The sequence below is a fragment of the Bidens hawaiensis genome, unplaced genomic scaffold, assembly GCF_021521415.1.
Source record: "Bidens hawaiensis isolate Kalapana, Puna unplaced genomic scaffold, B.hawaiensis_p1.1 tig00033892_1, whole genome shotgun sequence".
Classification (NCBI taxonomy): Eukaryota; Viridiplantae; Streptophyta; class Magnoliopsida; order Asterales; family Asteraceae; genus Bidens; species Bidens hawaiensis.
In genome coordinates this window covers 191,841-263,496 of record NW_027495846.1, presented here as the reverse complement: position 1 = coordinate 263,496, position 71,656 = coordinate 191,841, and the positions used below count along the sequence as shown (strand labels likewise).

Below are 71,656 nucleotides of genomic sequence, written 5' to 3'. Positions count from 1 at the left end.
ACAGTTTATTACAATATTACTTATTTACTCAATCTCAATTATATTTTCTATGTTGCTATGATAACATAATTATAAAGTTACAATTTTTTTCCTATATTTTTCCTTCCTATCTAACTCAATAATGTAATTAACACTTTCTTTTCTTTTTTTTTTATTTTATTTTATTATAACTCAAGAATTCCTTTTAAGTATATAATTTCTTTTCGTTTCTTCCCATATCCAATCTTATCATTTCTTTTTCTTTTATTTTAAACCCGAGAATGCATGCCGTGTTTCGATTGCTTATGCAATTATGTTGTGAAATAATAAGTTAGTAAATAATGTTATGACTTATTAAATTTTTAAAAAAGGTTATACGAAGATAAAATAAGAAATTTCAAAGAGGCAAGGTGAAAGAGAGAAATAGTCAAATAATGGTACCTTTCACATTCACCAAAGAGTGTTATATTGAGGTTATGTGTAGTGGAGCGGTTATATCAATGAGACATTTTATGTTATGTGGCGCCCAGTCAGGAAATAATGTGTTTTTTTGTTTTTAAGGGTGTAGTGGTGTTGTAGCATATATATATATATATATAGAAAATGGTTCAAATAAAAAGAAGTAGTTTCCTAGGAATGGTAAGAACCAATAGAATTTTGACATTTGACATTAAAACCTATGGTGAAAGAATAATTTTAGGAAACTATGTCGGTTATAATGGTGAAAAAGTAATTCTAGGAAACTATGACGGTTTTTGGTAATTTTAAATCTCAACCATTAATTGATATGATCCAATGACTATGATTTATTCTTAGTCATCCTAGGAAACTACTTGTTTTTAGGATAACTCTCCCACATATATATATATATATATATTTATATATCACACATTTGAATATAATAATAACTTCCAAAGCAACATTAGAGGCGACAAATAACCCCCCCTATCGCCTGGGGGTGGTGTTCCAAAATTTTGTAGCCTCTTTCATCGCCCCACTCAGGTGGCCTTATGAGCGGGTTGAGTAAAAATGGCAAAATAAATTAGATTGAGTGAAATAACTGGTTATAAACTCATATTATTAATTAATAGTTAAAAAAAATCAAACAAACAAGCATATACACCGCAACCCTCATGTCATACTGCCTTTCGCACTAAGGGTGTTGCGATATTGGGCGTTAATTCGTTAAAAGACCTGACATGGCTCTTTGGCGGTGGGCTTTCACACCCCACAACAATGGTCTTAAACTTAAGTATTTAATATGCTTGTTAAGCCTTCCTTTTTTTAAAGGGAAAATACCATAAAAAACCAACATACTTTCTGTTGTTGTTCGCTAAAGTCCCTTAACAATTTTTTGCATGTTAAAGTATCTCAACATGTTAAATTTGAACAAAAATGTGACATAACTTATAAAAACATTTGAGTATATAAATAATATTCTTTTTCCTGGTTGATAATTCTGACACATCTCAAGAACCTATTACGAATCCTCAATTTTGCAATGGAATTGTTTACTCAAGATCACATGGTGTGAGTTTTTTCTTTTGATGGTGGATCGCATATATTATTACAATTACATAACAAGTATCATTGTATCAAAATGGAGCACTATGAATCTGAATTATTTACGGTGCGTTTCTGCAAGCTAGAACATGTTAAAGTATTGGTTATAGTACTAGGAATTTAGAATGATTTACCAATCATCTTAATTCAAGTTTCGTAAAAAAGTAAAATAAAAAATAGAAAGAAAACATAATGGAGTTAACAGTATAATATTTTTTTGATTAATTAGGGATGGATTGGTTTGGATATGGGCTATGAAGTTTGTGTGGGATGTTGAACTCAATTGCTATGCTCGATGTCACTGTTCAGAGTTCTTGTCAATTCCGGTTTTCACATTGTATTAAATGGAACCCTAAAAGAATTTGATAATTTTAACTCTTTTAGTCATATTTAATCAAAACAACGTGGCTTTGATGGGTTCCGCATATGAGTTAGATGTTTAAAAGCCACATATACACTTTCCCATATATATTACATAAGAAAAAATAACACATAAGCAAAAAAAAATAAGTTTCATATTGTTTTTATGAGTCATATCACATTTTTGTTCAAATTTAACATGTTGAGGGACTTTAACGTGCAAAAAATTGTTGAGGGACTTTAACGAGCAAAAGCAGAAAGTATGTTGGTTTTTTATGGTATTTTCCCTTTTTTAAACTATGGGAACTATTGGAAAACTCACTAATATATCAATACTCTGCTAACCAACAAGATCAGATAAATCACAGCTTATGTTAAACAAGCGACCTTCAAGGTTTATAACAAAAACCCAGAGGGAACAAAATTCGAATATGAGATCTCTCTAGGAGAAGGAATTACTGAATTGGGTGCTCACCACTTGAAATTTGACTCGAGTTTACAACTTTTAGTGATCCAATCGCAAATAGCTCACAAACAGGTTTACTCGTTTACATCCCTAGAAGGTTGGTTTCAGAACCGTATTCATGATTGAAAACTCTAGAAATTTTTACTAGAATGAAGAAAGTATTGTGTATCTTTTAGTTGAAAAAGAAAGTATTAGAAGAGGATGGTTATGAACTCATCATGTAAATAACTGCACTCTACAACAAATATTCTACGTGTGTCATCAAAAACAAATTACCATAATTCAAGTGCAGCAAAACAATCTATGAGGTGAGCGTCACCCACATAGTTCATCTATATTTAACAATTGTGTCAAACCATCATTACATTTGCAAAGACACGGGTATTTGAAGCTAAGCCTAAACTTCATATCTCAGGGGGTGTTTGGGTGAGCTTATAATTTTGCTTATTTACTTTTTGAAAAGCTCCATTTTGAAGCTTCTGGAGTTGCTTTACCAAACATCTTTTACTTTTCAACAAACAAATAGCAAATAAGCAGGTTTTAGAAGCTCATCCAAACACCCCCTCAATATGTGTTTTGTCATGGACCACTTTGGTAATAATAATTCCATATCGCTTGTCTACAGGAGAGATACCGGTTGATAAAAAAAATGTTTGGCGTTATATATATTAACATGTGTTTGGAAGTGTTGGCTGTATACATAAGATAAAATTTTATAGCTAAGCGCGACTGCATAATAACCAGCAAAAAGAAACAGTCGCAAGCTCCTTGTCGAAATTGACAATATTGGTGTATGAGTCGTAAGACCATTCACCAAGGCAACAGACCACATAAGTTACATGAAAATGGGTATACAAGAAAATGGATATCCTCAGAGTCAAAATATAGAGGTTTATAGATGCACAAAAACAGTTTATACAACAAAAATTAATTCTAACAAATAGTATTATCCGAATCAAAATGTTCCAAGTATACAATCAACACACGCAAACCAACTATCATTATAAATAACACTTCACATGATGCTACATAATTGAAAGAATCCTCTACTATAGAAGCTTAAGGTGTGAAATATCGTTTAATCTTTTAATCTGCCAGCCCGATTTCCACGAATGTTGGAGCACTGTCACAGAAGAATCTTCTATGCACATCTTGTTCACCATCACCGGGCTACAACCAAGAATCCCTGTCATCAGACACTCAATAGGTACCGGATGACTAAACACACCTACACACGATGATGCCACAGAACAATGGCTGTTGCTGATTCTGGCATTAATCATGTGATTAGGCAAGTCCCGCGGAGACATCTCGTCATCAGCTTCATGGTTTGTTGTTGTATTCACCATTTGTAACCGGCTTTTGCCAGATTTTCTTCTTGTGAATGTTTGTTTGGGTTTTTGTAGCAAGTCCCATGATGGATGTGGACCGATTGTTGGTGAAAAGTTGGACTGTATCGGACCTCAAGCAGCCTTCCCATATCCATGACTCATTTCTTGTAACGCATCTGATGATGGTATCAGTAGAAATACATCTCCTGCAAATAAAAAATAAATAAATGTATAAATAAATAATATGGGTATAGATAAGGAAAAGGAAGAATTAAGCATGGGATGAAGATGACTAATAATAAAACAAACTGGCTGGCCTACTTTCAAGAGACCAGCTAGAAACGGCAATTATAACCCATTTAGTGTTGATTCGGGTTTTATCATTTATCTGTAAAGGACTAACGGGTCAAGTAGACTAAGCTAAAAGACTCGAGTAAAAATGAAACATGTCGAATGACTAAAAAAATGTTCGAAATCAAATAAAGTATATACAAATGCATAAATCCTACTAAATCACTTTACTATGTTTTTTTACATAAAACAAAGAAACCAAGGCGGAAAACTTTAGGTGAATTTAACCACAAACCTTTGTCAAAAGATTTGGCGAGAAAGGAAACCAATGCTATGATATAAAACATTAAAATGCATCATTTTACATTGAATATAGTTCCATCTCAAAAAATATTGTTATAGCCAAAACACGAGAACTCATCCCAAAAGACTAGCCAGGTAAGTGAGAAAGCTCATTCGGACTATAATTCTATAAACCCCACATTTGTTTGGACTATAATTCTATAAACCCCACATTTGTTGCTCAACATCAGTCCGTAACAATTTTGTGACAACAATGTATATAGAACACACTTGTTCTTAATCAAAGTCCCACAATATAAACAATTCAAATGATGGCTATGGTGCTACGAATCTAAAAATCACATAGCGAGGGCGGGGGCGGGTGGGAGAAGCGAGAATGGTGGTCGATGTATGGATGTTCGCATGCATAATGGTGATGACTATAAAGACGACAAGGTGGGTCCAATGATAGGGTTATCAGATGCAATGACGATGGGTTGTCGAAGATTCCAAGTTCCTTTTGTTGAATTCATTCACAGTTTGTAAATAATTATGTATATGTTACGTTAAATAATTTGATTGATCGTCCTTCAACACATTTGAGTGAACTAATTCCACTTTCAATTATTTGTTAACGAACCACACAAAGAATATATTTTAAATTTTTACTCTTATCACATTATGCCAACCTGCATATTAGAAAAGTGAAATTTATTTTCCAATGTCGTCAAAAGTCGAAACTAGGCCTGTAAACGAACCAAACGTTCGGTGAACTGTTCGTGAACCGTTCGACGGGAAGTTCGTTTATGTTCGTTTATTTATTAAACGAACGAACACGAACAAAAAATTTGTGTTCATTTAATTAAACGAACGAACATGAACACATGTTCCGTTCGTTCATTTATGTTCATGAACGTTCGTTTATGTTCGTTTATTTATGTCCGTATATGTATTAATATAAAATAATTAATTATTATCTGAATGAGTCATCTAATTTAAGGTTTTATATTTTTTTTATTTGTGTTCATTGAAGTGTTGTCATTTATGTTCGTTTATGTTTGTTGTGTTCACTTACATTTGTTCATCTATATTCATTTATGTTCGTTTATCTTTGTTCAGTTATGTTCCCTTATATTAGATTATAAACAAATGAATATAAACGAACGCAAATGTTCTTTTTTTTTTAAAATTAACGAAAAGGAACATATATATTTGTTCGATTAAGTGTCCGTATTCGTTTAAAGTTAAATGAACGAACAAGAACATGCCCTTGTTTGTGTTTGTTCGATTCGTTTACAGGCTTTCATTATTCTCATTGATGAATACGTCGGTCTCAATCTCCAGGCTCTGTTGATTTTATTTGTGTTCGCTTGTGTTCGTGAACCGTTCGTCAACACATTCATTTCCTTAATGAACGAACACGAATATAAAATCTCGTTCGGTAAGTGTTCGTGAACCGTTCGTGAACACGTTATTTTCTTAACGAACGAACACGAACAAGACCTTGTTCGTGTTCGTTCGATTCGTTTACAGCCCTAGTCGAAACACACCCCAAGATTATGATTGTTATTTTGTATATAAAAACGAGACAACATAAACTCATGAAATTTTGGCCCTTTCGTCCGTTATTCTTATTACTTACACTAATCAAACAAAACACTTAATTTTGCACCTATCCTTATTACTTCCCCTTTTTGAAAGGCAAAGTTTTACAAACACAACCCGCCAACGGCAATGGTTATAATATATCATGCTATGTGATTGCAATAAAATATACATTGTATTAATCTTATGTCTTTTTTGTTATGAACGACCATTTGGATCATTAACAGTTCACTGACCATCACGATCAATATCATCCTTAGTCCACTTTTAGGAGGAAATCCACATACGAGAAAACATTCTGACCCAACTTGAAACCCCTAATTTTTTGTTACGGGTTGGGCTTGAGCCCAATACCTCCTCCCCCATTTTAAAATGAAGTTTTTAGATGTTTCACATCAACCACTGAACCGAAGATCACTGACATATTTTTCATCATCATCATCATCATCATCATCATCATCATCATCGTACTCAGTAAATCTCATCAATAACAAAACTATGGTAGGGTCTGAGGAGGGTAGGATGTAGACAACCTTACATCTACCCCGTAGGAATAGAGAGGCTGCTTTTCGGTGAGACCCTTGGCTCGATAGTAATTTTGCATCAAGCCTTGGACATAAGACACATAACACTCAACCATTGAGACACAAGCTGATTGGTGCATGTACCCTTGTCTTTCATCCATCAACGCCACCACACGATGCCTGATTAACATTCCGCCACTTTTAACGTTATTTTCATGAAAGTATTAAACTAACATCAAAATTAGTGCAATTTCAGTTTTGCCCACCCGAGAACCCACACGTATATAAATTATATGCGCGCGCCGCAAGTAGGGCGTCACTAACATATTTGTATTGTATTCTTTTACATTTTCATCTTTCTATCTACCTTCAATTTAATTACACTATATATAAATTATGGGAAAAGATCCAATACAATAATATCTTAACGTACAATAGGTACGCGAGTCCCTTTTTTCACGAATCGATCCATGAAATCACATCAAAATATCTCATAATCATCAATACATACCCAATTAATCATCGATTCACAGAAAAGAAAAAACAGATTTGGATCGTTAATCGATCGAATTTTTACTTTTTTTTCACGAAACCCGTTTTTGAGCGTTTTAGTTTTGGCTGAGCGTTTTAGGTTTCCGGCTGAGCGTTTTAGTATTTTTACCTTGTTTTTTTGTCTTTGAGCGTCTCGCGTACCTATCGTACGTTAAGACATTATTGTAAAGTATCTCAACCCTATAAATTATTATATCTTAAATTAAATCTGACGTTTTGTTGAACCGGTTCATGAATGGCCCAAACAAGGGCTTTGGGCTTGAAAATTAGGTCTGTAAGAAGTCGTACTGATTATAAACCTCGGCTCTTTCTCCTCACTAAACCCTCAATCAATCAAGCAAGCAAGCAAGCAAGCAAGCAAGCAAGCTAGGGTTTTTGTTCGTCATCTGAGGTTGTTGTTTGCTTTGTGCTTTCAGAAGCAGCAGATAGATTTGTAATGGAACTTGAAGAGGATTTAATGGATCCTATAATTGAACTAGACTCAGATTCTGACGAAGAGGAGATGTGGATGGTGCATTGGCCTAAACATGTAACACCTTATTATTATTATTATTCACTTCAAACATTTATTATTATTTAATAACCTGTTTTATTGATTCGGACTCAGGTTCCTGATCTTGATGGGCAAGAATTTACTATGGATACTCGAGATGTTGACGGGCACTTGTGCTCTGTAAACGATTCATCTGGTGAGTTTTAAAACAAATTACTTGATATTATTATTTAGTACTAAGAAGAGTGCGAAATCATCAAATTACCTCACTTGATATACTTTACTATTTATAAAATATTTTATCAAGACTAGGCTCGAGCTCGGATCGTTTAACTTACACAGAGCTCGAGCTCGGCCTGTTTCGATTTCTATTTCTAAAGCTTGAGTTCGGCTCGTTTACTGTTTGTTAATTAAATTTTATATATTTATAATTGTTTGGATGCTTTTTTCAATTATACATTTATATATAACATAGTAGTTATCTTTTCATATCTTTTTATGTATATATAAATGATAGGCTTGTTTAGGCTTGCGAGCCGGCTCGGGCTTGTTTAAGTTTGGTTCGATCAACCTTTTTACGAGCTGATCTCGAATAGCTTGCAAGTGGCTTGGCTTGTTTGCACTCCTAGGCGAGATCCCCCATTTACCTCACTTGGATTTTATTTACTCTTTAGTAGTATTTTATATACAGCATCATCGTGAACTTGTAAACACATAAGTTGTAATGTAAACATGTTTTCAATAGGATTTTCATGTTCATTTAGGCTTGTAAATAAATCGACGAACACGAGCATACAACTGGGCGAAACTTTTTTTTCATGTTTGTTGATTACGAAAATAAGCATTTTGTGTTTGTTGATTACGAAAATAGGCATGCTCGTGTTCGTTTATGTTTGTTCATTAAGAAAACGGGCATGTTCGTGTTCGCTCATGTTTGTTCATTAAGAAAATAGGCATGTTCGTGTCCATTCATGTTCGTTCGTTTAAAACTTAAGCGAACAGTTCACGAACATAAACGAACACAAAAACCAACTCAAATGACAAATGAACATAATTGACCAAACATAAATGAACATAAGTTAGAATTGATGAACCCTAATGAATAAGTCTAATATCACTATTCATCTAAAAACGGCTGACCCAGGACTCACGGTTAATCACCTTGAAACCCATCTTGATTTGGATTTTAGGCCACTAGTTTATTTAAACAAGCCACTTTCATGTTCATATCTATATAAATATTACTACTTATATATTTATTAAAGTTTAAACGAACACAAATAAACGAACTTAAATGGAAATAAACGGATGAACGAAACATGTGTTCGTGTTTGTTCATTAAAAATTATATTCATTTTCGTTCATTTATTAAATACACGAACATAATGAACTTCTCTCTGAACATTTTCACGAACAGTTCATGAACGTTCAGTTCATTTACATGCCTATTCTCATTGTTAGCAGTCCTTTCTTTCTTTTATATGATTGTGGTCTATACTCCTGAAGTGACCAAAGTAACTTGAGAAAGAAACTTGAATGAGCACAATTAACACTTTGTGATTTGGTGACTGCATAGATAAATGTCAACAGTTAAATGCTATTTGCCTATTTGAACAATAATTGTCAACAGAGTTTCTTATTTTCCATATTTTTATTTTGACAGGAAAATCGTATGACATTGTTAGCTCTACAGCACAGGAACCAAAAATCAGAGTGATTCTAAATTCTTCAGGACATTCAAAAATTCGTATGGCTTCGTCTATTTAGTTAAATTTAGATGTATTACCATTTACCAATTTACCATTGCTTTTAATTTAGCATGAAATGCAGATTTAGATTGTTATAATAAATTAATAATCACCTTCCTTCACCATTTTACAAGGGTAAAAATCTAATTTACAATGTTCTCTTTCTCATCATTTTCAACTAAGAGATCAGCCTAAAAATTGCAAGTATCAAACTCAAGATTGATTATCTATTTTTCTATTTTTTTAATTTCGAATGGTGATTTGGGAACTTTAAATGGTTGCTTACTAAAAAGACCATCACATGGTCATTTAGTTTACCATTAACTTCCATTTTTTAAAGTTTTTAGAAGGTAATCTTATAAAGAGTGTTAAATTCTGATCCATTCATATTGCCTTCACATGCAACTACGAACGTTTAGGAATTCATAATTGTTTATGAATTTATGTTAAAATATACTCAAACTTTACTTGTTATTATGTTGACAGGTCGTAAGATTGAAAGGCGAGTTTCCTTTGTTCATTATATGGAGCCTAGTGAAGTGCCAAAAGATGACATCAAGAAGCTTAAACAGCTCTATGAAAGGTCTTCTGGAACATCATTGACTAATTCTAGCTTTGCAACCCCTTCAAAGAGTATAAGACCCGGCCATTCAAGTGGGCGGGCTTCTACCCATAGCAGTGGGCGTAAAAGTTCTTTATCTGAAGAAAAGGTGCGGCCCGAGCCTAGCAGGTCTAGCCCGAACTCAGGTCACAGCTCGGGCCATTCTGAAGAAAAGAGAGCAAAGAAGAAACACATGTCTACCCATAGCAGCGGGCGCAAAAGTTCTTCATCTGAAGAAAAGGCGCGGCCCAAGCCTAGCAAGTCTAGTCAGAACTCAGGTCATAGCTCGGGCCATTCTGAAGAAAAGAAAGCAAAGAAGAAACGCATGGCTTGAGATATGTTATTTGTGATCTTCTGTTTATTTATTTTGAGTTGTATGACTATTTTCGTGGGCGTAATACCTGATTGTTTACTCGTTTGGAGATCCTTTAGTTGTTCTACATATTATATGTATTCGGTTTATTGAGGGCATAACTATAGCTATGGAAAGATCACTATAGGGTTGAGTGTTTTCCGGTTGGGTTTCATAGATTTATGGTCTGGTTCTTGGTTATAATTTGACAGCTTATCGGGTTTTATCTGGTTCAAAACAGGCTGTCCTCTTTGGTGAAATTTTAACTTATACAGTCTTTAGAAAAGTTTGTGTTTGATCTTATTTGCGTTTCGTTGCATCAAATAAGCCATATTGTCATTATGGAACTAGTCTATATAATAGAGGTGCAAGCCTCTTAGGGGAAAGGTATTGGGTTCAATATCATACTACGAGTAAATTTTGAGTAATTCAGTAGTAAGGGTAAAGGTAATATTTGTCGTTAAAAAACATCATATTATATATATAAAAATTAGTTCTTGTAGTTCATCTTGATCTTGACATTAGTGGAGTATTCATCTTCATCAAAGGATTATCATTACCATCAAAAGGTTATAGCTTTTTAACTTAATACAGTTTGGTTTTATTTTCAATATTATTTAAGCATATGTGGGATATAAGATGCTTTGTAAAGTTGTATATCATGCTTCCGCTTTAAATATTAAATTTTCAAACATTACCGTAAGTAATGGTTTTTAATTTTATAAATTAAAACCAAACCTTTGAATTTAAATGAACTAAACCAATCCAAATTGTTACTAGCGGTTTACCGAACCATTCTAATAACAAAAAAAAGATATAAAATGTAAAATGCACGATCAAATTGTAGAAGCCATAATGTCCCAACATTAAAATATTTAAGACTGACTCTATGTATTTTTTGTCAAGTTGAGCCCAATTATTTGTATAGTGTTACATAGCCTAAAATTTTACGGTTCCGTTTTGTTTTTCAACCAGTTTTGAGCATAAGCCATAAACCAAACCACTAGATACGATTAGAAAACTCCTACAGTGAACATAAGAAAGATTCTAAAACCGAGAGTAAAACCAAACAAATTATAAATTATCAATATATATGATTTATCGTCTCGCAAAAAACTCGAATCAAACTAAGCCTAAACGAGCTTGCTTAGTAAATGAGCCCATACATGAACTTCACTTATCAAGCTCCAATCGTCTTGCACGCCTAAACAAAACGAGCCTATATATATATATTAAAAGTTAATGTTATATACTTATTTAATAATTAATGTTATTTGTAATATTAATAAATAAATAATAAACAAAGCAAACCCGAGCAGCCGAGCCAAACTTTTGCTTGAAAAGCTAATAAGCCAAAGTTAAAGTTTTAGAAATAGAGCTCAAAAAATTAAAATTCATACTAAACTCAGGCTCGGCTCGGCTCGGCTCGGCTCGGCTCTACTACCCCTTTAATGTGACTCGAGTGGAAGCTTCAGCAGTGGCGTGTCATAATTTATATTTATAAACGTCACAATCGGTCCTTCTGGAGGTCCCGCCATTCTCCATTCAACCCACACCTCCGCCGCCGCCGCCGTAGCTACGCTCAATAAACCCTAACCTAATTCTAATTCAGGTATGCCGTTCAATTTCATTTCATTTCATTTCATTTTTCGCGTTGATTTCCTCTACATTTATCTTAACCATAAGCCGATGGATAATTGATAGCTGATCTGATGCGAATACGATATCACATTTGCTTTATGATTCTCATGCACCATAGTCACGATGAATTTGGATTCAGTAACTCTAAATATTATTATTATTATTATTATTATTATTATTATTATTATTATTAACCAGAAAAATATATAACTCTAAAACTGATTACAAACTCAAAACAATAAGCCCAAATTTGATTATTAGGTTATATTGTATACACCATGACTCGGTACATTTAAAATGGACTCGATCTAGTATGTTATAAGTTATATTCAGCTCAACTAATTTATTCTTTATCGATTTAATTATTAATCAGTTAACCCAATTTCATAAAACTCAAAACTGGCCCATTCGACTCAACCCGACACCGTCTTGTGTTCTAGAGGGAATTACGTTCAAATTGTTTTACGTGTTTCGTTCTTTTCGTTAAGCGTTAATAGCTGAAATGAACCAGCTATACATAGGTTAGGGGCTTTTCACTCAAAACAAGTTAGGAACCGTAACCGGTATTGCCAATAACCAATTTTGACCGTTTGTCCAGTAGCCGACTTTCCAAAACCTGGTTAACTGTTATTTGCACATCTAAAAAAAGGGTTGGAGGAGGGAACCCTTACCCCGGTACCCATTTTGGATACCCATCACCCCACCCCGCAAGAGTTATGACGCCGGTAAAACACCTCCATTCAGTCCGCGACAGATCTGGGCCGACCCTCAGGATCGAACCCGCGCCACTACGGCTTCCCTGTCTTAGTAGAACTTCATTGGTGACGGGTACCTCAAGGCCGCCCGGAGTGGGGTTCGAACTTGAGACCTCCCATAGGAAAGCCCAAGCCTTATCCAACCCAGCTAGACACCAATTGGTTAGGTGCATGCTTTACGTGCTTCGTTCTTTTCGAATGTTCATATTGGTAAAATCTTCATTTTGGTGTTATATCGGTTTTCCATTGCTGCTAATTCAATCTCTGTATGCTGGTGCTTGTAGGTTCTTCATTGGTTCTGCATTAATTTCATTACCAAAGCTCGTTATCGGATCACATTTTGAAGATTTCAGTTTATAGCAAGGCGAGCTAAGCCAGTTAGTTAGCTAGCTCTCTCAGCTATTAATAATAACTGTATCAATGGCAGCTGCAACGCACTTGTGTGGAATCAAAACACCTTATTGTTTTTTAAAGAGCAATGGACGCTCCCAATCTTTGTGCTCACAGGCACGGCTTAGTTTTGATTCACCCACTGAATTGTGTGGAGCCATTAGGGTTTCAGCTCCAAGCAGGGGAAGAGACCCGAAGGTTGTTTGTGATGCTAGTAAGAACGATGCTCTGGTACAGACGGAATCCAAATTAAAAGGTTTAGAAGGATCAAATAACCAACTATCATGCGTGATGAAGTTTGGTGGATCATCAGTAGCCTCGGCAGATAGAATGAAAGAAGTAGCTGAACTTATCCTCAGCTTTCCAGAAGAGAATCCTGTGATTGTTCTATCTGCTATGGGCAAAACTACCAACAAGCTTATATTGGTTTGTCCAATCATTGTTTTATTATAATTGATGTATTATTTGTTTCTTTAAAAAAGTTTAGAGTTAAATCAGTGTTTTATCATGTTTCTGATGCGTCTGAAATCGATGAGTTGAGTTTTGTGAAAGAACTACACAACAGGTAAAAATCTTGATTTTTTATTAAGTTACAGACACCCTATGCTGATTGAACATTGGTGTAAATACTCAGGACGGTGGATGAACTTGGATTAGACAGATCAATCATTACAGGTAGGCCTCTAGTTTTTGCAGTCATTTAAATTGAAGTGTTTTCTGCTCGGATTTCTTAATTGTTAAATGTGGTCATTAATGGTTTTGATTCCGACATTTAAGTCATGTGCATGATTGCTGGCTCAATTGGGCGGATGTTGGTTCTTTTTGCTTCATATGGCTAGGTGGTTTTTAGTTTCATATATTGTTGATGTTTTGCAGACCACTTAGAAAAATTAGAGCGGCTGCTTAATGGGATTAATGCACTAAAAGAGTTGACTCCACGTTCCAGAGATTACCTAGTCTCGTTTGGGGAGTGCATGTCCACTAGAATATTTGCAGCTTACTTGAATAAAATCGGTGTCAAAGCCCGCCAAGTATGTAGTTTCTTAATTACTTGCATTAAGTTTAGAATCTATAAATATTGGTCATTCGTTTTACAAAGCCATTACATGGGTTATTTTTTAATGGCCCTCTATGATTGATGACTGAATTTTGCTACTTTTCATGCTTCAAATATTGTTTAATTGGATTTACTTCTTCAAATTGAAAGCTATAGGTGTGCAGCTTTAATTAAGTAGACAAAGTACTTAAGTACACCTCACGAGCGTCATTCTGTGCTAACTTTTTGTTTCGTTATATCTTTTTTGCAGTACGATGCATTTGATATTGGTTTTATAACAACGGATGACTTTATTAATGCTGATATTCTAGAAGCAACTTATCCAGCTGTAGCTAACAGACTTCATGGTGATTGGATAAGTGATCCTGCAATCCCTATTGTTACTGGCTTTCTTGGGAAGGTCTTTTATTTGATAATTTATGTATCTTTTTAAAATTTTTTTCAAGGTTTCTTTTCATGAAAACTACTAAAAAACAAAATTCATATATTTATTTATAGGGTTGGAGGACTTGTGCAGTAACTACATTGGGCAGAGGTGGTAGTGATTTGACAGCCACAACCATCGGTAAAGGATTGGGTTTGCGAGAAATTCAGGTTGAATATTTCAAAGCAAGTGTAGTTACTAATTTTATGTATCCTAACGGACTTGAAAAAAAACTAATTACTTTTGTATGTTTGTTATACAGGTTTGGAAGGATGTGGATGGTGTTTTGACATGCGACCCTACCTTATATCCTCGTGCAGAACCTGTACCATATTTAACATTTGACGAAGCTGCTGAACTTGCATATTTTGGTGCTCAGGTATTTATTTACTTTTGTTTTTAAGGTTTGTGACTTTGTATGGTATGAAGTTAGTTGCTTTCTAGATCTAAATTCCCTTTTTCTAGAAGGGGATCTTTTAAAGGAATGAGCCTTTTGATCTAAATTTTGGTCATTTTTCTTATGAACGAGTCTCTTGGTGTTGTGTTCTGTCTCTAATGGTCAATAAGAAAGTTAGTTATAGGGAAGACGGATCAAATTGGTTGAACATATTAAATATGTTGAAAGTCACCCAAAAGCCTATCTATAATGCACAAAACTTCAAAGTATATTTTATTCAAAGATTTGGATTATTGTAAGGATATCGTTTTAATCATAATCAACATAATAATAGTTTATTATAAGAGTTCAAATATTAGGACAAAGGGTGTTCTGGCCCGTTTCTTTTTTGATTTATGTATTCCAATATAGCAAGATAAAAAGATGAGAAAATCTTGATGCTTTACTCTGTCTATTTAATATTTATTCATTTAATTCTTATTCTCTCATTTTGCTCTTTTTTGTAGGTGCTGCATCCGCAGTCTATGAGGCCTGCAAGAGAGGGTGATATTCCCGTTAGGGTTAAAAATTCTTATAACCGTAATGCTCCAGGTACCCTAATCACTAAATCAAGGGATTTGTCAAAGGTGAGTAGCATATTAAGTATAAGCTAACAGTCATTTATCAGAATTCTGAAACCCTAAACGTCCGCCTTCCACAATTTCAGGCAATTCTGACTAGCATTGTTTTGAAACGTAATGTAACCATGCTGGACATTGTTAGCACTCGCATGCTTGGGCAATTTGGATTCTTGGCCAAGGTAAAAAATAATTTTGTCATCCAAAGGTGGCTATTTGGACACGATTGTATCTAAACTGGTCAATTTGGGATATGTTTTTTTCTCTGGTGGGTCTAACGGGTTAAGCTAAAAGATTAAATGAGTAACATGTCAAACGGGTTGAGCAGGTCAAACAAATTAAAAGTCATCTGATATGTATTCAAATGCACATATCTTAATTTTGCAATCATATTTATATCATTAATTTTATATGCAAGTATATAACTAAAAGAAGAAAAAATGTTAATGGAAGCCAACCTTTCCATTTTGAACCGTGCTGAAAATTACAAATTTTCAACTTGCTACCCAACCCAAACTCAAGAATTTGCCTCCACTACTATTCATCATTCTTTGAACAGCTTATTTAGTTTTTAATGTGTATTTTTCACATATTTTAGGTATTCGCTACTTTTGAAGAATTGGGTATTTCGGTGGATGTTGTAGCTACTAGTGAAGTTAGTCTTTCATTAACTTTGGATCCTTCTAAGCTTTGGAGCAGGGAGTTGATTCAGCAGGCAAGTATTTGAATATATGATTTTATTCTCAATTTGACAAATATTTTATAATTCATATGCTTAATGAAATATAAACATAAAAAATAAAAATAATATATTTCTAAAACAATCTCAGCGAGATCTAAATAAGTACCATATTGAATATGGCCTTTAAAATCTTTTATTAGTCACTAATAAGTTGATTAAATAATCAGTTTTTAAAGAACTAAGTAATATACGTCATACGATAAAGAAATTTGGTGCACCAAAATGATGTGAATGGTGTTGGTGTTTTGGCAAGCAGGAACTTGATAATGTCGTGGAAGAACTTGAAAAAATTGCTAAAGTGAATCTCCTACAACACAGATCAATTATTTCACTTATTGGGAATGTTCAAAGGTCCTCACTAATATTAGAGAAGGTATTGTTATAGACTTAAAAGTCAAACCTTAATTAATGAAGTCTTTTTTGTGTTGACTTTTTATGTGACCTTACTTTAATTGATTTTTAATGTGTACTAAATAGGCATTTCATGTTCTTCGCAAAATTGGAGTCAATGTTCAGATGATATCTCAAGGAGCATCCAAGGTATTCATTCCATCTATCTAATGTGATTGCATTCAGAGGTGGTACTTTTGAACCCATTTATATGGAAACATGTCAATTTTAGTTTTCTGTTTTTGATAACGGGTAAAGTGTTAAGGAAATATAGCCAAAATTGAAACGGGTTAAACGAGCCGATCTGGTAGATTGATGGTTAACGTGTATCATAATATTAACATGAGAAATTATCTTATTTAGAAGAAACAGTATATTTTTGTTTTATGAGATAGTGTGTGTGAGCCCAACTGTACAACTTTTTTTCATCTAGAGATCCATTGTATTAAAACTACTTTGGCCCAAAACATGCCTGATGCGGAAATGCATTTAAGAATTCTGAAAAGACACAATTACCCATGTATCAATATATACTATAAAACAATGATTAGACGTAAACACCGGGGTGTACTTTGTAGGCTACCTCTATATATCAGGTTTTGTTTAATGCTAGATCGGCCAAATAAATGCCTTCAGAAGTTATGAAAGACAAATACCTTTGTATCTATCTAGGAAAAAAACAAAAGGCACTTGAAAAATATAGGTGCATGATTTTTGTTTGTTTTGGTTTAAACAGAACAGGATACATACTTTTGTAGCCTAATATACGCCAACCGGTCATCTAGAGAACCCTTTCACTTGCGTTGCTCCACATACATTCTCTTGTTTTAATAGTATAGCTTTTGTAATCATACATTCATAGTGAATGCATTAGTTATTTACAAAATTTAATAACTTTTTCTAATTGGCCTAACCCAACCCACATAAAACTGTAAAAGTACTCAAGCCTATTTTGACCACCTGTTTAGCCGACTTTAGCTGCAACTAGTTGCGGCCTTGACATGCACAAGATACTGAGTGTTTATCTGATTGTTGCAGGTGAATATATCATTGATAGTTAATGACAGAGAATCTGAAAAATGTGTCCGGGCTCTTCACGAGGCTTTCTTTGAGAGCGATCTAGCGGACCTAGTCTATGAGAACGGTACACATCCAAATGAAAGCTAAACCTTAAGCATCATCAATCTCTAAGAAGGCTCAGGGTTGAATAATCGATAATCCATGGAGTCGTGTGCTTGACTAATAGTTTTAAGTTAAGTTATGGGCTGATTCTATTATAGAGGTGAATCATCACAAACTTAAAACCATTAGTCGTGCACACGACTCCATGGAAGATTACCGGAGTATTTGTGTTTGCTTATTAAGATTGTTATCTTCTTGCTATGCTATGTCATAACAATGAGTTGGTTACGTTTTGTGTTTCTTAGTCAACACAACCATCAAGTAGGGCTTTCATTTTTAGTGATTTTAATTATTCTTCTAAACTTTTTAATAATGTTACTCGGTTTAGCTTTATATTTTCCTTGCAAGCGTTAAATCAAAGACGGAGTTAAAAGAGTTCATATATGTGTGTACAATGACACTGAATTTTGTGGCATCTTACACTTATGATGGGGCAAAGCTAGTTTAACTTTGTCTACAAGTGAAAGTGAAGACTTAAAAAGTCTTTTTCTAATTCTGGTACATGTTTTTAGAAAATAAAACTAGCGTTTCTAGGTTTCCATGTCGGTTGTAGGTGTAATCAACCGCCATTAAAGATATGGCAGAGATAAATAATAGAAAAAGAGCTCCAATATAAAGATCTTTTTACTACATCTATATTACTACAAAGTAGTGTTCTCTTAATCCCATTTACTTAAAGATGATGCAATCAAGCTTGGATTATGGTTATCACCTTCGATCTTGGATTTGTTAATTTGTTTGGCACACACTTCAAATGTTTCTGTATTACTCTAGTTTTGAACTGCAAACTATTACAACATTTTTTTGCCTACCATCGTACTTGAACCGTCACTATTTGCGAGCTCTCCAGTTTAATAAACACTTTGATACCATTAGGCTACATTGTGGTGCGCACATATGATGTATATATGTGTGAACCCTCGGGTGGGCAAAAGTGAAATTGCACTAATTTTGACGTTATTTTACTAATCTCGTGAAAATAACGTTAAAAGTGACGGACGGTTAATCAGGCATCATGTAGTGGCGTTGATAGCCGAAAGACAAGGGTACATGCACCGATCAGCCGGTGTCCCGATGATTGAGTGCTATGTGCCTTATGTCCAAGGCTTGATGCAAAACTACTATCGAGCCGGGGGTCTCACCGAAAGCAGCCTCTCTATCCTTATAGGGTAGAGGTAAGGCTGTCTTCATCTTACCCTCCTCTGACCCTACCATAGCTTTGCTATTGGTGGGATATACTGAGTACGATGATGATGGTGATGATGATACCATTAGGCTACAGCCTAGAAGCCCATTGGTAGCTCTTTATTCTGGGTATTAAGTATAGGCAACCAACTAAACAAGTCCATAAGATATAACAATTAATTTGAACATTAAGACTATGTGTAGTGAATGGGCTATAATTGGGGGCGAATTGTGACACGTGGCGCCCAGTCAGCATGGAGTGGAAATTTGTTTTTGGGGTGTAATGGTGTAGGGGCTACAAGTTGGGCCCACAGTGTATTTTTTTATTATTTTCTTTTTATAATTAAACTAATTAAATAAAAACCAATTTATTTAAATAATTAAATAAAAATGCATTAAAATTAAAAAGAAATACAAAAAAAAACATAACTAAAAAAAATAAATAACTAAAAATATTAAAAAACATAACTAAAGAAAAAAATAAAAAAAAACATAACTAAAAAAGAAACTAATATCCGTAATATTCGCGCATTTTTTCACGTCGGCGTTGCATCAATAATGCGGCATCCTCGTGAAACCCCTCCGCTTTGAGGGATTCGTAGTCGTCTTTCATTTGTTTTAATTCGAACGTCTGGTTCAGCTTTTCTTGTTGTTTGTTGGATGCTCGAAGGTCGGCTCCAATTACGGTGGCATTTGTTTCCAAACGACCGACCAACTCGTTTATTTCAACGGGCTCCGTATTGAATCGTGTTGACGACGAACCTTCCCCCTTATTTTTCCTCGATCTCCCGCGTGGTCGAGGCAACTCCTTTACCTCATCTTCGTCGGGTATATTCAAATCATCGGCTAAATTGACCGTGTTGTCGAGGAAGAAGCTACGAGCATCGGAGGGTGTGTTTGGTGTGCTCGGATTTGTCGACGACAATGTCTTCGACCTTTTTGAAGGCCGGGATGAGCCGGCTCGTCGGGCGGCCGGAACGGTTGGTACCACATTCCATTTCGAGCAACGACGTAGCTTTTCCCAAAAACTCAAATACTTGAACTGTTTCCCGGGCCGCTCAACAGTGTGACCCTGAGCTCGAAAGTCGCTCAAGGCTTGACCTATAATGTTGACGTCGTTATGCCCGCTACGCCAGCCGGACCCCTACAACCGGTTAATTATCCCGGCAAATTTTTGACAATCGGCGTTAAGCCCCTTCCAGTGGGCTTGAACCGCTTCTTTTCCCCGGTAGTCTTCGAGTTTACCGGTTATCGCGAGCCAAGCTTCAAATACTTTCTTCCAAAACACCCCGGTGGCTTGAAAGTTAGCTACAAATTATAATTATTTGTAACAATTAGTATATATTTTAATAAACACTAAATACATTTTTAATAAATACTTAATATTAAAAAACTTACCGACGTCGGGATCCTCCAAAATGACTATCCAAGCCCTTGCAAGGGCCACCTCCTCCTCCTCGTTCCAATGCTTGTATGGATCACGTTGCGCCATCGTCTCCCCCGGTTGTTTTTTTTGTGTTTACGGGTCGGCTTTGTGCTTGAACCGGAGGCCCGTGACGTTTGCGTATCCGGTACCGTCACCGGCTCCGACTCCGGTGGTGTAGACCCGAACGCCAGCATTGTGATTTGGGGGCTGAGAAAGTTGGCGTACATGTTTAGGTTCGGGTCGGAAAGTTGATACGGATAGCTCGGTTGGTTCGGTTGGCTCGGTTGGTTCCATTGTAAGTTCGGTTGGCTCGGTTGGCTTGATTGCAAACCATATGTTTGACCAAAACCAGGGAATTGGTAGTTCGGTTGGTTCGGGTGGCTCGATTGCGAACCATACGTTTGACCAAAACCAGGGAATTGGTAGTTCGGTTGGTTCGATTGCGAACCATACGCTTGACCGAAAGCAGGGAATTGGTAGTTCGGTTGGTTCGGGTTGTTTCTAGGATTCATTTTGTTTACTTTTTGTAAGAAATTGGGTATGATTTGTGTATAAAATAGAGAAGAAGGGTGTATGTTTATATATATATATATATTGTTTATTTTTTTTTTAAATTGACCGTTTGACAACGGTCATGTTATTAAAATATTATTATTATCATCTTCAACGGGCGACAATAATACCCCGCCCCCGCCCCTTTTCGCCCAATTATCTCCGGGGGGGGGGGGGTGTTCCACCAAAATATCGCCCCTTTTCGCCCCATATTACCGCCCACTACACTCGGCCTAATAAGAACTTATCACTACTTTATAAATGTGACACCCGGTAAATTCCCAATCCCTTAAACTAAGTAATCAACCTAATAATTAGGTGATTGTAAATATTAAGCGCGTGCATTTGTTATGTGCGCCCTGCGCGAGCGCGCCATGTTAGTCAGCGCGTGCATTTGTTATGTGCGCCCTGCGCGAGCGCGCCATGTTAGTCAGCGCGTGCATTTGTTATGTGCGCCCTGCGCAAGCGCACCATGTTAAGAACCAGCGTGAGCATATGTTATATGCGCCATGCGCGAATGTTTTGGCTTTATGTTTTCATGTAACTTAACGTTATGTTGTCTATGGGTAGACCATCCCGCATGATGCTAAGGCGGGTGCATCCTAAATCGTTTATGCGCGTGCGGAAGGGAACTAACCTCCCCGCATGGCGGGAACATTGAGAGCTAGTTTGTCTGAAGCTCCAAGATGGAATTGACTTCAACATGACTGATCACTATGTTGAAATACCAAGACCACCTGGAGAATCTACAAATGAAACTCAATATCCCCAACTGCGAGAAGGTTACGCACCTACCCGCAGCAAAGAAATGTCCTACACGCAGAAAGCTATGCGCACAAAGTGATGCGCACAGAACACTTAGTCTATTCTCCAGACATAAGGAGATTACTCCCGCCCAAAAGGAAACAGTAGCGTGTTTCAGAGATTTTCCACTTTTTACTGTACACTGACAAAAGTACCTGAAAAAGCACACTGTAACATGAAAAGTCAACTGTCAGCCACCCTATTCTCACCAACCCCAGACCTGCATGTCCTGTCCAAATCAAATCAAGATCTTTTGTCCACTCCTCCACTTTTAAGTAAACAATAAACATTTCCATACTTTATCATCATTACACCTAGATATGAAAAGATTTCAATCCCCTAAAGCAAGGGATTGTGTTCCCTTGAGTTTGCCTATAAATATGTAACCTAAATTATCACTCAAAACACACTCCAAAGAACTGCAAACTTGCACTAATCCTCTCCCAAGCATCCGTTGTTTTCAGCTCCGATCCTGTTACTAGGTAAGCCGAGAATATAACCTTGAGATCTACTTTCCAACCCTTATATTCTCCTATTTCTTGATCTTAATATATATACTTCTTGTTATTTAATCGTATTCTAGACCTTCAATTCCGAGGCCAACACCAAGAAAACCCGAATCTCGATTAATCCCTTAACAAGAACCACAGGTGAGTCTCACAGCCCCTATTTTCACTGTTTTCACTATTTTTAAACTGTTTTCGGGGCGAGGGACACGTACTTAAATAATGTTTATCATGGTATACTTACAAGCTATGCAAGCAATTATGTGTTTAAGTTATGTTTCATGTTGAGTAATGCAAACGGTTATCTAAGGTTTTCGATGTATGTGCGCTAGAACTCGAGTAAGTGATCACTTTACCATTGGAACTCTAAGGGTAGGGACTGCTGGTTTGATCCACCCACTCGTAGGGGTCGCACCTCTTTGCATGGACGAGTGCCTAGTATGGTCATGGGGCAGTACTATGGGTTTGAGCCCGCTCGTAGGGGTCGCGCCCCTTTGCATGGACGAGCGCCTTGTTTTCCGGCACAACGTCCGCGCGTAACCCGCGGGACGGAATTATTATTTTAGCTCGTAGTGGCAGCGCCACTTTGCATAGACGAGCACAGTTCCCAGAAATGTTCGCGCGTAACCCGCGGAACGATTTTATCAGAATATGTTGATATAACTATGTTTTACCAAGCATGTGTTTTAATAATGCTATCAGAATTATGTTTCAGAATGATTTGTATCAAGATTATGATGCAATACGATTTATCAAGTTACTAAGACTTGTGAACTCACTCAGTTTATACTGATTCAAATGTTTTTACGTGTCTTTCAGGAGATAACTAGGTAGCACATGGAGTCACACTTAGAGCACCTCACGCTGAACATCTAAACTAGCTTTTTGGAAGATTTTAGTTCTATCCCTTCGATGCGCGTGGTTGTTCCCGCCGCGCATGGGGATATGGCGTGGAAATCTTCAACAATTTTTATACTTGGATGTTTTTATGTAATTTTTAAACAATGTAATGTATTTGTATTAAACTTTTCATGCGCAATGAAAATCTTACTTTGAATGTTTGCAATGGCCCGTGCTTAAGTATCAATTCCCACTCGCGCGCGCCCGGCTGTTTCCGCCGCTCAGGGCCGGGTGTGACAGATTGGTATCAGAGCACTGGTTATAGCGAACTAGGAAAAGAAGTTTTAACCTAGACTATAACCGTTGGGGAATCGCATGAAATATTTTTTCAAAGAAAATATTTTCAAAAGAAACTATACACACACTTAGGAACACGGGTCACACTGTCTAGTAAATAATGATAACGTTATGTGCTTAGAGTACATGCGCTAAGTCTGATATTTTCATTCTTTTAAAGCGAGAATGCCTCCAACTAAAGCCAAAGGAATTACCATGACACCCGAGGAACTCGCGGAAATAATCGCGCAGGCGATTGCGACGCATGAGGCCAGCAAGGCCGAATCAAGTCAGGGTCGTCAGAATGAGACCCCAGAACCCGAATCAGGAGCCTTGGACAAAGGATGCTCCTATAAGACATTCATGGCCTGTAAGCCTTGGCCATTCAAGGGAACCGAAGGGGCCATTGGGCTCTACAACTGGATTGACAAGATGGAGACAGTTCTCTCCATTAGCGGATGTAGTGAGAACCAGAAGGTCCTTTACGCGACCTGCATGTTCCAAGAGGCAGCTTCGTCTTGGTGGAAGCTTCAAACGAAAACATTGGGGCGAGAAGTTGCTCTCCACAAGACCTGGGAGGAACTGAAGGAAATGATGATGAGAAAGTTCTGCTCTCGCGCAGAAATCCAGAGTCTGCAGCAGGAATTCTGGAACCACACCATGGTAGGAACGGATATCGACGCCTACAACAACCGGTTCAACGAACTTTGCCAGTTGGTGCCAGACATGGCAAACACGGAGGAAAAGAAGATCGAGAGGTATATTTTTGGGTTACCTCCTGTTGTTAGGGTTCCGCTCAACGCCGCAGCGCCTCCAACCTTTGATGAGGCGGTAGCGCGGGCCATCACCCTTACAAGGGATACGGTCCGTGCGGGTATGTTAACTACGCGCGGAATCGAGCAGCGAACCTCTGATCCCAAGAGGAAGTGGAACTCTCACCACCGAGGGTCCGACTCCAAGCAGCCACCGTTCAAGAAGCAGGAAAGCGCAAGGGTTTACGCGATCCAAGCCGCGGAGCCATCAAGGAAAGGATACAGCGGGCCTCGCCCATGGTGCAACAAATGCAAGTATCACCACGAGGGTGAATGCGCAAGAATCGAATGTGCCAAATGTGGCAGACCAGGGCACAAGACGATGAATTGCCGTATCAGAGAAGCTGGAGCAAGCGACAACTGCTACGCATGCGGAAAGCCAGGGCATTTCAGTCGGGATTGCCCGCAAAGGGGAAACCAAGCTCGCGGGAGAGCTTTTGTGATCAGCGCGGGTGAAGCTAAAGAAGAGCCGAATGTGGTAACCGGTACGTTTTTGCTTAACGGCCATTTTGCATCTGTCTTATTTGATACTGGCGCTGACCTGAGCTTTATATCTGCTGAGTTTAAAAACTCCCTAGGCTTAGCAACCAGTAGGCTAGACACGCCTTATACTATAGAACTAGCCAATGGTAGGCAGTTATGCGCGAACGAAAGAACTGAACAATGTGTTATAGTCATGGGAGGTCACGGGTTCAATATTAACTTGTTGCCAATAGACTTGGGAAGTTTTGACATTGTGGTAGGTATGGATTGGTTAGTCGAGAACCGCGCGGAAGTTATTTGCCATGAGAAGCAGGTTCGGATCCCCCTGTTGAACGGAGAAACCTTGGTAATTCAAGGGGAAAGAAGGGGAGTTGCGACGAAACTGATTTCGTGCCTAAAGGCGCGAAAGTGCCTAAGGAAAGGGTGCTACGCCTTCCTGGCGCATGTCGTAGAGAAGAAAGGAGATGAGCGAAGAATTGAAGACTTACCAGTAGTGCGCGAATTTCCAGAAGTTTTTCCTGAAGATTTGCCCGGATTACCGCCGCCGCGACAAGTTGAGTTTCGTATTGATTTAGTCCCAGGAGCTGTGCCAGTAGCTCGAGCGCCTTATCGATTAGCTCCATCTGAGATGCAAGAGCTATCCAATCAGTTACAGGAACTATTGGATAAGGGTTTCATACGCCCAAGCTTTTCACCTTGGGGAGCTCCAGTACTGTTTGTTAAGAAGAAGGATGGTTCGTTCGGAATGTGTATTGACTACAGGGAGCTGAACAAGCTGACAGTCAAGAATCGGTACCCCTTACCGAGGATTGACGACTTATTTGACCAGTTGCAGGGATCCAGTTATTATTCGAAGATAGATCTACGGTCAGGATACCACCAACTTAGGGTCCATGAGGAAGATGTGCCGAAAACAGCCTTCCGAACTAGATACGGCCATTATGAGTTCTTAGTAATGCCTTTCGGGCTAACTAATGCACCGGCTGTGTTCATGGATCTGATGAACCGCGTGTGCAAACCATACTTGGACAAGTTTGTGATTGTGTTTATAGATGATATTCTGATTTACTCACGGACCAAGGCCGAGCATGAGCAACACCTGAGATTGATTTTGGAATTGTTGAGGAAAGAAAAGTTGTATGCGAAGTTTTCCAAGTGCGAGTTTTGGCTTAGAGAAGTTCACTTTCTCGGTCACGTTGTAAACGAGAAAGGAATTCACGTTGATCCTTCCAAAGTCAAGGCCATCGAAAACTGGGAAGCGCCAAAAACCCCAACTGAGGTGAGGCAATTCCTAGGACTAGCTGGCTACTATCGACGCTTCATTGAGAACTTCTCCAAAATAGCTCTACCTCTGACCGCGCTAACTCAGAAAGACAAGAAGTTTATTTGGGGCGAAAATCAGGAAACAGCATTTCAAATATTGAAACAGAAGTTATGTAGTGCGCCAATTTTGTCTTTGCCCGAGGGGATGGATGACATTGTTGTTTACTGCGACGCTTCACATCAGGGACTTGGATGTGTCCTTATGCAACGAGACAAAGTCATAGCGTATGCCTCACGCCAACTCAAGACCAATGAGAAGAACTACACAACGCATGATTTAGAACTTGGAGCGGTTGTCTTCGCGCTAAAGATTTGGCGCCATTACCTCTATGGTACAAAGTGTATAATCTTTACGGATCACAAGAGCCTTCAACATATATTTGATCAAAAGGATTTAAACATGAGGCAACGAAGATGGGTGGAGTTGTTGAACGATTATGATTGTGAAATTAAGTACCACCCTGGAAAGGCGAATGTGGTAGCAGACGCGCTAAGTAGGAAGGAGCGAATAAAAACGCTACGAGTCAAGGCTCTAAGGTTGACCATTCACGCAGATCTCTCTACCCGCATCCGAGACGCTCAGCAAGAAGCCTTGAAACCAGAGTTTGTTAAAAACGAATGCCTTGGGGGTATGGTTAAGAATTTAGAACTTAAAGAGAACGGCAATCTATATTTCGCTAACCGCATATGGGTCCCTCTCAAGGGAGGATTGCGCGAGCAGGTATTGAACGAAGCTCACAAGACGCGGTATTCCGTACATCCTGGCGCAGACAAGATGTACCAAGATGTTAAAACGCTGTATTGGTGGCCCAATCTTAAAGGCGCCATCGCGACGTATGTCGGTAAGTGCCTGACGTGTTCGAAGGTAAAGGCTGAATACCAGAAACCATCAGGGTTGCTTCAACAACCAGAAATTCCCATGTGGAAGTGGGAACAAATCTCTATGGACTTCATCACCAAACTGCCAAGGACACCTGGGGGTTATGACACAATATGGGTTATTGTGGATCGGCTAACTAAGTCAGCGCACTTCCTGCCGATCAAGGAAACCGATAAGATGGAAAAGTTAGCCCGACTGTATATTCGAGAAGTAGTTTCAAAACATGGAGTCCCAGTGTCCATCATTTCTGATAGAGATAGTCGGTTCACATCAAGGTTTTGGAGATCGTTACAAGGGGCTTTAGGTACTCGTCTTGACATGAGTACGGCGTATCATCCTCAAACGGATGGGCAAAGCGAGCGAACAATCCAGACATTGGAAGATATGCTACGCGCGTGCGCAATCGATTTCGAAGGTAGCTGGGATACTCATCTCCCATTGGTTGAATTTTCTTACAACAACAGTTATCACACAAGCATTAAGGCTGCGCCGTTCGAAGCTTTGTATGGGCGCAAGTGTAGATCCCCACTGTGCTGGGCTGAAGTAGGTGACAAGCAAATGACTGGTCCAGAATTGATCCAAGAAACAACAGACAAGATTTTTCAGATAAGGGATCGCCTTAAGACAGCGCGCGACAGACAGAAGAGCTACGCAGATGTGCGAAGGAAACCATTGGAGTTTCAAGTAGGGGATAGAGTACTGTTGAAAGTCTCTCCATGGAAAGGAGTCCCCCGTTTCGGCAAGCGAGGAAAGTTGAATCCGCGCTACATTGGACCATTTGAGATCCTGGAAAGGATCGGTCCGGTTGCTTATAAACTCCGTTTACCCGCCGAACTCAGTGGAGTTCATGATACGTTTCATGTGTCCAACCTCAAAAAGTGCTTATCTGACGAAACGTTGATTTTGCCGTTGGAAGAGATTCACATCGACAAACAGCTGCACTTCGTAGAAGAACCTATAGCAGTAACCGATTGGAAAGAACAAAAGTTACGCAGGAGCAAAATCAAGTTAGTAAAGGTTCAATGGAACTCGAGGCGTGGGCCTGAATTCACTTGGGAAAGAGAAGACCAAATACGCAAGAAATACCCACACCTCTTTCAGAGCATGGCTTCTGCCAGCAACGTCTCCTAAATTTCGGGACGAAATTCGTTTAACGAGGGGAGAATGTGACACCCGGTAAATTCCCAATCCCTTAAACTAAGTAATCAACCTAATAATTAGGTGATTGTAAATATTAAGCGCGTGCATTTGTTATGTGCGCCCTGCGCGAGCGCGCCATGTTAGTCAGCGCGTGCATTTGTTATGTGCGCCCTGCGCAAGCGCACCATGTTAAGAACCAGCGTGAGCATATGTTATATGCGCCATGCGCGAATGTTTTGGCTTTATGTTTTCATGTAACTTAACGTTATGTTGTCTATGGGTAGACCATCCCGCATGATGCTAAGGCGGGTGCATCCTAAATCGTTTATGCGCGTGCGGAAGGGAACTAACCTCCCCGCATGGCGGGAACATTGAGAGCTAGTTTGTCTGAAGCTCCAAGATGGAATTGACTTCAACATGACTGATCACTATGTTGAAATACCAAGACCACCTGGAGAATCTACAAATGAAACTCAATATCCCCAACTGCGAGAAGGTTACGCACCTACCCGCAGCAAAGAAATGTCCTACACGCAGAAAGCTATGCGCACAAAGTGATGCGCACAGAACACTTAGTCTATTCTCCAGACATAAGGAGATTACTCCCGCCCAAAAGGAAACAGTAGCGTGTTTCAGAGATTTTCCACTTTTTACTGTACACTGACAAAAGTACCTGAAAAAGCACACTGTAACATGAAAAGTCAACTGTCAGCCACCCTATTCTCACCAACCCCAGACCTGCATGTCCTGTCCAAATCAAATCAAGATCTTTTGTCCACTCCTCCACTTTTAAGTAAACAATAAACATTTCCATACTTTATCATCATTACACCTAGATATGAAAAGATTTCAATCCCCTAAAGCAAGGGATTGTGTTCCCTTGAGTTTGCCTATAAATATGTAACCTAAATTATCACTCAAAACACACTCCAAAGAACTGCAAACTTGCACTAATCCTCTCCCAAGCATCCGTTGTTTTCAGCTCCGATCCTGTTACTAGGTAAGCCGAGAATATAACCTTGAGATCTACTTTCCAACCCTTATATTCTCCTATTTCTTGATCTTAATATATATACTTCTTGTTATTTAATCGTATTCTAGACCTTCAATTCCGAGGCCAACACCAAGAAAACCCGAATCTCGATTAATCCCTTAACAAGAACCACAGGTGAGTCTCACAGCCCCTATTTTCACTGTTTTCACTATTTTTAAACTGTTTTCGGGGCGAGGGACACGTACTTAAATAATGTTTATCATGGTATACTTACAAGCTATGCAAGCAATTATGTGTTTAAGTTATGTTTCATGTTGAGTAATGCAAACGGTTATCTAAGGTTTTCGATGTATGTGCGCTAGAACTCGAGTAAGTGATCACTTTACCATTGGAACTCTAAGGGTAGGGACTGCTGGTTTGATCCACCCACTCGTAGGGGTCGCACCTCTTTGCATGGACGAGTGCCTAGTATGGTCATGGGGCAGTACTATGGGTTTGAGCCCGCTCGTAGGGGTCGCGCCCCTTTGCATGGACGAGCGCCTTGTTTTCCGGCACAACGTCCGCGCGTAACCCGCGGGACGGAATTATTATTTTAGCTCGTAGTGGCAGCGCCACTTTGCATAGACGAGCACAGTTCCCAGAAATGTTCGCGCGTAACCCGCGGAACGATTTTATCAGAATATGTTGATATAACTATGTTTTACCAAGCATGTGTTTTAATAATGCTATCAGAATTATGTTTCAGAATGATTTGTATCAAGATTATGATGCAATACGATTTATCAAGTTACTAAGACTTGTGAACTCACTCAGTTTATACTGATTCAAATGTTTTTACGTGTCTTTCAGGAGATAACTAGGTAGCACATGGAGTCACACTTAGAGCACCTCACGCTGAACATCTAAACTAGCTTTTTGGAAGATTTTAGTTCTATCCCTTCGATGCGCGTGGTTGTTCCCGCCGCGCATGGGGATATGGCGTGGAAATCTTCAACAATTTTTATACTTGGATGTTTTTATGTAATTTTTAAACAATGTAATGTATTTGTATTAAACTTTTCATGCGCAATGAAAATCTTACTTTGAATGTTTGCAATGGCCCGTGCTTAAGTATCAATTCCCACTCGCGCGCGCCCGGCTGTTTCCGCCGCTCAGGGCCGGGTGTGACAATAAAACACTTAACGCAAGGAAAATTTGAAAAAGAGAAGATAATTTTGTGGATTTCTATGTTTCTTTTTGGCAAATTTAACTGTTGAAGAAGTGATGGACTAAGAAAAGAAACAAGCGTGAATAAAAATAGGAGGGAATGATTGGTAATATATACTCGACTACCTGTTATATCGATGCAATCTGATTTGATATGTGTAAGATATGTATATTGGCCCATATCACATGTATACATCTATATGGACACATAAATTATGTATATAAGAGTGGGCAATACGAAAACAAGGAATGACTGATTGCTAGTAAAAGAGTTCATCCGGACAAAAGTTGAGGGATGAAGAAGTGTAACTGCTAATTAAAGAAAGGTTGCGTTAGAATAACATTTTACTTCAATTTCTTTTCTCCTAACTACTTAGGCCACCCGTAGTGGGCGTGGTCTTGGGGCGATTTTTGGGTGAAATCCGGCAACAACACCCCCCCCCCCTCGGGCGAATTGTGGGGCGATTGGGGGGGGGGGGGCAACAAATTTGTCGCCTGCTTCCCTTTTGATTAATTATTATTATAATTGATTGTGAGTATAGAGCTAAAACATCATTACACCTCAAAAACAAAAACCTACCATTTGCTGACTGAGCGACATATGACGCAAATCGCCTCAATTTGTAGCTCCCCAACTACACATAGCTTTATTAATAAGACTCACTGTCATTGTCATTTGAGTTCCATGTTAATTGTTGAGCCATGAAGAGAAAAAATATATACACAAAAGCTATTGTTCTCATTCCATTAATCCATACCTAATAAATAAGTAACTATCAGCTCTCATATATTATAATTTTTCTATATCCACCCTACTTTTTCTCATATTTTCTTATTTCAACTTTTAGCCATTCTTAATATATAAATTCATATACAAAGTTTTTTTAAAAAAAAGTTTTCGTCAATTTAATTTTTTTACTCAACCATCTAATACACGTATCAGCACTAACTGAAACACATAGACCATTAGGGATGAAATCCGTACCAATCCTGAATTTCACAATCTCGATTTTCTTAACTATTCGGTATCGATCTCGAAACTGCTCAGTCCGGTACCCTAGGCGAAAATTCGGTAACGACCAATACCAATACCAATTGATCCTTAATTTACCAATCCCAAATTTCTTAAAAACCTGATATTGACTCCAAAAATGCTCAGTTCAGTACCTCATGCGAAAGTTCAGTAAATGTCAGTACTCACCAATCTTAATTTTCTTAAAAACTTGATACGTGATACCTCCGGTAGACGATATTAAATTGTGAATAACACAGGGACCGTTTATGCAATTAGATTAAAGACCTTATATGCGTATAAAAACCCTACCTCTTCCTCTCATTTTCTTTCTAGGGTTTTATTTTACTAACCGGCGGCTCCATACACCTGCATCAATGGCGTGCACCATTGATTTCCGACGCTTAGACGAAGGCTTTGGCGGCAAAACCTACAAACGCAAGCGAGCCGAACAGCAGCAAGAGATCGATGCCGCCATGGACGTCGAATTCGACTCAACCGAAGACATCCAGACCTCCAAACGCATAGCCATATCCTCGTCCGAAAACCCTAACAAACCGATATTCGGCAAGCCGACCTACGACGGCGTGATCGCCGGAAAAGTGTCCGGGCGGAAGTGGAAGGAGGTGAGGACGCAGCGGTCGTCGGCGGTTAGGGTTAGGTTGAAGAAGTCAACGTTTGAAGAGAGAGCGTTGCAGAAGGAGGTGAAGAGAGCGTATAAGGAGAAGATGACGGAGTTGAAGGAGGAGATTAGGAATAATAAGATTGAGAAGAGGAGGAAGAAGGAGGAGAGGGAGAAGAGGAAGCAGGAGAATATTATTAAGTCCGGGTCTAAGTTTCAGAAGATTACCAACCCCAAGACGTTGAAGAAGATTGCGCAGTCCAAGTCGAAGAAGAAGCTCTTGAAGGTGGTGCCGGATAGTTTGATTAAGAAGTAAGGGTTGTGGTTTGTTTGTTTTGTTTTGTTTTGAGAGGGATTAATGTGCCTGTTACTTGTTTTGATTTTAATGTCTTTTTTTTGTTTTAAGAATTTATATAACAAATTTGCAATATTTGTTGATTACTTGATGCTCATTGTGATGCCAATTTTTATAATATGAGCTGTAGTTTGATAATGCGAAACTCTATAAAATTATAACAAAGTGGCAGTTAAGTGTTGTGCAGTAATGTTATCGTCGCTGGTCAACTTTGATCTGACAGGCTTAAGATAATAGTATCAACTTTTCAAGTTTCAGCTTGTAATAGCACAGGACGTGGGGAAAACCGGGGAGTATTCGCTGGAAGTCATTGATGTGCAATAACAGAATGTTGGATCCGGGAAAGAAAGCGGGAAGTTTGCTTACAGGGAACAGGTATTTCCGTGCTGACTCTGTGTCCCCTAACAACTGATGAATTAGTTGCAGTTATTTGAGAAAACCAGTTTCAAATTAGACAACAGGTCAACTTAGTTAATTGAATTATACAATAGTTATTTGAAAAAAAAAAAACTAGTTTCAGATTAGACAACTGGTCAGCTTAGTTACTTACTTGAATAATACAATGGGTTTAAAGGGGTAATCAAGTGAACTTAAATGCAGGTCATTTTATAACTTGTTAACTTAAAACGAGTTCAAAGTGATTTGCACTACTTACAACAAATTGTGTGAATTCACCTGCTACTTACCATTGATATGTCGCCACCGCTACCTCTACACCTTAGTCCTTGCATCCGTCCACTGACTTTCGTCATTACCGCCAATCCACTAGCATCTGTCTATTTTGTGAGAGCATGTTTTGTTTTGACTCGATTTATTTTGCTTTAAACTTGTTTTGTCCCATCACCTGACTCAATCGGTATGTTTTACCAAGCTTAGTAGGGAATGATAACAAGCACAGGTATATAGTGTTGGGTCAAATAGAGTAGTGAGGGACATTGAGTTTGAAAAAAGTGGTTATTCGTTTAGATAACTGTCTATGTATCAAATTTAAAGTAATTATCACATGTGTGTATTCAGTTTAGCCAGTTCCTTATTTAAAACTGACTTCATATTATTCAATAATTTCTTTCCGAATTATTCAAGCCTCTTCGAAATCTGAAAAAGTTTTCTTCGAAATCTGAACAACTCGAATCAAGCTCAGTTAACTAAGCATCATTTATTGTTTTCAAACTATTCAAGCCCTAATCTTCCTTGCTAAGAAGGCGAAGTCCAGATCGAGCAATGATAATCTCAAGCCAGGCTTGTTTGCAGCCTGGTATTGATTTCATTTTGAGGGTCAAATATTACGATCAACCCTAACCATTATTCCATTGCATTGAGTCACAAGTGACAACTATAACCTCTATAAATAAATATGAAGATAATAATTTAACATACGGTTTAAAACATTACATATCAAAAGTGAGAGAGCTGACAGCAGTACATTATAGAACAGCAATTGCAAATTTCTTGAAATCTTCATCTTTCTTTGCACATTTTCCACCCGCGCTTGAAAATAACAAACACGTTGGAGTTCCACGTTACCATCTATTTCCCCTTCATCTTGAAATTCACACTAATCACACCCAAATCCATGAAGCAGGCCTAGTCAGCATTTCACAATCTACCACTTTAAACCTATGATTCAGAATCTAACGAATGCCTCACACACACAAGATCATCTAACTTGTTGCCATCCATTTTATACAATGAAACACCTTCCATCTGGTTATAGTGTTCTTGTGCTTCTTTTCTTAAACTCTTAAAAGGCATAACTTCCCATTTACTGTAATTTGAGTTCCTCCTTCTGCTACTCATATTTCTTGACCCTGAAACGGGCCCGCTACCATAGGGGCCGGCATTGCCCCACACCTTACAGTTGCCAAATTGTCCAACTTTATCATATTCACCCTCTTCACTTCTTTTTAGTCTTGTGGCAGCTGCATGAGCCCTGCCTATCTTCTCACGACTTGGCACATCAGACCAGTCTTGGGCCCGTTTTGCTCTCATAGGAGAGTGTATCCTAATCACCTAAAACGTTAAATATTACACATTAAAGATGGCAAAATGGGTGGGTCGAAAATTATTGTTAACAAATTGTAGGAGTTGTCACAATATGTCAAAAACAAAGACTTTTTGAAAAGAGAAGAAAAAGAAGTCAAGATAATTTGTTAAAGTTTAAAAGGTTAAGGCTTTAATCAAGCACAATGTACATTTTTAGCACTATTGTTATATATAGATACTAGATACTAATTGTATTTTATTATGCCCCTACTCTTAATATAAAATATATCCTAACATGAAAATGTTGCAGTATTTTGTGATGGCAGGAATATATGAATACCAAAAAAGAAAAAGAGAAACAATAGAATGTTTACTTACACCAAGGCATTCTAGAAGTTGGTAATAAGCCCTTCCTTGAAGTGGATTGTGACCTTTTCTTGGTTCAGAGAAGTATCTGGTCCTACAGACAAAAGGGGTAATTTTAGTGGAGTCGGGGTCAAATCTGCAAACACGTTTGGTCTTTTGAAAGTAATATTGTGTATATAGTTATAAATCCCATATAACTACAATACTAACCTATTTCTGTTTACTTAAAAGTAATCTGATAGATCATATATATTAAATTTACACTTTGGTTGACTTTCAACCTGTATCCTTTTAAGCCGAACTTTTAGACCCAAACTGACCCTAACCTATACCCTACAAATCAAGCTACACTGCTACACCTTAATTGTCATACTTACATTCATGTTCTCTCATATCACTATAATATTTACATTTCTCAAGTGTCTATTTAATGTGTGTGGTGTGTGTATGGGAGAGAGAGGGAGTAAACTGACCATTCAGTGTAGCCAGGATCAACAGTGAAACCATAAATGTCAACAATATCACACATGGAAAGTGCCAGCTCAACTGATTTCATCCCGGTTCCTTTGGCACCTCTGCGTAATACAATACCTTGGAATAGATAGACTGGATTCGGAATTGTCTGAATATTTTTTGATAAAATAATCCGTTAGGTTTGCATTGAGTGATGGGATGATGTAAGAATATCTACACCAAACTAAAAACATTTCATTATAACTTTTCTGACTGAGTGCACGCCTATGTTTTTGATGGCTCACTGAACAGTTTCATAAGGGTCTTAAACCAAATACTTGCTTGTTAATTTAATATAGAAGACGTGCCTTCTATGTTAAATTAAAATTATAATTAAGCCAATCAATACCATGAGCTTTGACAATATTGGTGCATACAGCTTTTTGGTTTCTGCCTCCACTTGCATATATGTTACTAAGGATAATGTGCAAAATACCTTTTGCCAAATAATATCAGCGTAGTTTGAAAATGATCAGAGATAGCAATGTACTGCTTTCATCCTTTTTACCAAGAATATCAACGAAATTTACCTCATGGTATCTATGACAGGTAAAGGTCTAAAAGAAAATGGACGTGTGTTGTTTCTAGTTTGTTTCAAAGTTCTTTTTGATAACACACACAACTTATCCCCCCCCCCCCCCCCTTCTCTTAAAAAAAAAATTAAAAATTTCCTACCATATGAGGGGTATTTTAATGGGTATGCTTGTTAGTTAGTATATGTGCAGTTTGATGTTAACTGATATTGAGATTTGAGGCTGCAAACACTCAATATAACAAACCTTAAAAAGTCAATTGATACAATCTAGTGATTCAAATCCAACTTTTCATAACAAAAAAGTCTTTTATTCCTAATTAAGCTTTGGTTATGGTATTTTCATGAACAAATTTCAGTCCAATGCAATGAAATTAAACGCAAAAAAAGAAACTTTCCAGTGAAGTGGTGAACCACACATTTTGATACAAATCCTACAACATTATCCAATGCTTCCAAAGACACATACATATATGATCCTCTTAGAGTTGTTGTGGGACCAGTAGAAAGAAACCGAGCGAACGAAATGACCAGGCAACGGCACCGGAGACACCTCACCAGAACCTAGGCATCTATTTCTTCTTAAAGAAATTGAAGCGAGCAACAACCACCGGATCTCTGTCGACCATACAAGAATCAACAGAAACAGAACGACCACATGATTCTGGTACGGTCGGCCGAGATCTAGTGGTTGCTAGACGTTACAACTCTTTTAAAAAGAAACAAATGCCTTGGTACCAAGAAGGTGCCTTTGGTGCCACTATCCAACCAATTTGTCCATTCATTTCGTTCTCTACTACTCTCATAACAAGTGTAAGTTTATAAAATCTCTATGGTTCATGCAAAGATATGATAATGCTGAAAAATTTCCTTCAAATCTGTGTGATTCCCTGGTAAGATTTTTTTACTTCTTCGGTCCACTACATCTAACCAAAATGTGTTCATGAAAGTACAATAACAAAAGGTTAATTAGGTATGTAAGAGTGTTTTTTGCTAAAGAAGAAGTTGGGTTTAGATTATATCAATTGACTTTTTGGGTTTATTGTGTCTGCTGTTGGGTTATGAAGGCCTTTGGGCCGGTTTTATTAGAAGGCCCGGTTTTGGCTCCTAATTATGTTTAACCCTAATCTTGTTTATTATATATATCCCATCATGTAATTGTAATCTTGGTTCTGAGCTAATAAGAAAACCTAGTTGCAGCCCGTGGACGTAGGTCCCCTCGCGGGGACCGAACCACGTTAAATTCTTGTGTCGTTTATATTTTCGTTTATGTGTGTTTATCGTTGTGCATGTGTGTGCTGTTTCGCTTCCGCGCGCCGCTTTGTTCCTAACAAGTGGTATCAGAGCTTTGGCTCGTTGTTTACACACGGTTTTGCACGGGTATCGATCGGAAAAAAAAAAAGGTAGAAGAGGCTGGTTTGAGAAGGGCTGCTACAGTGCCGCCGCTACAGTGCCGCGGTGAACAGTATCCGGCATGAACAGTGTTTCCGGCCGTGAACAGTGATTCCGGCAGTGAACAGTATTGTCAGAGATCTTCGTTTTTCTGGTTAACAGGGCTGTTCGGGGCTGTTTTTCAGGGCTGTTTGGGACGGTTTTCCGGGTGATTTTGCAATTAGAATTCCTGTTTTGGACTTCTTGGAGTTGCAGGTTTCACTCGGGCGTTGCAGGTGAAGCACCGGGTCGGGTGTTTCGGGTTTTAGGGTTTTTCTTTGGAGGTTGCTCGGCTTCAGGGAACCGGGTTTTGTGAAGACCATTTAGGTTCGGGTTCAGATTTGTTTGCAAGAGATTAGTCTGAGGTAACTTTATATAGTTTATTTACAGTTAGTTGATTTATCGGTTATTGCAAGAGCAAATCGGTTTATTTGGCAGTGTTCTGTTGAACAATCGTCAAGTTTAGGCCCGTGCCCTTGTTGTGTCTGTTCACTGTTTTCGATTTGTTCTCGTTTGTTATTGTTATAACTGAAGACGAGGTGGTTATGATCGGAATGTTTGACGGTTTGGATTTTGGTTGATTGGTTTGTCATGTGAACTTGGATATAGTACTGGTGATGGATAAACTTGGAGAAAATGAAACCAGCGGGTGTGCTGGTGACGGCATAAGTGAAAAAAAAAAATGAGGTTAGTGGCAAGTCATGTTAACTATTGCTCGTTTGGATGATCTTTCGGTTAGGGTTTGAGTTAACTGATCGTGTGTACGGTCATAGAACCCTTGGTACCGCTTGATTTCATGAAAGTTCTACTGTTGTTATAGCTGTTTGCCTGTTAGCTGGTTCGAAACTGTGATTATTACTTCTTGTTCGTTTGGAATTGTGAAGTTATATCTTGTTTGGTGGTGATCAGTGGTACACCATTTGAGAGGTTCATAATCTCGTGTTGGGTAAAGTTATTTGCCGGGATAGTACGAGTGGGGTTCATCTCATGGAGTGTTGGTGTGGCATGGGTTGGGATAACAGGAACAGTGGGAGCTGGGCATAGTCGACTTGGTAGGTTGCGTAGAGGTGAGACATTTTAAGAGTCGATGTCGAAAGGTTTGGAATTCTGCTTTTGAGAATGTATCTGGGGTTGATGCATTGAGACTCAGTGAAGGCGGTGAAGACTCTTGGGTTCAAGATTCTAGTTTGCTTTATTTCTTGTTACTCACTTCAATGAAGCATTTGTTGAATCTTTTAGTTAAAGACTTTTGGAAGATACGGTCTCTGTATCGTCGGAAGAAGTGAACCAACTTCCGAGTTATAAGGTCTTGGCTCGCTGAATCGGGTAGAGCTAAGGGGTTTCAGTTTGCAGACATGAAGCCTGGAGCCACAGTGATGTTAGCTTGAGCGTATTCGGAGGTCTGAACATGTTCGGGGTTTTGGTAACAGTGGGAGCACGCGGTGTGTTCTAGGTTTGTTTCCAAAGGGACGTTGAGTTCGGAAGACTGGGAAATCCGAATGTGAAAATCTCTCCTGGTATAGTCTGCTGATTTTTGGAGAGTGATTATCCTCTGGAAGTCTTTGGAGCCGGTAGTGTGAGTAAGTGAGGGCCGGTTAAGATTGAGGATGAGCCATTGGCGGGTTTTGTCATGGCTGGGTCTGTGATGACCGGATTGGAGCTCTCGGGAGCTTCAATGGGCCTTTCAGGTAACTGATGGGAAGGGGCGCTGCAACTGGTGTGGATTGGTAGAAATCTTAGTTTGTTCCTAGAGAACTGGAGGCTTGGAGAACTTCTTTTGTTGAAGTTTTAGCTTGTTCTTGGAACTGGAGGCTTGGTTGATTTCTATTACTGAAGATTACTAGAGTTACTGGATGAATGAGATTGTTATATTTACTTGGATGGCAGGCTGGAATTTATCGCAAGGCCTTCAAGTGGGAGATTGTTGGGTTATGAAGGCCTTTGGGCCGGTTTTATTAGAAGGCCCGGTTTTGGCTCCTAATTATGTTTAACCCTAATCTTGTTTATTATATATATCCCATCATGTAATTGTAATCTTGGTTCTGAGCTAATAAGAAAACCTAGTTGCAGCCCGTGGACGTAGGTCCCCTCGCGGGGACCGAACCACGTTAAATTCTTGTGTCGTTTATATTTTCGTTTATGTGTGTTTATCGTTGTGCATGTGTGTGCTGTTTCGCTTCCGCGCGCCGCTTTGTTCCTAACATCTGCCCCATGTGTATACCCATTCAGTGTAACCACAATCGACAATGAAACCATAAATGTCAACAATATCACACAAAATAAGTGTCTGCTCAATTGAAATAAAAAAAATAGACTGGATTTGGAATCATCTATATTATTTTTTATAAAATAACTCATCAGGGTTGCCATTAAGAGAGGCCTTTAAAGTGCATAGAATCTGACCAAATACTTGTTTGTTAATTTAACATAAAAAATAGTCCTTTTATGTTTAGTTGACATATTGTTTAAGTCATTATATGCCCATGAGCTTTGAACTATTGGTGCATACAGCTATATGGTTTCTACCTCTAGTTGTGCATATATACTAAGGATGATTGCACAAAATAGAAACACTACTTCACAACTTTTCTACAAATATTAGCAGTGTAGTTTAAAAACAATCAGTTCAGCAATAGCAATGTACTACTTTAATCTCTTCTTTAACCAATAACAGCAACAAAATGAACCTCATGGTAGCTATTATAAGTAAAGGTCTAGAAAAATGGAAGTATGATGCCATTTCTAGTAATTTTCAAAGTATGCTGCTTTTATGAGTAGATGTGCAAAACTATGTTGCTATAAGTGCATTTACTTTTATATAAGAAAACCAACTTTGTATAGAAAAACATGTATCTTTCAACCCCAGAGAGAGAGAGAGAGGAGGAGGACGACGACGACTGGCATGGTGCCTAACAACTGACACATGTTTCTGAATCTGTCTCTTAAATAAACATAGATTTTCTCTCTTTCCTAAAGACTTTCATGCAAGGTACAAATCAAAAGCATGACTTTCATGTGGTCAACTGCCTGTCTATATGTTTCTCACAACTGATGCAGACAGCAACTTAGAAATATGACTAGAAAGATGGTACTATATTTCCCAAAAGTCAACTATATGGTGGGGTCAAGTGTTCAACTAATAATAATACATAGAAAATAGCAGATTTATTGTAATCAACAGATGTAGAAAAAGAATATGAGAAAAAAAGATGCCAAAAAGTTTAATGTAGCTGCATAAAAGAAGTAAAGAACTTACATCAATCATCTTGTTGAAGTCTCTGTGAGTCACACTTTTGATAACAAGCACCTCATCATCTGCAAGAGAGATAAAAAAACTGTAAAAACGTGACATGCAAATAACTTCTAAGATAGGTGCGTTTGTAAACTATTCTTTTCATGAGTTCATCAAGGTCTCTAGAGCAATTGTGGTTTCTAGCGAAAACAAAAACATGAGATACAATTTTCTATTAAGAGAGAAAAGAAAAGAAATGTAACATAACACCCATTAAATGTACTAGCAGTTATAAAAAACAATGTCCCTGAGGCTTGTTAAGAATATACTACTGGTAGACAGCAAATACGACACTAGCTAGATACTACTCAGGGCTTTAAGCACTCCACGTCAGATGAAAAGTAAGAAACTCCGTATACATACACTAATACACACATAGATACCATATATTTAGCTCAAATTCGAAAAAAAAAATGATGACTGTATCATTAACATATGTTGTCTTGTAGAGTTTGGGGTTTACCTGATCCATTGAGGATAGCGACCATGTTACGAGCAGTTCCCCTAACTCCTAGTCGAAAATCTCTCTTTAGACCAACATGTTTAGCATATTTCTGCAAAAAAGTGTATAAACAGGGGAATAACTTAAGACAATATTAGGATTTCTGGAAAGCATCAGCTAAATATCCTAATTATGGCTTGCAGACACCTTTCACCTTTGTGGTGACCAAGTTACCTCATTAACTGGTGCCTCGTTGTCTCTTATAACTGCATCATGACTATCAATTTCTTCACCAAATTCAGTCTTTAGCAAGTCACCTGAGTTTCCAACAACAGCACATTTGTGAAACTGTCGAGGGTGAAATGGTGGTTTGGCTGGCAAAACTGGATTAAGGTGCTCTTCACAAAGAGTATGGTTGCTGCAATCCTTTGCGCCTCTAGGGTTATAGAAAAAAAAATCAAAATGAGAAAAGAACCAATGTGAATTGCCAAGTTTGAACCACTCAACCAAGTAAATGATGCAAAAACATGGCAAATATTATACACCCCGAATATATCTTTCTTTGGTTTTTAGAAAATAAAAAATAAAATACAGTTGTGCTATTCTTTTGGCTGCATAGTCCATCCAGCCATCAGGTCGTGCATCTAAATATTCTCTTGTCAAAACTGTAGTCATGTTGCGATACTGCATTGAACAAAGAAAAAAATATTTAGAGCAGAACCAATGAGATTAAAACACTGTGAACATCTAGCAATTGATGATTAACCTGTTCCCACAAAAGAACTGCCTCACAAACATCATATTTGTACTCCAATGGCTCATAAGTTTTAAACTGTGGGTTCAACTGCAAGTGAACACAAAATTCAGTGGTCAATTTCTGGATACATGAGAGATAGAGAGAGAGAGAGAGATCCATAGATACAGAAAAAGAGAGAGATATACCCAGGTGCTGTTCGTCCCTTCAGGAAACTTAAGAATCAACTTGCAATGGTCAATGATATGTGCAGTAAGTCCAAATCCTCTGTTTGCCTTGATTGACAATGTCACTAAGAATTAGCATCATTATATTGAGCAGATAAACAGTACTGGATTGTATATGAAAAAGCAGCCGCACACATAACTAATAACATATACTAAGTAAACATTCAAAAGTTGTGCTCTTAGAGACTAATAACCACCTAATGCATGCCTACATTGGGAACAAGGATGTATTCAGCTAAAAGTTCACTAAGTTCAAAATTGACCGGTTAGTACACTATATACTAATATACCAAACCTATAAACGTTATGCAGTGATCTGCCTAATTTGGATACAATAATACCTAAAAAAACCCTTACACTTAGGGTATGGGTGGTTGTGAAAATTAACATTGTATACCAAACATATAATCAACGGTATGCAGTGATCTGACTAATTTGGATATAGCAATACCGAAAACTAGTGTACATATTTTAGTCTCTTAAGAACACAAGTTAATCTCTAAAATATGCATACCGTTTCTTACATGTTCTTAAGAGACTAAAGTATGTACACTGTATACCAAACATAAACAATCGGTATGCAGCGATCTGCCTAATTCCAATACAACAACACCTAAAAAACAAGCAAACATCATACCAGCAGTCAGTACTTCAAATTCACACAACAATTCGACGAACATAACTACCTACTATATTAACTCATGAACCTTCATGTATATATAAAAACCAAGAGTGATAAGGAAGCTAACACTCACCACGCATTGCTGAACATCAGACTGAAAATCAGTTAAGCTAACACTTACCTAAAAAGTTTCAAGCCTTCGAACAACAGTGGACTATATATGTAGCAGCAACCGTATACATAACACATTCACAAAGTAATCAGCTAAAAGCTCAAAATCATCCGCTTAGAACACTATACACCGAACATAAGTACATAACAGAAACCGGTATGCAGCGATCTACCTAATTTCGATACAACAATACCTATAAAAACTAGCAAACATCTCACCAGCAGTCAGTACTTCAAATTCACACAACAATTCAACGAAACATAACTACCTACTACATTAAATTAAACCTTCATGTATATATTAAACATAACTACCTACTACATTAACTCATAAACCTTCATGTATATATAAAACAAAGAGTAATGAGGAAGCTAAACACTTACCACGCATTGCTGAACGTCAGACTGAAAATCAGTTAAGATCTGAACATCTTCAGCATTAAGTAACTTAGTTCGAGTACCTAACAGAAAACGAAACACGTGAATTAAACAGAAATCAGTTAAATTAAGCTGAAAACAGTTAACAAAACGAAATTAGGTTTACCAGTGAAGAAAACCGATTGAAGAACGAAAATAATTAGAGAGAAGACAGTAGCAGCGCATATGAGATGAATGAATGTAGGTCTTCTTCGTGAGGACTTTAGAGGTCTGGTCATTGTGACCGGTGCCCTAGGTCAGTGGATCGGTGGTGGTGAAGTGGTGGAGTGTGAGTTGTTGGTTCAGATTTGCGAGTGGTTGATTGGTGGTTAGATTAATATGGATCGGATTGGAGTGAAGGAAACGTAGAATGCAATTGGTGTTAGTCTTCTTCTTCTTCTTCTTCTTCTTCTTCTTCTTCTTCTCTAGATTCGCACCAATGTGGGATGATGATTCGCAGGGTGTTTAAGAGTGTAATTTAGATTAAGGAGAGAAATGTAATGAAATAAATAAAGATCTTTTATAATAAGTTACTAGTTCTTTTTTCTTTTTTTTTTTTTTTTTGTATGGTATATTTATTTATTTATTTTTGTACAGATCTTTTTTAAAATAAAAGAATGTTTTATGTGCCGACAGTCTGCAAGTGCATATAGAAAAGGTATTCAGATTAAGGAGAGAAATGTAATGAAATAAAGAAACGAAAAGGGGGGGAAGAAAAGAATAGTTGTGTTATCGAGTGGTTTTTTTTTTTTTTAAAGGAGAGACCGGAAAGGATATAAGAAAATACAATAAAAACTCGATTATTTAATAAATTCTCTAAGATAATATTTTTTGCAGGTCCCGACTCGGGGATAGGGTGCTAAATTAATAATTCGCTAAAATTATAAGATAATACATTTTTGATAATTTCTTTAGGCACCATAGAAAATATAAATTAATAATTCCTTGTATATAGCATATTACATGAATGATTTATGAAGGTTTCTTGAAAAATAACTCAGTTGTCTTTTGTTTTTTGTTGAAATCAATTTCCTCTTGAATCTCGTCTCTAATTTTCCTTGGCATGGTAAGAACTTCTGGTGTTGTTTTCTCATAGCTGAACAATAAATTGTTCAATGTGATTGTCGCTTTAATAGCTTCGTTTCACGAAGTGATGCATTGAACACAAGAAGCATAATAAGGTGAGAGATTGAAGGTGTCTTTCAAATTGGGCCGTTCATTTGATATACATGCATTGTATACAATAATTAAGTGGAAGCTTGAAATGTGTTTATAAACTAAGTATTCTACTATAAATTAATAAAATATTAATTAATATATAAATTAATAATTATTAATTTATCGATTAATTAATAACTCTTTTAATTAATAAATTTTAGTGGTCCGAAGTGTATTATTTTATAAAGTTTCTATTGTAAGTGTTATTGAGTTTCATTAAAAAAGACAAAGGAAAGGAAATGGAAATAGTGTAGTGAAAAGAATAAGAACTATACATACTTTTTTGGTTAACATTTATGCATTTTGGTTTTCAATTTTTCATTTATGCATTTTGGATTCAATTTATGTTTTTTCGGACTCCATTTCTTCGTTTGACTCTCGTTTATTCGCTTTGGCTTCCATCTTTTAGTTTTGGCTTTCGTTTATGTGTTTTGACCTCCATTTGTACGTTTTTACTTTCATTTGTGTGTTTTTGGCCTTCTTATTATTTTTTTTGTGCCTTCCATTTCTTCGTTATGAGTTCCATTTATGTGTTTTGGTTTTCATTTATGCGTTTTGGCTTTCATTTATGTGTTCCGGTTTCCATTTGTGCATTTTTAGCTTTCATGTGTGTGTTTTGACTTCCATTTGTGTTTTTGGCTTTCATTTATGCGTTTTGTCTTTCATTTACGCGTTTTGGCTTCACTTTGTGCATTTTGTCTCCCATTTGTACGTTTTGGTTTCCATTTGTGTTTTTGCTTTCATATGTGTGTTATTGCTTCCGTTTCTTCGTTTTGGCTTCCATTTGTGCGTTTGGGTTTCCATTTGTGTGCTTTCGTTTTCATTGTGCGTTTCGGCTTCCATTTATGCTTTTTGGCTTTAATTTCTTCATTTTAGCTTCCATTTCTTTGTTGTGGCTTTCATTTATTCGTCTTGGATGTAATTTCTTCGTTCTGGCTTCAATTTCGCCTTGACTTCTAATTGTGTGTTTTCTCCCATTTGTGCATTTTAGCTTCCATTTATTTGTTATGGGTTCCATTTATGCATTTAGCATCCTTTTACGCATTTTGGATACACTAATGTATTTTGGCCCCCATCTCTTCGTTTTAGCTTCCATTTATGGATTTTAGCTTCCACGTATGCATTTTAACTCTCATTTCATCATTTTGGCTTCAATGTCTTCGTTTTGGTTTTCATTTGTGTATTTTGGATTCAATTGATGCGTTTTGGTTTATATTTAGGCATTTTGGCTTCCATTTATTCATTTTGATTTCAATTTATGTTTTTTTTTTGCTATCATTTATGCATGTTGGCTTTCATTTTGGTTTTTGTTTCTTCGTTTTGACTTAATTTATTCGATTTAACTACTATCTCTTTATTTTGTTTGTTGTTATGTATATTGAAATGTATAAAAAAAGTATGATTTAATATAATAAAGATACAATTTATCATCGTCATACATTTTGTATACTCTATATATAAATAGTACAATAGTTAGCACACTCATTTATTTGTTTGTTGAATCTAAGTTTCATTTTATAGGTAAATAAAAGAAAATGATTAATAGTTATTGATTTTAATTAACTTTAATACATAATTAATCGGCTCAATAATTCCAAAGAAACCAATATCATTGTATTATTATAACTTATAAAGTTTAGCCACTAGAATCCTACTATACAATTAAAACAAATTAGTTTCCCTTCACATGCGCCTTTCCTATTGGATGATTTCCTTTCTTTCCAAATATATCTTGCACTTCTCTATTTTTCATACCAATTAAATAAATCAATTACTAATAATTAAAATACTAATAATTCACATTAAAATATTTAAGGTAACCATTTGACTAAAACCCAGTTTTCAACTTTCTATTCTTTCAAGTTTCAACTACAATACACGTCCCTTTTCTACATACCTAACCTATTAACCTAATCAACAAATTATCCCTTCAATCGGCCATTATTTGATATCAATCTGATGATGATTTCATTAAATTGTTCATATTCAATCGACACCGGAGTTCGGATTATGAATTTGGCCATAGACGATAAAAGAATGGTCCGTTATTTTATACCAACGATTGATTTGATTAGATCCGGGAAACGATTTCAGTAGATCCATGACGATTGTTAATTATATATTCACATCGATTGTTAGTATTTTACATTCTTATGTTAGTATTTACGTGTCATTATTGTGTTGTTTTAAAGTAGATGCTAATTTAGCTTTATTTAATATTGTAAAGGCACAAAATAACCGGTTATGTCTGTTGAAGCTTTGGAGAAGATGATGGAAGATCCCACTGTACAAAAGATGGTCTATCCGTAAGTTAATAATATCTTCACATCGATGGTTAGTAATTGATTCCAAATTTCAATTACCTATCTATGTTAATTTTTTTAACCTATAATTTAGATTATTAACTTAGGTTAGTATTTTACATTCTTAGGTTATTATGTTGAATTGTTAATTGTTTATGTTAATTGATATGTTTCCTATGTTTAATGTTTAATGTTTAATTGTTTTCAAATTTCAATTATGGTGTTTGTTAAATTTTTAATGTATAATTGATTCCAAATTTCATTTACAGTAATTGATTTTTATTGATTCATATCATTACTATAAGTTAACAACTTTTTAATGATTTCAATTTGAATTCAAAGCCAACTTAATGTGTCTAATTTTGTTAACATGAATCGGCCATTTAATTTAATTGATTGGTATTCGTCATATTGATATGTTTCCTATGTTTATTGTGTAATTGATTCCAAATTTAATTATGGTATTTGTTAAATGTTAAATGTTAAATTTTTAATGTGTAATATATTCCAAAATTCAATCAATAACACGTATTTTGATATGTTATGAGTCATCAGTTATTATTATTATTGTGTTATAAATAAATCCCTATTTACATTCTCTAAATTGACAATATTTAATATTCGGTTATTACTACATAATTAAGTAAATATCAATTATCAATTACATTTTTGAAATCCTTAATTAAATTTTTAATGTGTAATATATTCCAAAATTCAATCAATAACACGTATTTTGATATGTTATGAGTCATCAGTTATTATTATTATTGTGTTATAAATAAATCCCTATTAACATTCTCTAAATTGACAATATTTAATATTCGGTTATTACTACATAATTAAGTAAATATCAATTATCAATTACATTTTTGAAATCCTTAATTGTATTCCCTAAATTTACTATATTTACACATTTCCTTTTAATCTAACAATTCAAATTTTCTAACAAACTCTGTTTATCTATATATACTATAACCCGAATAAAGAAAATCTCACATTTCTCACTTTGTTACTGAACATTCATATTTGTGTCATTCTCAAGGTTTTTTAATTTTCTTCAAAGTATAAATTTTAATCTTTGCTTTAATCTTATTTATTCTCACACAACATCATGGAAGCATCAAACATTACCATGTTCAAGGATTTGGATGTTTCCAACAACGACTGTGTACTGAAGGGTCGTATTCTCAGACTATGGCGTTTAAAGGACAACAATAAAATCGGAGAGGATTGGTCCATAGAAATGATTTTACAAGATGAGATGGTATTATTCTATACAAATACAATTGTTTTTAGTAATTTTTTTTCTTCCTCATTGTATATATTTAATAATTACATTGTTTGTCGTATTAATAATGTAACAGGGTGACATGATGCAAGCATATGTAAGGAAAGCTTGCATACCGAAACATGATGTTTGGCTAGGTGAAAATCAGTCATTGATAGTTCGAAAACCTTCACCTGGTGCAAATCTGTCAACATAACGTTATGTTGACAGCCCACACAAGCTCTGTTTCACATCAGAAACTCGTCTTTGTATTACCGATGAGTTTAAAGGTCACCTTTATGGATTGTCGTTTGCTACCTTTGATGATATCAAAGCCAAGAACATACCTCAAAACGGAACAATAGGTTACCTCGATTCTTTATTAACAATATACTTTTAAATTCTTTAAATTCAATCCTTACATATAACAGACCGTTTTAATATATGTTTCATTATTTTTGAATATTATCCCAGATGTAATCGGGCATGTCAGCAGGTTTTTTACCATCAAGAACTCATTCTTCCGAGAGTCACAACATCAAAATCGAAGAACCATTGAGTTTGCTGACTTGAGGTATTATTAATAATATAAATTATCATGTATAATCAAATAATTCAGTTGTGTTAACTTATGATTTTCTTGGCCAGTGGCAATAAGATTTATCTCACTTTATGGGATGACTATCTGAAGCAACTTACCAAATATGTTGCTGACAACCAAGATGAGGAGTATCTCATTATCGTTCTCCAATTCGCAAGAGTCAAGTATTATGAAGGTATAGTAAATCAAAACTTTTATATTTTACCCGTTAAATTCTTTATACTTAATAATTTTAAACTAACATATCTAAATATGATTCTGGCAGAAATTGTATATTTCAACAACTCTTATGGTAATGCTGTTTTAAGGTTGCTGATCAATGATTACTTGTATGAAGTGCTTGATTACAAGAAAAGGTATTTTCTTATAACTATACAATTATAATGTAATTTTATTCTTTAAAAACATTATTATATATGTTAAACACCTTATGACTTACTTTGAATTAATAATAGGTTGCTTAAAATATCCTCTCAAGTCCATGTCGAAATACCTAAACAGGTTGGTTCGTCTATGCTCTTAACTGTTAAGGATGAGTTTCTGAAGAACTATCAATTCTATTCAATTAGTGATCTTTGTAGCATTTTGGAGTTATATAACCATTTCTATCTAAAAAAAGTCATCTTAAGTATTATTTTTACAAAAACCTCCTTTATGTTTTTGTTTGTAGGCTAAAAAGGTCATCATAACTGGTACCGTTAAGGCAATAGTAGGTAACAAGGAATGGTACTACAACGGTTGCAAACGTTGTAGTCGTAAGGTTTCTGAGGTTTTTGTTGATGGAGTGAAGGTTTACGAGTGTAAGAGTGCAAGTTGTAATTATCTAGGGGTAAACGCTGGACCAAGGTACTATTTTATAGGTTTAAAATATATTATACTAATATTTTTTGCTTACATAATATTAATGTTATACATTGTTTTATCTATATTCTCCTTGGATTATATGTCACAACCCCAATCTAGGCCTAGGAGTATGAACCATAGTTTGTACCACATTTGTAAATAAATCAGAGTAGCGGGTTAATGCGGAAGACTTTATAAAAACATAAGGATCATATTTATGAATATTTACAATACAAAAGACGAGACGAAAGTCTCGTTTAGTTTTACTTGTTTTATAAGTTTTACAAAACCACCATGTTTTAATATTTACACAAAATTATCCGAGCCATCGGATTCTTGAGCTTCTTCGTCTTTCAAGCTCTATTATTGGTTACCTGCAAAATGTTAAATAAAATACGTCAGCAACGAATGCTGGTGAATATGCTGACGCTAAAAATATTTTCTTTACTTAATTACCCCTCGAGACCACGTAAGTCTCGGCCCATCTTGGCATAGGAATAATCAAGTTAAACAATCATCATAAACTCGAGTCTCTACACTAGGTCACCTCAGCAAGACACCGCAGCGTCTCGACATAACTTAGGTACCATAAATATACACAAGGTCATTCTCACTCGAACATACTTTGGTTCGGCCCATCGTGGCTGGAGGTCGTGACCAGGCGTGGTGCGATGTGCCCACCGCATACCACATATGTAAGGATCCAGACAAACGTATACCACAGCCTGAGGGCTAGGTTTATACTCTTATTTACAATGTTTTTAGAGACACGTAGCCTCATGTAAAGTTTTACACATAACATGTTTGTTTGTTCGAAAACAAGTTTGTAAAAGTGGGGCGTATTCACCTTTTTAATGGGATCGGCTTCCAACACCGTCCGTGAATCTTCCTTTGCTATCTCGCACCTATAGTACGAGTATAACATTCATCAGTCGGATACACGATCCGGCTTAAGACCTTTAGTCTTATTTATCTCGATGAACCTTTAGTTCATAATCTCATTTTACTTTAAAACCTTTAGTTTTAATAGTAATTTATAAACCTTTAGTTTGTTCATAAAACCCGACGTTTCTTCTTCTTTAAGAAACATATTCTTTTCTTTATTATTTAAGTATACTCATTATACTTAAATAATATATTTTATAACAAAAAATAATCTTATATATATATATATATTTATTCATATATATATTTTATCTTTCTTTTCTTTATTTTATTTGTTATATCTTTCTTTGATTATCGAGAATAACTTCGACTTAGGGTATTAAGCCCTTTCAATATTTTATTATTATTTTGGTCGGGCATTATGCCTACCTTGGTTGGCTTAATACTCCCTTCTCACTAGGGCAACACTTCAACTCTATCCTTCTTATCAACACTCGCTTAATCAATCCTCGACACGCTTTTCGAGACACCAACACCCTTGGCACGTACTTCGTGGTAAATCGTCGGGACAACACCTCCTTCTAGTTTGGAACGTCGTCGGGAAGTGGTACGTATATCGAGGTAATGGGCATGAAAAACGAGGTTTCAGGACACGTTTAACGAGGTGGATTGATGGCACGAACTTCTAGGTTTAGAGAGAGAGAGTAGTGAGATAGTATATATGTGTTTTTGGTGTGGATTTGTGAAGAACCCGTGGCCTCTATTTATAGGGCTGATCTTGGACCCCATCGCGGTACGCGATGGGTCCCTGGGCTGGCCCGTCGCATACCGCGACGTAGGCCTGGCGAGTCACCCACTAGACCTGCCACGTGTCGACACGTGGCAGGCACCGCTTACACGTGGCGGACGTGTCGCCACGTGGCGACACGTGGCGGCAGGCGTTGCCACCGTGTGCCACGTGGCACACGTGTCAGTTTGTGTCAGACACTCCATCGCGGTACGCGATGGGTGTCTTTCTTGACCTGTCGCGTAGCGCTATGGGTCAAGAAAACATAATTTTCAGTTTAGTCCCTGGAGTTTAGAAATTGGCTGAATTGGTCCCTTAATTTTGGAAATGTGACATTTTTGGCCCAAAATTTACGTGATGTTACATCCTCCCCACCTTGAAATAAATCTCGTCCTCGAGATTGCTTACGAGAATAAGTGGGGGTATTTCTTTCTCATTTCGGACTCGAGTTCCCAAGTATACTCAGGTCCTCGTCGAGAATCCCATTTCAATTTCACGATTTTCAAAGTTCGTCTTTTAAGTTTCTTTGTTTTCGAATCTTCAATTTGAATTGGTTTATCAATGAATTTTAAGTTCTCGTTAATTTCGACATCTCTTAGGGGCATCGAAAGAGATTCGTCGGCTAAACATTTACGTAGATTCGAAATATGGAATACGTCGTGTATCCCTTGCATTTCCTCGGGTAGTCGCAAACGGTAGGCGACGGTACCAATTCGTTCGAGTACCTCGAAGGGTCCAACGAATCGAGGACTTAGTTTGCCCTTCTTGCCAAAGCGAACTACGCCTTTCCATGGCGAGACTTTCAAAAGTACTTTGTCACCAACATTAAACTCTAACGGCTTACGACAGACATCGGCGTAACTCTTTTGGCGATCACGTGCCGTCTTAAGTCGTTCGCGGATTTGAATAACCTTGTCGGTGGTTTCTTGGACTATCTCGGGTCCAGATAATTGATTATCTCCTATTTCAGACCAGCATACGGGCGTTCTACACTTTCGTCCATACAACGCCTCAAATGGTGCGGTTTGAATGCTCGTGTGATAACTACTGTTATACGAAAATTCCATTAGAGTTAAGTGGTCGTCCCAACTTCCTCCTAAGTTTATCACACATGCGCGGAGCATATCTTCCAACGTTTGGATTGTCCTTTCGCTTTGCCCATCGGTTTGTGGATGATAGGCGGTGCTAAGGTTTAGCTTTGTGCCGAGTGCTTGTTGGAAGCTTTTCCAAAAGTGAGACGTAAAACGACTGTCTCTGTCGGAGATTATAGATAGTTGTACTCCATGCAAAGAAACGATGTTGTTCACATATATACGCGCTAATTTATCCATTGAGTACGACTCATTAATAGGTATGAAATGTGCGGATTTAGTTAGACGATCCACAATCACCCATATTGCATTGTGTTGTCGAGTCGTTTTCGGGAGTTTGGTAATAAAATCCATAGTAATCAACTTCCACTTCCATACGGGAAGTTCGGGTTGCTGAAGCAATCCCGAAGGCTTTTGGTGTTCAGCCTTGACTTTTAAACAAGTGAGACATTTCGCAACATGTGAAGCGACATCCTTCTTCATTCCATTCCACCAGTAATTTTCTTTAAGATTTTGGTACATTTTGTCGCTTCCGGGATGCATCGTATATTTTGACTTATGGGCTTTGTTTAAGATTTTCTCACGCAATCCTCCAACGATTGGTACCCAAATTCTATTTCCGAGTCTAAGGATACCATCGTCACCTTTGACTAGCGAGTCAATGGTGCCGTTTCGTTTTTTGTCAGAAATTTGATTTTCGTTGATCGCTTGAGTTTGCGCGGATTTGATTTGGTCTATAAGATCAATTTGGATTTCTAGCCTTAACGCTCTGACTCTTTTCGGCTTTTCGTGCTCTTTACGACTTAATGCGTCGGCCACCACGTTGTCCTTACCTTCAGATAGACAATTTCGCAGTCATGGTCGTTTAGAGTTTCCATCCAGCGTCGTTGGCGCATATTTAGTTATTTTTGATCAAATATGTGTTTTAAACTTTTGTGATCGGTGTACACGACAAATCTAACTCCATAGAGATAGTATCTCCATATCTTAAGTGCAAAGATTATGGCGCCTAACTCTAGATCGTGAGTTGTATAATTCTTTTCGTGCACTTTGAGTTGACGAGAGGCGTAAGCTATAACTTTCTTGCGTTGCATCAACACACATCCCAAGCCGGAATGTGATGCATCGCAAAAGACCACGAAGTCTTCAATCCCTTCTGGCAAAGCCAGTATAGGAGCTTGGGTAAGTTTTTGTTTAAGTATATCAAACGCCTCTTGTTGCTTTGTTCCCCATTCATATTTAATGTTCTTGCGAGTCAAAGAAGTTAAGGGAACAATGATTCTAGAGAAGTTTTCAATGAATCTTCGATAGTAGCCAGCCAATCCCAAGAAACTTCGAATCTCGGTTGGCGACTTTGGGATTTCCCACTTAGAGATAGCTTCAATCTTTGTGGGATCCACTTGAATTCCATTTACATTAATGACGTGACCAAGAAATTGCACTTCGTGCAACCAGAACTCGCATTTCGAGAACTTAGCGTATAACCTCTCGGTCCTAAGAATTTCAAGTAAGGTTCGAAGATGATTTTCATGATCGTCCTTAGACTTAGAGTAAATGAGTATGTCGTCGCTGAAGACGATCACAAATTTATCTAAGTAAGGCTTACAGATACGATTCATCATATCCTTAAACGCGGCTGGTGCATTAGTGAGTCAGAATGGCATAACGGTGAACTCATAATGGCCATACCTCATTCGAAAGGCGGTATTCGGGATGTCTTTGGATTGAACTTTAAGTTGGTGATAGCCGGAACGAAGATCGATTTTTGAAAAACAGCTAGCACCTTGAAGTTGATCGAACAGGTCACCGATACGCGGGAGTGGGTAACGATTCTTGATTGTAACTTTGTTGAGAGCTCGATAGTCGATGCACATCCGCATAGATCCATCCTTCTTCTTGACAAATAGTATCGGCGCTCCCCATGTGATGAACTAGGTCTTATGAAACCTTTCTCGAGAAGTTCGTCAAATTGCTTCTTTAGTTCCTTCATCTCGGTTGGCGCGAGGCGATATGGAGCCTTGGCGATTGGGGTAGTTCCGAGAATAAGATCGATTCTAAACTCTACTTCACGATCGGGAGGAATGCCGGGGAGTTCGTCAGGAAAGACATCGGCATATTCGAAAACAATGGGCACGTCTTTGAGTTCTTTGGGTTTTGATTCTTCGATGACGTAGGCCATGAATGCTAAGCATCCTTAATTTAAACATTTGTTAGCCCTTATCATAGAGATTAGGCTAACTTGGTCAGCGTCTTTATCCCCTTTAATTCGTATGGTACGTTTATCAGGGGATTGGAGTTCAACGGTCTTACTGTTGCAAAGGATACGAGCATGGTTGTCGGATAACCAATCCATACCCAATACAACATCAAAACTAGCAAGAGTCATGGGTAATAATTGAATAGGCAAAACATAACTGGCTAACAAGATTTTTCCGTTTTCTAAAGCTTCGAAGATTTTAACAATGTCGCCATTAGCGGTTTCGACGCTTGGAGTTTTATTAAGTTTGATTAAAGGTTCGTTTAATAGACTACAAAATTTATAATCTATAAAACTTAAATTGGCTCCTGAATCAAACAAGACTCTAGCATAGGCGTTGCTAATAAGGAACGTACCGGTTATGGTTTCTGGTGTGTCAGCCGCTTTCTTGGTGTCAAGGACAAAGACTCTTGCGTTGCCTTTCTTAGGCTCGTTCTTTTGACCGCTACCACCCGCACCACCAGTCGCGGGCTTATTTTTGGGGCACTCAAAGCTAAGATGTCCCATTTCCTTGCAGTTGTAGCAAGTCATTTTCTTCTTCCAACAATCGGCCGTGGCGTGGCCGGGCTTGTGACATGATTCACAAAGTCGTGGAGTCATATGGCATCTACTCCTATGGTATTTCTTGCAAATTTTGCATTGTGGGATGCCAAGGTTAAAGCCAGTTCGTCGTTATCGACTCCTTTACCCTTAAATCAGGTATTTCCTTCCTTCTTCGGGTCTTGAGTTGATACGACCCTCCTGTCCTCCTCTTTATTGCGGATCATTCCGCCCATCAAGTATCCTGCTAACTCCATTGCGGAGTCAACAGTTTGTGGTAAGTGCGATCTTACCATGTCACGAATCTCTCGTGGCAATCCCCAAATGTAACGAGTGACTTTGCTTGATTCAGGGGTCACCAGTTGGGGTACCAGGCGACAATACTCGTGAAATTTCGTGTTGGACTCACGAAGGTTTGTTCTGACAACCTTGTGAGCTAAGAACTTGGTTTGAATATGATCTGTCTCATGCATCGGACAGAACTTCGACATTAGTAACTCCTTGAACTCGTTCCAAGACAAACTATGCATCACTTCTCTTCATCTACTCATTATTAACGTGTTCCACCATTCAACCACTTCGCCTTTGAACATTAAGGCGGAGTATTGGATCTTTTCTTCATTCGTACATTTGCTCGTAATCACTATCGTCTCCATCTCTTCAAGCCACCTTACGGTATTGATGGCTCCCTTGTCACCGTGAAATTATTTCGGTTCATAACACTTAAAGTCTTTGAATGAGCAACTACCGATTTTAAATTTCTTAAATTCTTGTCTTATGCCTCCATCGGCATTTGATTCGTGCATACTTTCGTCCATACGGGAGGGTCTAGATCGAGGTTTCGAAACAGACTTTCGAGAAGGGTTTTCAGAATGAGAATGTTTTTTGTCTAAACTGGGATCTATTTTCAGATTCTTCCCTAACAGCCTTTTTGATCATTTGTTGTATTTGATTCATGTATTTTTCGGGAATCGGATCCTCTCGTTCTTTCTCGGGACCTTTCCCTTTAGCTTCTCGTTTCTTGGCTTCCTTTCGGGAAACCTCACGATTATCGCTTTGTCTAGACATTCTCTTTTAAATCTTTTTATCTTTTATATCTTTTGATCTGAAATTTAACACATTTCTTTTCTTATTATACAAATTTTTATTTATTTCACATCCATATACATATCATAAATGATATGTGTATTATTTTACATCATACTTTATATACCGTTAAAACGACATATAAGATCCTATCCTTATTGCATATGATACATATTATACATATCATACAAACTATTTTACACACATAAACTTCTTCTTCTTCTTAATCCTTCATAAACTTCTTCACAACTTTGGTAAGCTTGTTGCATGTGCGAAGTAGTTTATCTCCCATCTTCTTTTTCTTTTTCCCATCAACCGCAATCTTCTTTCTTAAATCATCGGTCTCATGTAAGGCTCGATCCATATGTTCCTCTTGTGACTGGGGAATGTCCCGGGGATAACCGTAACGTGACGGTGGATCACGGTATCCCATTATTACTACATCAAAGTGATTCCTCTGATCAGGATATGGGGATGCAGTCACATCCGATTGGTAGTTGAAGAAGGTGTCGGCAGCCTCATTCTGCTCTTGGATTTCTTTTGCTTGTTCTTCAACTGAGGGAATCTTGCCAGTGTATGGTGGAAAGCTTGACGATGCTTTACCTTTGAGCTCTTGCAAAAATTGCATGTAGGGGTCTACAGAACCATAACTTGGGGTTTGTAGAGAGTATGGTTCTTCCTCCGGCGTCATCTCTTCATTCGGGTTGTCGGGAAATTCCTCTTCTTCAGGATCAGTTTCCTCCTCGGGTTCCTCCTCCGATTCCTCCTCTGGTTCCGCTTCCAGTTCTTCTTCGGTCATTGCAGGCATATGGATCCTCTCGTACGGCATAGTCACTCTCATCTTAGGCTTGTGAGATGGCCCTTCATTGTTGAGGTGGGAATTTGCAGTATCCATTGTTGAAGTGCCGGTATGCCACCTTCTTTGGTCGGAGTGGCATTTCATCCATTCAGAAGAAGGAGATTTGGGTTCTTCCTTTATTTGTTTGTTGGCGAGAAAATAATATGACGGATGTGGATTTGGCGGCACATATGTTGGATCTTCGGATGGATAACTTGGCGGAATCTCCATGGGTTGATAAGTCGGAATTTCGGAAGGATAATACGTCGGTACCTCCGATGGTTGATACATAGGTAGATTTGTTGGATGATAACTCGAGTGTCTCGGCGGTTGGTATACTTCGTGTGGGGTGTTATCCAAATGATAGATAGGACTTGGTTCCATATTGGGTTGTTGGCTAGGTCCTTCGTTGGAATTGAAAAATGACTCAAAGTAATCTTTGCTCATGATGTCCTTTGGGAATTTATAGTACTTCCTTGCTCTTCTTGCTTCATTATCATAATACTTCATTAATTCTTCGTACGACATCTTTGATAGGTGGTTTAGAATGTAGAGAGGGAAAGAAAGGGTTACCAACCAATCTTATCCCTATTCAAATAAACAAGTAATTATTTCCTACGCTTGAATCGAAGCTTGGGTATTGTTTTATGATACCCAATTCGCTAAGATCGATGGCTCTGATACCAACCTGTCACACCCCCAATCTAGGCCTAGGAGTATGAACCATAGTTTGTACCACATTTGTAAATAAATCAGAGTAGCGGGTTAATGCGGAAGACTTTATAAAAACATAAGGATCATATTTATGAATATTTACAATACAAAAGACGAGACGAAAGTCTCGTTTAGTTTTACTTGTTTTATAAGTTTTACAAAACCACCATGTTTTAATATTTACACAAAATTATCCGAGCCATCGGATTCTTGAGCTTCTTCGTCTTTCAAGCTCTATTATTGGTTACCTGCAAAATGTTAAATAAAATACGTCAGCAACGAATGCTGGTGAATATGCTGACGCTAAAAATATTTTCTTTACTTAATTACCCCTCGAGACCACGTAAGTCTCGGCCCATCTTGGCATAGGAATAATCAAGTTAAACAATCATCATAAACTCGAGTCTCTACACTAGGTCACCTCAGCAAGACACCGCAGCGTCTCGACATAACTTAGGTACCATAAATATACACAAGGTCATTCTCACTCGAACATACTTTGGTTCGGCCCATCGTGGCTGGAGGTCGTGACCAGGCGTGGTGCGATGTGCCCACCGCATACCACATATGTAAGGATCCAGACAAACGTATACCACAGCCTGAGGGCTAGGTTTATACTCTTATTTACAATGTTTTTAGAGACACGTAGCCTCATGTAAAGTTTTACACATAACATGTTTGTTTGTTCGAAAACAAGTTTGTAAAAGTGGGGCGTATTCACCTTTTTAATGGGATCGGCTTCCAACACCGTCCGTTAATCTTCCTTCGCTATCTCGCACCTATAGTACAAGTATAACATTCATCAGTCGGATACACGATCCGGCTTAAGACCTTTAGTCTTATTTATCTCGATGAACCTTTAGTTCATAATCTCATTTTACTTTAAAACCTTTAGTTTTAATAGTAATTTATAAACCTTTAGTTTATTCATAATAACCCAACGTTTCTTCTTCTTTAAGAAACGTATTCTTTTCTTTATTATTTAAGTATACTCATTATACTTAAATAATATATTTTATAACAAAAAATAATCTTATAATATATATATATTTATTCATATATATATTTTATCTTTCTTTTCTTTATTTTCTTTGTTATATCTTTCTTTGATTATCGAGAATAACTTCGACTTAGGGTGTTAAGCCCTTTCAATATTTTATTATTATTTTGGTCGGGCATTATGCCTACCTTGGTTGGCTTAATATTCCCTTCTCACTCGGGCAACACTTCAACTCTATCCTTCTTATCAACACTCGCTTAATCAATCCTCGGCACGCTTTTCGATACACCAACACCCTTGGCACGTACTTCGTGGTAAATCGTCGGGACGTTGGGACAACACCTCCTTCTAGCTTGGAACGTCGTCGGGAAGTGGTACGTATATCGAGGTAATGGGCACGGAAAACGAGGTTTCGGGACACGTTTAACGAGGTGGATTGATGGCACGAACTTCTAGGTTTAGAGAGAGAGTAGTGAGAGATTATATATGTGTTTTTGGTGTGGATTTGTGAAGAACCCGTGGCCTCTATTTATAGGGCTGATCTTGGACCCCATCGCGGTACGCGATGGGTCCCTGGGCTGGCCCGTCGCGTACCGCGACGTGGGCCTGGCGAGTCACCCACTAGACCTGCCACGTGTCGACACGTGGCAGGCACTGCTCACACGTGGCGACACGTGGCGGACGTGTCGCCACGTGGTGACACGTGGTGGCAGGCGTTGCCACCGTGTGCCACGTGGCACACGTGTCAGTTTGTGTCAGACACCCCATCGCGGTACGCGGTGGGTGTCTTTCTTGACCTGTCGCGTAGCGCGATGGGTCAAGAAAATAGAATTTTCAGTTTAGTCCCTGGAGTTTAGAAATTGGCTGAATTGGTCCCTTAACTTTGGAAATGTGACATTTTTGGCCCGAAATTTACGTGATGTTACATTATAGTTTAGACCAACTGCTATGTTTATTCTTTATAATGTTGTTTTAAAAATTACATATTTTTTATAAAACTTTAAATTATGGAATCTTCATCATTGTGCTCCTACTAACATCAATACTTACATTGGTACTATTAACATGCAATTTGAATAATGATACACATATTTTGGACATCTACATGTACAATATTCATCATGAAATGATGTTTTCATATATTTGTTTAGTCTTTTCCTAAAGTTAAATTCCTAAACGTATTTTTTATTACAATTTCACTCTTGAACATGCAATTATAAGTTATTAAGTTTAATGTATGTATTATAAGTTAACATGCAATTAAATACCATTATTTAACATGCAATTGTAAGTTATTAAGTTTAATTGTAAGTTACATTTTATGAAGAAAGCCACTAATAATTATCTAACAACCAGACATAACAAAACACATAATTTTACAAAATTTGGTAAACAATTTTAATAATATATAGTTTCATCATGAAATTTTATAAAGGAAATGATGTATTTCCTATACTACTATGTATTACTTACCAAATAAGTTGAAAGAAAATAACCATATAACAATACTTAATTTAAAATACTTTTAGTTAAAAGAAAATATCTCATCATATACGAAAATATAGAATATATATTTTAAATTCATATTAAACAATTTCTTACAAATTAAAGTTTATAAACTTAACATAATAATATTATAATATTACTATAATTAATTTATAAGCATAATATCTTATATCAACTCCTCAACTTTCAAAAGTCCTTTCATCTTCTTCGTCGCTCAAGTTAACACATATTTCGATCAGGTATGTTCTTCACCAAACTGATGACTTCGTATTTGAATGATCTTCACCGATTTTGTTACTCTCCTCTTATTTTATCATACATACATTACTTACCTCTCAATTTTCTGTAAACGAAACCTTAGTATTAATCGATTTCTGTATACAACATCCGATTTCAATTAATACTTAATATTGTTGTTTCTGTTAAATATTGTTCTTTGGTGTAGAGTAGACATATACATTAATCACCTTATTGACTGTCTATGAACCTCATACATAGTATACTTTAAAGAATGCGTTTATGGTTCATGGTAAAGTAGAGCTAGAATAAGATTTTAGCCACATTAATATATGTGATTATATGTCTAAATATCAAACTCTGATTTCAAATACATTGTTCTTAACTAGGTGTTATTGAGGTTCATAGTTGGTGTTAGCTTCATTTTTTGTAACATATGTTTTATTGATTTGTGTATTTGAAGTTGGTGTATATGTTATCCGTTAATTGTACTCGCTGTTTTGATCAACAGATGTTGCTAATGGATATACACATGGCCAGTTATATGTGGCTTTATCACGAGTGAAGAGTAGAGTCGGTGTTAAAATGCTTATATTAGATAAGGACGATAATGTTACAAATAAAACTACAAATGTGGTTTATAAGGAACTATTTAGTTACTTATGAAATTTTAATTTTCAAGTTTTTGTTATTTATAAAATAATTGTAAAACGAAAGTTATTTTGTTGTTTATGAAATTATCATTTTCAATTTTGTATTATGTAAATAGTAATTGTAGAAACAATGTTATATTGGTTGTATGTATGTTGAAGTAACTTTTTGTTTAGAATATGTTATATTAACAATTATATATCATGTTATTGTCTTCTCGAGTGTTGTTGTTTAACTATTTATATATTTTCACCCGTGTCGTACACGGGTCAATAATCTAGTCTTTTATATCAATTAAAAAACCATCTCTAACCATTCCACTAAATATGAATATTAATTTATTTAAACAACGTCTTATGGTTATTTTTGAAATGCACAAACTTTCCGGTATAAAATTCTTTTAATTTTATTCTTTTGATTGGCCTACCTTTTTGCTTTTGTCACCTCACTTTGTGTAAAAAAAAAAAAAAACTTTGTCAATTAGTCATCCCTCATTATTTTCTTAATGCAAGTGAAAGAAATAATTATAAAAATTGATTAAGAGTGTATTATCTAATCAAATAGAGATAAATATAAGGAATACAACATGAATATTTTTTAAAATATGAATAAATTTAAGGTTAAAGTTGGTTTTTAGTTAAACTATAAAAATAAAGATAAACAATGAGACGTGAATGCTTAGGCAATTGGCTACATCACTGTTATTATGGAGTGAAATTAGCGACAGGTAACTTGGAATAACAAATATTCACGTATACTTTACCATACTTATAGCTTTTTTTAATAATATTATTATCTCCATAATTTAATTTATTTTTCTCTATTGGTTATTGTACATTAACTCACAATTATATTCAGCTTCTTTTAACATTCTTACAAAAAATTTTACTGTAAATAGAATTTTGTTTAAAATATAATACATTTTGACATCGTAATTCGTTAACAACTTTTCAAAATGCTTGAATCGGTAACTTTAGCGGAATATAATAACCCATTCCGACTATCCGACAACAATAAAAATTAAATATTTAAACATAAATGACTGTATTTTTAACGACAGTTTAAATTACTGACGGTTACTAACTCATCCGATTAGATTAGACTCAGGAGGGTTAACTTGTGACTATTTATTTGACTCCGTCCTACTATTTTCAACCTTGTCAGTTACCCATTTTGCATATAATTAGCAAACAACCAAACACCTGTCTTGTCTGTCGGTCTCGTCATGCTTAATTGCTGATCCCAAAACCCTTATTTCTTTCCTGCAGCAACAGATAAAACGAACAACTTTAAAGCGTGCTTCAATCGGCTTACTTAGGTTTAAGTTAAAATGGGGAGTGTTAGCAATAGTAACAAAGAAGTGATTCGATTGGAGCGTGAAGCCGTCATTCCGATTTTGAAGCCTAGACTCGTCATGACTTTAGCCAATCTTATCGGTAATTATTATGTATTTTTTTATATATAATACTTGTTAAATTGTCATGTTATGATGTTATTTCAACTCAATTTTATGTTCAAACAGTTGTTTTAGTTTCTATGGTGTTCGATTTCGGCTGAATATTCTCTAGGGTTAGTGTTGGAAAGATGAATGATTTAATGGCATAGGCTACTTTTGATTGTGATAATATTGGGGAAATACGAGAGACAAGTTTTTGTGTGGATTAGTGGTAACTAATATTTAGATTGCAAACACAATAAATCTATCAAGGTTTGTTGGTAGAGTTTGATAGTCCAAATGCGACTTCTTTTGCTTTGTTAAAAAACCATATTTTATACCTAGTTAAGCTTTGATTATGGTGTTTTTCTGAAAACATTTCACTTAGATCCAATTAAATTAGAGGTAAAAAGGGGTATTTCCGATGAATCACACTGATTTGATAGAACTTCTTCATCATTATAAGATATTTGCAGTGAATTGTACAAATATGATATACTCATGCTTGCTGGGAGAGAAGTAGATGAGGAAGTAAAGTGATGAAATGGCCAAATGGTGGCACTAGAGGCACGCTGGTGGATCCTACGCTTTCGTTTCTTTAAGAAGAAACAAATGCTTGGGTTTCGGCGAGGTGTCTCCGTCCTCTGGTGTTGTCATCTAACCATTCTTTCCCTCCACTTATTTTCTTGTGTCACAAGTGTGAGTGTATCATATTCATAGGGGACATTGTAAAGATTTGATAATGTTGAAGGATTTTTATTGAATTTGTTTGATTCATTGGAATGATTATTGTTTGGCTTTAATTTAATTGTATCGAACTGAAATGTGCTCATACAAGCACCAAAACCAAAGCTTGACTAGGTATAAAGGAGGGTTGTTTGATGAAGACGAAGAAGTTGGGTTTGGATTATCAAACTGTATCAATTGACTTTTTTGTGTTCTGTCTATTCCTATTAATTGTAGCCAGGATCGACAGTCATCATCATCATCATCATCATCATCGTACTCAGTATATCCCACCAATAGCAAAGCTATGGTAGGGTCTGAGGAGGGTAAGATGTAGACAGCCTTACCTCTACCCTATAAGGATAGAGAGGCTGCTTTCGGTGAGACCCCCGGCTCGATAGTAGTTTTGCATCAAGCCTTGGACATAAGGCACATAGCACTCAATCATCGGGACACCGGCTGATCGGTGCATGTACCCTTGTCTTTCGGCTATCAACGCCACTACATGATGCCTGATTAACCGTCCGTCACTTTTAACGTTATTTTCACGAGATTAGTAAAATAACGTCAAAATTAGTGCAATTTTTTTTATAGAAGGGGACAACCCAATTGATGCAAAACTGATAAATGTAATATCACACATAGAAGGGGACAACCCAATTGATTTCATCCCAATTTCTTTGGCACTTCTGTGTGAAACAATATCTTGGAAAAGATAGACGGGATTCGAAATCATCTGATTTTTTTGATAAAAATAATTCGTTAGGGTTGCATTAATAAATGAAATAATATGATGATATGATATCAACCCCAATCCAAAGACATTACACTATAATTATTCTGATTGAGTGCATGCCCTTGTTTGATGGCTCACTGAAGAGTTTCATACGGGTTTTGCACAAACTTGATTTGATGATATGAGTGAAGACTACCTGGGTTATTGAGCACTGAAAATAACACACACACACACACGTGTGTGTGTGTAATGAAATATTTTACCTTCTCAATTTGATTTTCCAAGCTTTTGAATAAGATTTAGTATTGCAGAACACAGTTCTGACCGAGCAGAATTCTTGAAGCTTTGCAAGAGAGTTGAGTACACAATTCGAGCATGGTACCTTCTTCAGTTTGAAGATCTCATGGTATTTAATAATCTACTGTATAGTTAACTTATGCTATAAAACAATTCTTGTTTTTAATTTTTTTTGACATATTATAGTGTTGTTAATTTATGCGATTCTCGTATTGCAGCAACTGTATTCACTCTTTGATCCTGTCCATGGGGCTCAGAAGTTAGAGCAGCAACACCTATCAGAACAAGAAACTGATGTTCTTGAGCAGAATTTCCTTTCATATTTGTTTAAGGTACCATGCTTTGAAATGCCCAAATTAGTTAATATTCAAAATGTTTTTATCTTCTAAGTTACAAGTTTAATGGCTGTAGGTGATGGATAGAAGTAATTTTAAGATCTGTTCCAATGAGGAGATTGATGTTGCACATTCAGGTCAGTATCTTTTAAATCTTCCTATCACAGTCGATGAATCAAAGGTTTTCTGCAGTGATACATATTACATATCTTTATACTTAGGTGCTATGATCATTGTCTTCATGTTTAGTACTTTAATTGGTTACTAATGTTTCTTTTTTTTTTTTGGTTTTTCTCTCTTTTAAATGCAGATTGATAAGAATCTTTTGAAGCGGTACTTTGAAGAACATCATCATGATAACCTTCCCGACTTTGCTGATAAGGTATTGCCATAAATCTAGTCTAGAGGTGGTAATTTGACCTTTTTTTCAGAAAAAAATGGTCAATTTGGTGCGTTTCATTTTAAAGGTGTCAAACCAAGTAGTTACCCGAAAGGGGGAATGGTCAATTAGGTTAAAAGGATCAAACATGATCGTTTTTATTCAAAGATTTAGATCGTTTATAATAATCTTGATTTTACAAGCATAATTAACACATTAATTGTTTTTTTTAACTAAAAGAAGAAGAAAAAGAGTGTTTGCATGTCCAACCATCGGGACCATCTTGTTTTGTTATGATGCTTCATGCTATGCACATCACTGTGATACAAAATATATTTTCCTTATTATTTGCTTATTTTTGGTAGTACATAATCTTCCGACGAGGCATTGGAATTGACAAAACGACTGACTATTTTATCATGGAGAAGGTGGACATGATAATTGCACGTCTTTGGGCATGGATTATGAGAGTAACAAGGCAAGTTTATTTACAAGTTTTGTTAGTTAAGATAATAATATTTACTAGAGAGTTTGTTGATGCCTAATTTTTTATGCTAATTGCAGGCTAGGAAAGATTTTTTCTAGAAAATCCAGTGCGCGAATTAAAAATGACCCAAAGAAAGATGATGAAATTACAAATGAAGAATTTCCGGATGATTTATATGTTGAGCGGGTCCGGATTGAGAACATACAGATCAGGTTTGAGCTAATTCAAGATTATACTTTTTATTTATATGTATATATGTGTTTTTGCAAGTTCTTACTACATGCTTATTACCATTCAACCAGTTTAAGGAATTTGGCGAGTAAGATTACAATCCAAGAACCTACATTTGATAGGATAATTGTCGTGTACAGGTATGGATTCTTCTTATTGGATGTATTTATCAAATTTTTTAATTTGGATTTTTTGGTGAAAAGAGTTATAATTTTGTATATGTACAAGTATGATGTTAAAAATGCTGTAATGACTGGTATGCAGGCGGGCAACCACCAAAAAGGGAGAAAAGGATCGGGGAATCCACGTGAAGCATCTTAAAAACATTCCAATGGCAGATATGGAGTTAGTCCTTGTGAGTTTTCTTTTTTATTTGTGTTTGTAATTCGCATTATCTCTAGGTGACAATTTAGATCCTTATCAGCGAGCACAAATAAGAATTAGTTGAAAAGGGTCAAATGGGTTGAAAGTAAACCAAAGTGTTAAGGTGGTAACCTATTTTTGTTTGTGTTGATTATATATTAACACATGGAAAAATATAAAAAAAATACCACCTGACAATTTTCTTGGTTTTTAGATAATAAGTTGCTATTGTTTATAAGAATATAAAGATAAAGTTGTTACCATTTCTGTGCTAGAATTAAGAATGACCTCATGTTTGTTGCCAATCTATTGCAATTAGCCTTATTTGTAATGAATATCATCTCCTTAAATCACTTTATGCAAAAAAGTTAGATTAATATTGTTATAATAGTTCTTATATCTGGCTATTAAATAAAAAAAAGCCCTATTTTATATTTATATCTTTCTACTTGTACAAATATTTACCGATCCTATTACCTGCCCATATTATCTTCTCTTGGAATTTTATTTTGCCATCTGGATATTTTATTAAATTTGTATTTCTTATTGACAGCCAGAGAAGAAAAATCCAAGTTTAACCCCTATGGACTGGGTGAAATTCCTTGTTTCTGCTGTAGTTGGGCTGGTTAGTTTGTCATAATTCATGCAGTTTAGCACTACACACACAGCTATGGTACAAGTCACCATAGCATGCACTTATATGTGTATAAAGTCATTACGTATGTATGCAAGTAACTTCCTTTCTTAAAATTCAGCAATTGACATATCATCTCACTTTTCCAGGTAGCTGTCATAGGCTCGGTTGAGACTCCTCAAGCTGACTTTTGGGTCATGTTTGCTGTTCTCTCCACGGTTATTGGTTATTGTGCGAAGATATACTTCACGTAAGTTTTAATTTTCTTATTATGTGGTTAATGTTATAAATTAACATTTATTGATATTTGTATGATTGTTGTAGGTTTCAGGCAAATATGGTTGCATATCAGAACCTAATTACACAATCTATGTATGACAAACAACTGGATAGTGGAAAAGGCACTCTTCATTTGTGTGATGATGTCATTCAACAAGAAGCAAGTGTTCTACACATTTTTTTATTATTACCTTTTTTCCTTTCGGCTTTAGAAAGCGTGTCTCTTCTAGAATATGTGATGGTAAATCTATTGATCATTTGCAGGTAAAAGAGGTGATAATATCATTCTTTATATTGATGGAACAAGGCAAAGCGACTTTAGAGGTACACATAAATATTAGTCTGCACATTGTTGTATATTATATGCTTTTTTTCCAGTTGTATACATGTATTGAGTTGCAATTTTTGTAATTTTTTTAGGATCTCGATTTACAATGCGAGGAACTGATTAAAGAGGAGTTTGGTGCAAGTTGCAACTTTGACGTGGATGACGCGATCCACAAGTTAGAAAAGATGGGCATTACTGCTAGGGTGAGACTACATTAGCTTTTTTAATTTTTTTTCACTTCCATGCAAATAGTATGATGTTTGAATTTATTATTCATTATTCAATTACAGGATTCAATCGGAAGGTATTACTGTGTCGGTTTGAAGCGTGCAAACGAGATCATTGGCCCCACAACAGAGGAGCTTGTACTCAAGGCTAATCAGGAGCATGGTGGGTCTTGATGTTAAAACCTACAGGGAAAACGCGGTGTGCTATTTGTTTTTAAGCATTTTTAAAAAGCATTTTTATTTGTACCAACTGTATGTAATATTTGTTGCTGCAATTCTGTTATTGTTTGATTGCCGGAACAGTTTTAAGGCTGTGATTGAGTTTTATCCCGCCTCCTTTGCCACCGCTGGTGGTTGGTTCTAAATCAATGTAGATTCATATGCACAGTGAACAATGAAGGCCTTAATAAAGCTGTAAAATAAAAGAAAATTAGTAACTTTATTTTTTTGCAAATTACTTGTTAATTTATGTATCCTCAAGAAGGAAGATCTACATTACGACCGGCCGATATACTTGTTTTTGGGTGGGTAGGGGGAAAACACGCTTGTGTCGACCTCACAGGAGTGTCCCCTCTTGTTGGGATTAGGGACACTGGATTTGTAGCAGGCCAAGCAACATTGAAGGCGGCATCGGGCAAGGTTGCTAAACACGAGAGAGCTTGTTTGGAGAATCAACACGTGTTTATCCCCTTTGCCTTTGACACTTTTGGTTTTTTAGTTCCGGATGCCGTGGACCTTTTGAATAGGGTTCAGAAAGTTGTGTATAGTAACGTATCAGCTCATAAGAATCAAAACTTTGTTTTTAGTCGGATTGGGTTTGCTATCCAAAAGGGGGTTGCGGCGCAGCTTGTTGCCCGCTTACCTGCCACTTCATTGTAAATCGTTTGGATGTTTTTATGAAATATAAAAGAAGCCAATTTATGTATGAAATGCGATAATGAAATTAACCAGGATTTTATGGCACATTTAGAAGAGTTTTTTACGGGTTGAAGCGAGTAAAGCTTGTCTAAGCTCGAGTCAGCTTGTCGATAACTTTTTAAACTTGGGTTAAAACTTTGTTTATTATTTATATATTTATAATAATTATAATTATATATACTATTTTGTTATTTTCATTATATTTATATATAGTATTAATATAGAGTTAATTAACATGTTTTATGTGGTATGGTTGTTAATTACACTTCAGGGACCGGACGTGTAACACGTGTTACTTTTGAGCAAACAATTGTAAATGTGTAATTCATGAAACTTAGGGATTAAAATTTAAAACTACAATATGATCACAACATATGACCATCTACTCATCTAGCTAATCAACTCTTATAAATAAATATATAATAAGCTCTTTAGGCTCCCGAGCCAGGTTAAACTCAGATAGATGAGCTCTAGTTTTGGTTAAAGTTCGGGCTCAAAATTATTTTAAACTTGACTTGATTCGAGCATTTATCAAGCTATATTCTCATTGATCACTATACAAACAAATTTTGTCCAGATCGTAGTAGATATGACCTTATGACATAGACGTGACAAAGAAATCCACAAAGGAAAGTTATAAACAAATAAAGAAGTAGTTTACGAAAATTAATAAAGTTTATAATATTTTCTTTTATATTTTTAAATACACCCATGAGTTAAAAGTTAAAGAGATGTAGGATCCAATGCACCTGCTACTTCCAAACACGTCACGAACTTATGTTGTTTGGTATATGATGGTTGGATGTCGACATGGTTATGGTCAAGTTAATACTAATTATATTGTTTTACTTATAATAAAAGACAAGACCCAAACAGTTTGCCAATAAACAAATAAATCTTTTTGTATAATAATTATACTTTAAATAACTTCATTGAGTTTAATTATATATTTTTATAAGACACCAATCCATAAAAAAGGATATGCTTTCGGCAGGACAGATGAAAACTACTTGAAATAGGAGTATTTTAAACAAAGTTAATATTTCTGTGTGGAGATTTCGATTGAATAGATTAATGACGAGGACTAGTCTTTGTAACCAGCGGCGGATCAAGAAAATTTTTTCAGATGGTGTGTTACTTCGATGTTTCAGTTTCATGAAATCATATATAAATATTTCGGTTCGGTTCGATTGTTCGTGTCGGTTTATTAATAATAAAGAATACGATAAAATAATAAAAAGGCACTATCATTCGAAATTAAAAAAAAAACACATAATATAAAAGTGTCTTTACAAATTCAAAAAAATACTTATAGTTATAGTTGTTCCATATGAATCTTTATATTTGAAATCACAATCATTCAGGCGGATGCCCGGACTACAGGAGGAAGGAGGTGCGGCGCCTGCGTAATCATGGTGGAGAGGGGAGAGAGGCGTTTGTAATTGCACATTTGTTTAAAAGTTTTGGTTTATGAAACTCTAAAAATCGCATATAAAAAAAAGTAGTGTAAAATGGGTTTAAACTCCAAAAGGATACATATAAAAAATATATAAAGAAAAAGAGCTTTAAACAGATTTGAACATTTGACCTTCAAGTAACCTACTCATTGACTTATCCACTAGACCAGAAGCTTTTATCGTAATTATGATGGTTTCTTTCTAATTTATAAGGTGGTTCACTCTATTGTTTTATATATACCAATACACTATTATTTCGAAACTCGGGTGGTTCATGAGAACCCCCCACTTACTAGTTGGATCCGCCAATGTTTGTGACAAATGGATGGAAATTCGATTTGTAACGTGTGTTTTTGTTCTACACATATGGAGACGACACAACATCTTCTTATCTCGTGTGTTGTTGCGGAAAAGGTTTGGATTTCGGTTCGGAAATGGCTTCAAATTTCAGTTACTTCCCCAATGCAACCAGGCACGATACAAAATTGGCTCGAACAATGTAATTTATGGAGGAAGAAGAAAAAATGGTGGAAGGAATTATTTGTATTATGTGGTTGGTGATTTGGAAATATTGGAATTAAGCTATCTACAAGGCTAATGATTTTATGACAAAACTCATTTTTTATTCGATAGTCCATTTTTCAATTTTATGTATTGAACTAGAAACAAAAGTGTTAGTATCATTTGGACCCGGGTGACTTCTAAATTCTTGATACATGGCTGGGAATTGAAGGCGTATGAAATGGGCATTGCGTTTATATTCTTAACTTCTTAAGTTCTTATGCATGGAACACGTGTATACTTTTGCTTTTCAAACATAGTTTGAACATAAATTGGTTGATTGCCGGCAAAGCTGTTATTTTTAGTTATCATTTTTTTTTCAAATAAATAAGAAATAATTGATATGTATTTTAATATACGATCATAAAGCCGTTGTTAAAATGAGGTTTTGCAAAATCAAAAGGATAATAAAGCTTTACAGATTGATGTATTTTTTTAAATAGCTAAGAAAAGAATAAACAGAATTTCTCAATATGAGAGAGAGCTTTCGCCTTTTCTTTCTTCATTTGGAAATAGGTTTTTATAATGAGTACTAGTTTTTGTCCCCTGTATTATGGGGGTTGTTTAAAATTTCGTTTCTAATATTGTGAATGTATTTTGTTAGATTTTAGTTTATTTATTGTAAGAAGTTAATAATATACTTGAACCTATTTTGATTAATTTATGTTGGGTTTGTTTATTTTTTAATGAAACGTTGAATGGATTATCTACTTAATTTTTATATTTATTCGTTTATGTTCATTTGTTATAATTTGGATATTATTTTGTGAAACTTTTCATTTAAGTTAAACTTAAAAGAAAAAAGAATCGTGTAACTAAATCAATATTGAGATATTAAATTAGGGTTTGAGTACGGGGTTTGTTTTACATTTTACGTGATTCTAATATTAATATATTTTTATTGTATTTTAATTATATTTATTGTAAGAAAATTAATAATATACTTAGGGGTTGATGATGAAAGTGTTTTACAAATAAATGAAATTTTATAACCCGTTTAAAAGCAATATGAGTTTGCTGAGAATCATGACCCGCTTATTTTTTTAATATAAAATTGTTACATAGTTATAAATAATATCTTTTTTAAAAAAAATAGATATTAATTTTTATTATATCCCTATTTTATAGGATTTTTATATCATATATTTGGTGAGATTAATTTTTAATATATTGAGATGTTATAACCCGTTTAATGGTTATTTGGGTTTGGTGAGACTCATACCCGTTAATTCGGGTCAAATACATGAGAAACCACCATTTACAAATAATGCAATATGATGGTTTGAGAATAAATATGAAGTTTCATTTATATATATTTAAGATAAGCATCATAAATACAATTTAGTTGATTTAAAACTCCTTTGAACAATTTTAATTTAAGTTGTTTTTCCACTCATATACATTTAATCTTTTAGGAGTACATAAAAAAATAGCTAAGGAGGTGTGATGGTTGCCCTCCAATCAAATAGCT

At 36.5% G+C, this 71,656-nt stretch overlaps 6 protein-coding genes across 6 annotated transcripts; 5 read left to right on the top strand and 1 right to left on the bottom strand.

Annotated features, from left to right (window-relative positions):
- The first annotated feature begins 4,683 nt into the window (after positions 1-4,683).
- LOC143585574 (uncharacterized) lies at positions 4,684-10,129 on the top strand. The gene is made up of 5 exons (XM_077067334.1): positions 4,684-4,810; positions 7,370-7,464; positions 7,561-7,642; positions 9,110-9,193; positions 9,681-10,129. The coding sequence occupies exons 1-5, from the start codon at positions 4,684-4,686 to the stop codon at positions 10,127-10,129; spliced, it is 837 nt and encodes a 278-aa protein (XP_076923449.1).
- Positions 10,130-11,729: 1,600 nt separating this feature from the next.
- On the top strand, positions 11,730-18,002 carry LOC143585572 (aspartokinase 2, chloroplastic-like). Its single transcript, XM_077067331.1, has 14 exons — positions 11,730-11,759; positions 12,828-13,363; positions 13,423-13,498; positions 13,568-13,608; positions 13,810-13,964; positions 14,241-14,390; positions 14,489-14,584; positions 14,677-14,793; positions 15,318-15,437; positions 15,518-15,610; positions 16,027-16,143; positions 16,427-16,543; positions 16,648-16,710; positions 17,599-18,002. The coding sequence occupies exons 2-14, from the start codon at positions 12,964-12,966 to the stop codon at positions 17,725-17,727; spliced, it is 1,674 nt and encodes a 557-aa protein (XP_076923446.1). The 5' UTR covers positions 11,730-11,759; positions 12,828-12,963; the 3' UTR covers positions 17,728-18,002.
- Positions 18,003-31,454: 13,452 nt separating this feature from the next.
- LOC143585583 (uncharacterized) lies at positions 31,455-32,224 on the top strand. The gene has a single exon (XM_077067342.1). It carries the CDS (start codon positions 31,535-31,537, stop codon positions 32,177-32,179), a length of 645 nt encoding a protein of 214 aa, XP_076923457.1. The 5' UTR covers positions 31,455-31,534; the 3' UTR covers positions 32,180-32,224.
- A 1,349-nt stretch (positions 32,225-33,573) lies between these two features.
- On the bottom strand, positions 33,574-43,276 carry LOC143585571 (sialyltransferase-like protein 1). The gene is made up of 11 exons (XM_077067330.1): positions 43,096-43,276; positions 42,936-43,012; positions 41,720-41,806; positions 41,544-41,621; positions 41,370-41,461; positions 41,012-41,213; positions 40,799-40,889; positions 40,300-40,358; positions 35,041-35,189; positions 34,580-34,661; positions 33,574-34,228 (listed from the first exon to the last, which is right to left on the bottom strand). The coding sequence occupies exons 1-11, from the start codon at positions 43,205-43,207 to the stop codon at positions 33,836-33,838; spliced, it is 1,422 nt and encodes a 473-aa protein (XP_076923445.1). The 5' UTR covers positions 43,208-43,276; the 3' UTR covers positions 33,574-33,835.
- A 4,324-nt stretch (positions 43,277-47,600) lies between these two features.
- On the top strand, positions 47,601-54,475 carry LOC143585573 (uncharacterized). The gene is made up of 8 exons (XM_077067333.1): positions 47,601-47,753; positions 47,854-47,914; positions 48,231-48,330; positions 48,405-48,532; positions 48,623-48,713; positions 48,813-48,858; positions 49,028-49,203; positions 54,409-54,475. Exons 1-8 carry the CDS (start codon positions 47,601-47,603, stop codon positions 54,473-54,475), a joined length of 822 nt encoding a protein of 273 aa, XP_076923448.1.
- Positions 54,476-61,955: 7,480 nt separating this feature from the next.
- Positions 61,956-67,635, top strand: LOC143585582 (uncharacterized). The gene is made up of 15 exons (XM_077067340.1): positions 61,956-62,228; positions 64,001-64,095; positions 64,205-64,318; positions 64,398-64,502; positions 64,632-64,703; positions 65,066-65,178; positions 65,265-65,399; positions 65,490-65,558; positions 65,683-65,773; positions 66,335-66,406; positions 66,565-66,665; positions 66,740-66,854; positions 66,959-67,018; positions 67,115-67,225; positions 67,313-67,635. Exons 1-15 carry the CDS (start codon positions 62,123-62,125, stop codon positions 67,421-67,423), a joined length of 1,470 nt encoding a protein of 489 aa, XP_076923455.1. The 5' UTR covers positions 61,956-62,122; the 3' UTR covers positions 67,424-67,635.
- The last annotated feature ends 4,021 nt before the right edge of the window (positions 67,636-71,656 follow it).

Excerpts from the sequence above, each read along its gene's own strand:
- LOC143585583 (XM_077067342.1), top strand. The coding sequence starts at position 31,535 with ATGCGTATAAAAACCCTACCTCTTCCTCTCATTTTCTTTCTAGGGTTT.
- LOC143585571 (XM_077067330.1), bottom strand. The coding sequence starts at position 43,207 with ATGACCAGACCTCTAAAGTCCTCACGAAGAAGACCTACATTCATTCAT. Across the intron at positions 41,807-42,935 it reads CTGACGTTCAGCAATGCGTG|GCAAACAGAGGATTTGGACT; the intron begins GTAAGTGTTTAG and ends TTGTCAATCAAG. Across the intron at positions 34,662-35,040 it reads GATCCTGGCTACACTGAATG|GACCAGATACTTCTCTGAAC; the intron begins GTCAGTTTACTC and ends TTTTGTCTGTAG.
- LOC143585572 (XM_077067331.1), top strand. The coding sequence starts at position 12,964 with ATGGCAGCTGCAACGCACTTGTGTGGAATCAAAACACCTTATTGTTTT. Across the intron at positions 13,965-14,240 it reads TCGGTGTCAAAGCCCGCCAA|TACGATGCATTTGATATTGG; the intron begins GTATGTAGTTTC and ends TCTTTTTTGCAG. Across the intron at positions 14,391-14,488 it reads TTACTGGCTTTCTTGGGAAG|GGTTGGAGGACTTGTGCAGT; the intron begins GTCTTTTATTTG and ends ATTTATTTATAG.
- LOC143585582 (XM_077067340.1), top strand. The coding sequence starts at position 62,123 with ATGGGGAGTGTTAGCAATAGTAACAAAGAAGTGATTCGATTGGAGCGT. Across the intron at positions 66,666-66,739 it reads TGTGCGAAGATATACTTCAC|GTTTCAGGCAAATATGGTTG; the intron begins GTAAGTTTTAAT and ends TGATTGTTGTAG. Across the intron at positions 67,019-67,114 it reads AAGGCAAAGCGACTTTAGAG|GATCTCGATTTACAATGCGA; the intron begins GTACACATAAAT and ends TAATTTTTTTAG.
- LOC143585574 (XM_077067334.1), top strand. The coding sequence starts at position 4,684 with ATGGATGTTCGCATGCATAATGGTGATGACTATAAAGACGACAAGGTG. Across the intron at positions 4,811-7,369 it reads TTTTGTTGAATTCATTCACA|AAGCAGCAGATAGATTTGTA; the intron begins GTTTGTAAATAA and ends TTGTGCTTTCAG. Across the intron at positions 7,465-7,560 it reads ACGAAGAGGAGATGTGGATG|GTTCCTGATCTTGATGGGCA; the intron begins GTGCATTGGCCT and ends ATTCGGACTCAG.
- LOC143585573 (XM_077067333.1), top strand. The coding sequence starts at position 47,601 with ATGGAAGCATCAAACATTACCATGTTCAAGGATTTGGATGTTTCCAAC. Across the intron at positions 47,754-47,853 it reads TGATTTTACAAGATGAGATG|GGTGACATGATGCAAGCATA; the intron begins GTATTATTCTAT and ends ATAATGTAACAG. Across the intron at positions 49,204-54,408 it reads GGGGTAAACGCTGGACCAAG|CTTCGAAGATTTTAACAATG; the intron begins GTACTATTTTAT and ends CGTTTTCTAAAG.